This window comes from Aplidium turbinatum, chromosome 18 (genome assembly GCF_918807975.1).
Source record: "Aplidium turbinatum chromosome 18, kaAplTurb1.1, whole genome shotgun sequence".
NCBI lineage: Eukaryota > Metazoa > Chordata > Ascidiacea > Aplousobranchia > Polyclinidae > Aplidium > Aplidium turbinatum.
In genome coordinates, this window is record NC_137489.1 from 13,740,765 (window position 1) to 13,801,712 (window position 60,948).

The 60,948-nt window shown below is 38.6% G+C and overlaps 1 protein-coding gene across 1 annotated transcript; it reads left to right on the forward strand.

Annotated features, from left to right (window-relative positions):
- The first annotated feature begins 31,956 nt into the window (after positions 1 to 31,956).
- On the forward strand, positions 31,957 to 59,463 carry LOC145787105 (radixin-like). The gene is made up of 15 exons (XM_082598829.1): positions 31,957 to 32,026; positions 35,430 to 35,513; positions 50,818 to 50,913; positions 51,478 to 51,582; positions 52,080 to 52,249; positions 52,675 to 52,795; positions 53,048 to 53,157; positions 53,540 to 53,636; positions 54,152 to 54,315; positions 54,546 to 54,676; positions 54,791 to 54,915; positions 55,207 to 55,335; positions 56,310 to 56,426; positions 57,171 to 57,293; positions 57,539 to 59,463. Exons 1-15 carry the CDS (start codon positions 32,015 to 32,017, stop codon positions 57,704 to 57,706), a joined length of 1,752 nt encoding a protein of 583 aa, XP_082454955.1. The 5' UTR covers positions 31,957 to 32,014; the 3' UTR covers positions 57,707 to 59,463.
- Positions 59,464 to 60,948: the final 1,485 nt, after the last annotated feature.

Here is a 60,948-nt window from a genome sequence, read left to right on the forward strand (position 1 = left end):
ATGCGGCCCTCGAGGACTTTTGGTGCGGCCCGCGATGCACTTTTAATCTTTGAAATAACTAACTATTACATTACGGTACACATTTGTTCTACAAAATTAAATAAAATGCACTCTGAAGCTGCTCAAAAAATCTGAAAATGCCCATCAAACTTCACATGACTTTTTAGCACTGTCGCGCCATTTTATTGCGTGCGAGAAACTCGTATTGTTAAATCACAATCACATTGCCTATTCACTTATTCTTCTTCTCTCGTTTGACTTTGCTACTTGTCGGTTTGTTGTCATTAGTCGAATCCAGGGCTCACCACGTGGAGGTTGACAACTTGAGCCTTATTGTGTTGTCATTGCAACAGTAACCTTGGTATTTGCTGATAAAAAGTTCTTCAAGGGTTAGTTCTTTCCGCTTTTTTTGAAAGTAGATTGCAAGATTTTTGCTTTCCAGGTCCGTCGTTTTGTTTGCGCTCTTTTTTTTTTGCGTTTTCATTCTTGTGTTCTCACAGTGTTTTTCCATCTCTTTATTTTTACTACTTTTTCTTGCGATCTCAATTTCTTGGAGCGTTCTTACTCTCTTTTTTATTGCATTTTAACTGTGTTATGTTGTTTATTGACTTCTCGTTCTCGTTGTATACTGCGGCCCTCGGTTTAATTTACAAGTGTCTTTTCGGCCCTCAAAGCAATTTGAGTTTGAGACCCTTGGTTTAAACCAATTTACTAAAAAAAGGTTATTGTGAATGGGCGTAATTGTTGAGAAGGTGTCTGTGCTGACTAGGCAGCAACGCACAGTACAACTGATACTTCATAGATACAACTTAATCTTTGAACTTATTGCAAACAAATGTACGCTGTTTCAAATTGCTCCCCGACCAAATGTGGTCTTTACTTCCCGACTGAACTTGACTTCGAATATAAGGAGCAACGCATTTGAATTAAGAATGTCATTGAGTGTTATTGAACTCATTTAATTATCACAAATTAGATACTATTGCACGGTAGTTTCTCTTTACAATAATGTTATTTCGTGCTTCCCAAATGAACTTGAAATGAGCAACGCGTTTGAATCAAAACTATTATTGATCAACTATAGCGCTTGAGTTAAGTATTTTCAAAAGAAAAAAAAATTGTTACGTTGACTTTGGCGCCGTTTTGTCTGCGCCGTTTTGCCTCTGCGCCATTTTGTCTCTGCGCCGTTTTTTCTGCGCCTTTTTGTCTCGCGCCGTTTTGTTCGCACCTTAATGTCGTGGACCGAATGAGGACACAGGATCGCTGTTGAAAATTGGATCGGCAAGTGATGATGTCCTACAGAAACTGGATAATCTGCCAGTCTATAACCTGGGTGAAAATTGAAGAACGTAGTGTCGGATTAGCGAACTACAAGATAAATATTTATGGTGAAAGATATCTTGATACAGTCTCCAGAAGCGTAGTTCTCAATAAAAGCACGGATTTACTTGAAAATATTCAGAAGATTGACAAGAAGAAATGGGAAAAACCAGTATATATATACAGAAATAAGACAGCAAAGAAATTAGACTGCAATGGAATGAAAAGATGAAAGCTTATGAAGAAAAATGTTACTCTAAAAAAGAAGCTCTCAATATCAGAGCAGAGCAGTAAACTTGCTGATTTAGATTTCCTGAAAGCGCAAAATCCACCAGGGCCTTTTAAGCTTCTGAGGAAGTGAGTGCTTACCTTCAAAGTGATGCTGTAACAGATCACATAACGAACAAAAGACTTTGCACTGAAGTTCGCTATGCAAAGAAGACATGCCTCTCCCTAAAATCAAGTGCTTCAATATTCTGACTGAAACGAGACTATAAAAATTCCAGATTTGAAAACTATGCCAACAACCTTATCAGCTAGTTAGATAATTCACGTTCATGTGCAACTATAACAATGTCAGACCTCCAAAGTGTGCTTTCTGCTATGCATTTGCTTACAGAGGCAAATTCAAGCTTCACATCAAATGACCAGGAATCTGATTTTGCAGCACCAGCCTATCAAGTTGGTGAGTTCATAGCTGCCATCTGGATTGAAGGAAGCTAATAACACTGGCACTTTGCTAACATTGTTGAAGTTGTGAATGATGATGCCTTACTACTTACATACTTCAAGAAGGTTGGCAACAGTAGAGATGGAGAAATATGGATTTTCCTGAAAATCCTGAACTTCTTGTTACTGTGTCATATGTTAGATCTGCCTGAATCAAATGCTGTGTTTCAAATGAAACAGTTCAACTATTGAATGAAGCTCTTAATGAAAAGATAAAAAAACACTAATTTGATATCTGGAACTACACAATACTTCCATAACATTGGACCTTTGAAACATAACTATTATTATTATATACTTATTTGCGTCAGACAAAGCTGTCCATATCCAAAACAAAACAACTAAATGATACACAAACTGCAAATGCACAAACAAACAAACTATCATTAAATATTACATAGCATCCTATTCTTATTATTTTATCAGTATTATATACACTACAGTATATAATACTGAATATATATGTCGCATTGGTAACTGACACGTACATATTATATATTTATATTCCAAAAGAGCAAACATGGGCAAGAAAATTGAAAATGCTTTATAATGACTGGCTGTATGCCTACATTACAATCTTTACGACATTAAACGTATTGACGTCATATAATCAATCAATTTTCTACAACTAGACATGCATAATTGCATATGATTCATTTGAAAGTACTAATTCGAATCATAACGTTTTAAACAAAAAATTACCCCGGTTTCAAACTTATTGAGGTAAAATTTTGAATTTCATACAATTGCGATAGGCCAAATAGGCCGTTTTGGGCCAAAATGGGCCCGTCCATACACCTGACACTTCTGAAACAGTTACATTCCTATCTTAACTTTTCAAAATGAAACTTTTGAGACTGGTCCCAGCCTTCTATGACAACCGGTTCAAATTTTAGGTATCAAATCACACGTATTTTGACAATCGCTCATAAAACCCCCCGGTAGCGGGGAGTTCTCGGAGGGGCAATCCAAATTTTTTTTCATAATATGTTTTTTTACTCCCAGTGGCATAATTTTGGGGGGTACTCAGAGTTTGTACTCAAAATTCGTCTTTTAACATACCCCCCTACTATAAGTTAGCACTTTTGAATAGTTAAACTGATTACCGGTAGTTTGGATCAATAAATGTGTGGCCTACAGCTTGGATTGAAAGGAAATTATCGGGTACCGTAGCCTAGTTATCCCGACCAGCAGAAATTGCCGTTTCTACATTGTTTTAACGTCGCTAAACAATGAAATCGTGTAGAAAAGAGAACTTTGGATACGCATACTGACTAGGATAAGCATATTAGGATATTCCACAATATCGTTTCTTTTATAGTTGAAATTATCGATTATCGAAGCTTTAAATGAGTGGGGTTTAGACCTAACCACTGAGATCTTAAATCATGTTTATGACAACGGAAAGATCCCTAGTGATATGGATATGATACGTTCTATATTCACAACTTTACCAAAGAAAACCGGAGCAACAGAATGCTCACTCCACAGAACAATTAGCCTCAACTCCAAATTCCTTTGCTAAATTTCTTTGCTATGTTGATGTTGTGTATTGTTTTTGATATGATGGTCAGTTTGGTCACAAATAAAAACAATTCAACTGAACTGACATGACGAATTTTCATTTAATTGTTCAAATATTTTATTTCTATTTTTTTCTGCACGATTTCAACGCTTAGCGACGTTAAAATGATGTAAAAACGGCAATGATAATTAGGCTACGGTACCCGAAAATTTTCATAGGCGTGTTATTGCATAAATTACCGAGGCGTGTTAGCATTAGTAGTATTCAGACGTACCATCATATTCCTACGTTTCATGCCCTATTCCGAAATCGTATATTTAATTTTGTCAACCGCTGTCACTTATCAGGTCTCATCTAACAAGTGGTTAGTTGTAGTTTTCACCTCAGAGTGTTATGCTTCTTCTGACTATGCGTCTCTCTATAACGTGACTATGTACGCATAAGTTTTGCTTATATATGTAACCTTGTGTGTTTTGTGACTTATGTTGTGTTTATGAATATGGGCCTGTCTCTTTAGTGCCTGATGCAAATACGTAAATAATAATAATAAAATTTCTATTTTTTTCTGCACGATTTCAATGTTTAGCGACATTAAAACGATGTAAAAACGGCAATGATAATTAGGCTACGGTACCTGATAATTTTCAAAAAAAAATTTCAAAAAATCTCCAAATGGGGAACTCTCCAAAAAAGGCTGTCTCCGAATAGGGAACTCTCCGAATCAGACTTGCCGAATCGGACTCGCCGAATCGGACTCGCCGAAACGGGCCACTCCGAGATTTTAACACCTAACCTTGAAGAGAATGGAGTGCAACCTATTTCATTTCTTGAACACTTCGTCCTCTAAAAAGATCGAGGAAAAAATACAATAAAGCCGAAGTCGCTGATCAGAGTTGCACTTGCAGTCGCCGAAATGGTTGACCACGCTAAGTATCTTGAAATAATAGTTGATAAACCGAATTTTGGGTTAGGGTTATCAAATTAAGATTGTGGCCCCTCTATTACGAATGATCACGAGCTGCCACACTGGAATGAACTACTCACTTCCAACTAACATTTCTACACAAAATTACTAAGAAAAAGTCACACTTATTTTGTGGTGACCCAGAAAATGGTTTAAGATTAATTCTCAATGATTTAATCAAGGGGAAAATTTTAAAGGTTTGCGGGAATTCCGATCAGCAACTTTGGCTTTGTTCTATTTTTCTCACGATTTTTTCAGGGGACAAAATCGGTGGACGAAGAGTTCAGGGAACAAAATAGGTTGCATCCGAGAGAATGTGCATTGAAAAGATGTTATTTCCAAGTAATTTAGGTAGACGTAGACCGACATATAAATCAGCTGACAATGACAACACACACATACAGTGCGTGATTGTTAACCCAGCGAGATAAATTCATGGTTATCAGTTTATGGACTAATGAATAGAACACAATAGAATGTCAGTAGATCCAAGATTTCAATTTGTTAGCCTACTGAAAATTGTAAATCTTTCAAGCAAAAATACTCTCTCCCTCTCTCTAAAGGCAATGCTATCTGTTTCAATAGCCTAATGCAATACAGTAGAGTGAATAGAACTCTCAAAACCAGGGTTGCCAGACTGAAAATTGAAAAAAAGGCCAAACTCAACAAGAAAAAAGGCCAAATTGAGGCCAAACAGGTAGAAAAAAGGCCAAAAATAAGCCAAACTTAAACAAGATAAAATAAGCATTGTAATCAGGGTTGTCAGACTGTGAAAAGGTCTTAATGCCAAAATAATACAAAAAAAATCCATGGAAAATTTTCTTAGGAGGTGTAGGCCTAGCGCCTGCGATCTTTTTTCATGTTTGCTTTAGACAGTCTAATTGCCGTTGTGAAATTTGTGCTTGGTAGGAATTTGAAACGCTGGCTGAAAATTAGGGCGTTTTCTCGGAATTTTCACCACTTATCAGGGTTTGATTTTACATACGTAGTTTTACGTTGTTGTAGGTGTTGCGCATTTGACACATGCTGCCAGGCTCGTAGCCAGCCGGGGGACCTTGCCCCCCTGAAAAAAAATTTGCCCCCCCTTGGCAAAATCCCAACATTCTCGAGCAACAGCCACAATTATAATGATTTTGCCCATTTAAAATTTTTCGGCCCTCCCTAAAAACAGTTGGACCCTCTTGCTCTGCGGTCTGGCTACGGCCCTGCATGCTGCATTGCTTGAAGCAATAAGCCCCTTTAAATCAATTGTTCAGCGTTAAATAAACACAGTCAGTTTTGTGAGTTTCCAGTATGGTTTCTGTCGGCCAGTTGTGTGGTGCCTTATTTTCTCAGTCAGTTTGTCACGGATGCCTTTCTCGGAAGTCACGGTGTTAGTTTAATTATGGTTGTAGTGTAGTTTTTCATGTTCTGAATTAGTTTAGCTCGTTCTATTTGAATTCAAGGCATTATTTGGCTACAACGTTCCGACGTGGAAGTTCATTCATTTCTTTGTAATAAACTCCTACTCACAAAAGAAGCAAGGTATTGTTCTCAAGATTATCCCCACTACATGCTAGTACCCGGGATGTTGCTGTAGCAGCTACAGCTAGGTATGGGAGGATGTTGAGACCACTCGACGTCTGCTACAAAGGCAATACCTTAGCAAGGTATGAAAGGAATGGTCCAACAGGAAAGAGTCTTACTGTAGTGTCGAACAGACCTGAACACTTTTCATAAGAAGGTCAAATATGAAGGCAATCAATATTAAAATGTCGTCAGTGAATAAAGCTAAATTCATATCGTCATAATTGAATAATTTATGTTCATGTCGTCTAAATTCCTCAATCGTCGTAGGCTACTGCGTGATGTGCAGTCTGACCATGGGAAGAGCTCAACACTTTGCTCTCCTGGGCCGCATCAAAACGGGCTTTTGCCTAAGGATGGGTTTCTTTTATGCCTGGTTTTCTTTCTCCATCCTATTTTTATTATGATGACTGCTCATCCACATTAATATTGGAACTGGCAAATGTGAACCACAACACTTTTCATTAGGCTATCATTTATTGCTACATGTGTGCTTCTGTTTGTTTTTTGGGTTTTGTGGCCGTGCTAACTACAGACATACAGGCTACTACATGATTTACTATTCAGGCACGTTTTAAACCTTTCAAGGTTTTGCCACCATTTCCCGTTCATTAACGTCCTGGTAGGCCTATATCGACTATTGTAGTTACTATACTTAGTTAGTATCTTTTTCGTCCCGGACGCGTTAATGACTAAAAATAAATGAATGAATGATGTACTGATGTATGTATCATTTAAGTGAACATTACTACAGTAATTATTAAAAAAAGATTCTTTTGTAACAAGTCTATGATCAATAATATATTTGCTCATCACAAATTTATTTATAACATCACAATAATAGTAATTTGAAACGCACTCAATTGCACAACCACGAATCACTTGTATTGCTCAACAACTGAATTTCTGAAAGCATGCTCTGCTGGCAAGCCAGCGGTTGTGTTGGACTACCGATCGATCGAAAATGCAGCTGACTTTAGTGACCTTTTGGTCTATCGCTGCCATCTTTGTTGTGCGAATTATTTGTGTTTATTGTGTTTTTGTATATTTTTGTTTTTTTCTTTCTTTTTTGCCAACAAAACAAAAATAAATTGAACTGAAAGTGAACACGTTAGTCGTTACATTTCTGTGTAGGCCACCTACTTTTGAGCGTTAACATTATAATTCCAAAATAATGTCTATAACATTCATATTTATCGATATCTTATGACTTGTAGCGAATTTTAATAAACTATAGCAAAAATAATTCTGAAAGTAGCAAGTATATGTAAGAGAAATATTGATTATTATGCATTTTAAAGATTAAATTTAAAAAAGGCCAAATTTAAGGCCAAATCTAGAAAAAGGCCAAACGTATAATTTCTAAGGCCAAACGGCTTTAAAAAAAGCCAAATTCGAGAAATTTGGCCTTAAAAAGGCCAATCTGGTAACCCTGCTCAAAACAATATGCTGTATCATATATATCATATATATCATATATATATACAGGGTCATCAATAATTAATGTTACAACTTCACAGGCTTAGAAATTCGTTTTTGTTGACGGCGGACAAACGTGTCCGGTCTGAGCAGCCATCTTGGCGGACAAAATAAGTCTCATGGCAGACACACCAGTTTTAACGTCGATCGTCATACTTAATCACTTTATCTTGATAAGTCTTCGCCATTTGAGAACCATAGTTACGGTTTAGGTTTTTTTAAATTTTAGCGAAGTCACTCTGAAAGGCTTTCATCAAACCAACGAAGTGCGCTTGAAGAGTCAAAGCGCCGTGTAGCTGCTAAATATGATGATGATGATGATAATATGTTTGTCAAAATTTTGAATTCTATGGACTTTGTGTCTGATGCAAATAAATAATAAAAAAATAATACGCCGCATAACTGATTAACTTCCATCTCCGAGGTCGTATGGCTTCTTGCGTCACAATGCTCTGGGCACGTTGGAAAACTTCTACACTAACGCTATTTTCTGCTGTGCAAAGCTTCACTAGGCTTTTTTCTTTAAGTTTATTTTTGTGTCATGTGAGCGAAAATGACAAAAAGAATAAACAAAACATTAGAAAAAGCGCAATTATTTTTTGCTCTCTCAGTGATGCGGTTGCCTCTACAACATAGTATCAGTACATGTATTCCACGAGATCATGGCAGGCTCGGGGTTATAATCAGCGCAGTCAGGGCCATCCAGGCATATGCGCATGGGAGCTTCAATAGTATCGATCTTCAAAGACGTGCGCCAATCTCCACGCCATCATTGCTTGTCGTTAAGATACGTAATACCGAGATCTACTTTGTGTCTTCTCTCCAGACTGGCTAATTAAGGGAAAAGCGTAAATGCGCGCTCTTGCTTAGCGATAAAATATGCGATTTCAAACAACCTCTTAATTTTGATTATTTTCATTGTCACTCATATTGTCGAGGGCCTTGATGATCGGAAATTGATGGCTTGGAGTATTGTCGGCCAGATACGCTGAAGTTGCAGCCATAGGAGGTAACTATGTGTTGTGATCTTTGAAAGAGCTAATCCTTACATTCGTTGTTCCTTTAATATATGCGTCTATCACCACTAAATTTCCTAGTAGCAAGTTCATCGCCTTCATTCTCACTTTCAGAATTTTCCCTGGGCTTTTTCTTTCTTACTGTAATACCAAAACTTAAGTTTTGCTGCATCTTGCTGTAGTAGCCTACTCGTACATCTAACTTTGTAACCAACCTTGCCTTATCAACATTACTCGAAGATCAAAGCCAGTTGGTCGGGAGGGGTGCAACCTAGTTTGCACCCTGAACAGTTTGTATCCTCAGTTCGTACTCTGAAAAGATCAAGAAAAAAACTAAAAAAAGCCGAAGTCGCTGATTGCAGTTTCTGCAAACATTTTAAAATTATCCCCCTGAAAAGATCGAGAGAAAAACGCAGTTTCCGCAAACAAACAAACTGAAAAGATCGAAAGAAAAAAATAGAACAAAGCCGAAGTCGCTGATCGCAGTTTCCGTTTTTCCGCAGTTTACACAAACATTTTAAAATTTTCGGTAATGATCCTAAGAGTTTGCCGAAGTCGCTGATCGCAGTTTCCGCAAACATTTTAAAAGGGTTAGGGTTAGGAAAAGATCGAAAAGAAAAAATTAAAAATAGCCGAAGTCGCTGATCGGAGTTTCCGCAAACAAACAAACTGAAAAAACAGAGAAAAAAATACAACCGTTTTTCCGCAGTTTCCGCAAACATTTTAAAATTTCCAGTAATGATCCTAAGAATTTTTGTTTGTTTGCGGAAACTGCGATCAGCAACTTCAGCTTTTTTAATTTTTTCTCTTGATCTTCACAGGGTACGAACTAGGTTGCATCCGGTCTGGAGAACTTTAAAAAAACACAAAGAAACTGGAAATGTCAAAAATCAACCTGGCCAAGGTCGCTCTCGAAGCGCCAGAACTTCAAATTTGATAAAAGCAACCAGAGAAAAGGTGCGAAGAAATCCAAGAGATCCATTCAAAAACTCGCAAAGGAGGCAAACGTGGCCTATGGGGGTGCAACCTAATTCATACCATGAACAATTTGTACAGTCAGTTCGTACCTTGAAAAGATCGTAGAAAAAATTAAAAAAAGCGGAAGTTGCTGATCGCAGTTTCCGCAAACATTTTAAAAGGGTTAGGGTATCGGATTCAGAGAATCGGTTAGGTATCCTTTTCCTTTTGGCATCCGTTTCCTTTTGTTGGTTTTATTCCCGTGAACTGTTGGTAACTTTATTATTGCTGTTGTTTTCCGACAAAGAAAAATAATTTGAATTGTATCGGTATCCGCAAACAAACAAACTGAAAAGATCGAGAGAAAAAAATAGAACATCGCTGATCGCAGTTTCCGTTTTTCCGCAGTTTCCGCAAACATTTTATAATTTCCGATAATGATCCTAAAAGTTTGCGAAGTCGCTGATCGCAGTTTCCGTAAACATTTTAAAAGGAGGGTTAGGGTTGATCGGAGTTTCCGCAAACATTTTAAAAAGGTTAAGGAGTTTCCGCAAACAAACAAACTGAAAAGATCGAAAGAAAAATGTTGAACAAAACCAAAGTCGCTGATCGCAGTTTCCGTTTTTCCGCAGTTTACACAAACATTTTAAAATTTCCGGTAATGATCCTAAGAGTTTGCCGAAGTCGCTGATTGCAGTTTCCGCAAACATTTTAAAAGGGTTAAGGTTGATCGGAGTTTCCGCAAACATTTTAAAATTTCTGGTAATGATCCTAAGAGTTTTGGTTTGTTTGCGGAAAATTTTAAACAGTTTGCGGAAACTGCGATCAGCGACTTCGGATTTATTTAATTTTCTCTCTCGATCTTTTCAAGGTACGAACTGACGATACGAATTATTTATGGTACGAATTACCGTAGGTTGCATCCGCCTATGGAACCATGTTCACAGTTTTCAAGAAGGATTTGAAGATGAACCCATTCAAACACATGAAAAAAACAGTTGCTAATTATGCCAATACCATTGAGAAACGTCTCTCCAGAGCCATAATTTTGCTCTCACACATTAAAGGAGGTACGCTGCCAAACCTTGCGTTCAGCAATGAATAGAAAGTCAAGGTCTCAAGCTAGGGACTTTCCCTAGAAAATCCCTATCTCAAGCATTACCTTATCTTTATTAATTTATCTATAAAAAAAAATTGGAGCTGGTATACAAGTCCCCCCCTCCCCCTGACAACTCATGACAAACAGGAATTGACCAAAACATGTGGGTTGAAGTGTGTGAACACTAAAGCAAAGGTAAAGTAGTTTCACCCTATATGTTTGGTTGAGTCCTGTGTTTGTCCGGAACCCGTCAATCGCCTCAAAAGTGCAATGCGTGTAGATAGTTTTTTGCGCATTGACTCCAAGTGTCGGTGGTAGCTTACGTGAGTGACCTGTCCAGGATTATGCCAAGATAAGTACGGTAGGTTCGGCACAGTAAGGCAGGCGTTCCCCATCAATTTTAATGTTTCTCCCACGCTGTGCCTTTCGGTTGTTAAGGTCGAAGGCCGTCGACACTATGTTTGCCTTGCTGAGCTGTATAGCTTCCATTTCTGGAGGTATGCTAATAGTGTTTGCATGTCTGAAGTTCCTCTCCACTGATTGCCAATTTCCCGCAGTGCCAGGTCATCTGCGTAAGCATATTTGCTGGAGATGGTGGGGGAAAAGTCGTAGGCTAGGTGTAGCCTAAGTCGTAGCCAGAGGTGGGCAGTAGCGCGCTACTTTTGTAGCGCGCTACTAGCGGCGCTACTTTTTCGGTAAAAGTAGCGGTAGCGGCGCTACTTTTTAGTTGGAGTAGCGGCTGCAGTAGCGGCGCTATTTTTTTTCCAATGTAGCGGTAGCGGGAGAGGCGCTACTTTTTTTCAGTCGCACTCGCACTCCCGCTACCCGCTACTTTTTAATTTAAAGTGAAAATAATACTCGTTTTTTTGTTCGTAATAATAATACTCGTAGTCTTGCTTCCAACCATCATAATTTGCGCGAAGAAGTTGACCGAGATCAGTGATCTTGTGACCTGTGAGGAATTGCGAGTGAAAGTCCTTGAAGGAGTGAAGAAACGTTTCAGTAAGTGCTTCAACGACATGAAGTGCGTTATGGCATCATGTCTTCATCCTTCCTTCAAGACGTCGTGGCTACAATTTCTGCACTACGTTTCCACGGATGATGCTGACGCACTGCGAGAAAAAGTCAAGACGGATTTAATTCGACTGTTGCGAGAGACATCAAGCCAGGTTGAAACCGAGAAGAGTGACACCAACACCAGTCACGAATCCGAAGATGAATTTTTTGGTGTGTTGGCGCTATCCCGTGAAACGTCGTTGCAGAAGGAAACAGCAATCGTTGACACCTTTTTTTCGGACAGGAGCAAGTCCATGAACTTCTCGAATACCGATTTGAAACGTCTCTTCATTAAGTACAACACCCCCATTCCTTCCAGTGCTGCGGTGGAGAGACTTTTCTCTGTTGGAAAGGATGTGCTCAAGCCAAAGCGGGCAGGACTTAGTGACACCCATTTTGAAATGCTCGTGTTTATGAAAGATGTGTTATTGCTTTGAAATGCTCCTGTTTCTGAAAGACAATAAATTTCCCTTATGTGTTTTCTATAACGACGTTAAAATGACAGTATAAACGATTGATAGCATTCGTTGTAAACGACTAATAGCATTCGTTTACACTGTCATTTTTTCGTCACTAGGGACTTGAACAGTGTTTCCTAGTGTCATTTTAGACAAAAGTAGCGGTAGAAGTAGCGGTAGCGCGCGCTACTTTGGTCCGAGTAGCGGTAGCGGGTAGCGCGCTACTTTTGTAAATTGGTAGCGGGTAGCGGTAGCGCGCGCTATTTTGGTCCAAGTAGCGGTAGCGGGTAGCGCGCTACTTTAAAAGTAGCGGGTGCCCACCTCTGGTCGTAGCCTACTCGTACCTAAATGTTGAACAGGAGAGGAGCCAAGACTGAGCCCTGTGGGACGCCATTTTTAAGTCAACTTAGTCTGCTTCGACGACCGCTACAGGTTGTTAGGGTAAAACTGCAGTTTTGCACAAGTTCCATCATCATATGGATCATGTGTCTGTCAGGGAGTTTCTTAAGTCTCAAAGAAGTTTCTTAACCAAGACTTTAAGGAGGCAGCAGCATGGAGTATCAACTCGGGCATAGGTGGTCAGGGCTCGAGGCTTTACCTGGCGATGTGCTGGAGGACGGTGGAAAAATTCCTCCTGGTTAAACTCACCCGAGATGTTGACCCCGTCTTGGGTTGTTACCCTCCAGAGGTCCGTTATTTCTTGTAAGACGGATTTGTCTAATTCACGGTCTCTTGATTTGTATTTGCTGTTCTCCACGAGTCGTAAGGCGATGGAATATGCTGAAACGGGACATTGTTGACGAGAGGCACGTGATCTGCTGCCAGTAAGGTTGTTCAATGTAGGCTACTCCATGCTATGCGGCTGGAGTGCGTGAAGTCGACCGATTCAACAGCTTCTGTCCATCCTTCCTCTTTGAGTCCAGCCTTGCCAACAGGGCTGTAGCTGAGCTCTTGGTGTCGTTACCCTGCCCCTCAGGGGGGCGTGGAAAAAGTCGGAGTAGAGGCTTTCGCACTTTCAGTATCCCAACACGCATGCAGTTCTTTCGTCGCCGCGCGGGATAGAGTGTTTTGTCGCTGATGTTATTGCATCTCAAAAATCCTTGTACCGGTAGGCTTCTTCCACGTTGTTGGTGTGTAGGGATGGGAGATATTTCGACCTACTGTGTGGCTTCGTTGGTGAGGATCGAGGCTATAATAGCCTACATCCAGCTAGCCATTCTGATGTTCCATCGCTTAACAGGCTTGCTCGGGACAAGCATTGTGAGCGTTATGGAGCCGTGATGAGCGAGGATCGATGTTGGGACTGGGGACTTCTCTAACACACGTCTGTCCGGTTGGTAATTATCGGGGTCATCACACGCGAAAGCCAGATCGGGGTTTGCACCAGTGTTCACGCTTAGGCTACAGAGAAGAAGCTCGCAGCACCCTTGGGATCGTGTAGTAGGGTGAGGTTGTTATTGGCTGACCATAAGGCCAGGCTTTCTCCGTCGGTGTTAGTGGTTTTGTAGCCCCACTCAACGTGGTGGAAATTAAAATCGCCTCCATAGAGGCTGGGTTGGTAAAACACTGGATGGCTGTTGGTGTTACGCGTGAGGGTGGTGGCTTATTGGCATTGATGATGTGATAGGCTTGTAACAGATGTGATAAGAGCAGATGTCATTGTGACAGAAGTGGTTAAGCTAACATTCTGTATACATAGATCAAGCACTACAGTTGCTTCTCAAAAGGTCTTCTTTATTGATTACGCAGCATTTGTGTCGATGTTCCCAGATATCCAGGACAAAAGCACAAGACGCCAAGTTGTGTCAATTTGAAAAGGAAGGAAAAAGAGAAAGAACGAATCTTGCCATGCTAGTCTTTTTTATAAGCGAAAGTATTCATCCGCCTGAGTGCTGCCAGGCCCAATGCTAATGAATTAATAAAACTTGAAACAGTTGAATTATGAAAACGCTGGACTGCCGAATATTGGCTAGTGACGAATATAAGACAGCAGTCGGTACATACGTTGGCCCCAGTCAGAACGACATTGAAACGTAGGAGAGATGTCGTGAATGACGAAAACAAATTAAGTTATGATTGAGGGTTAGAAACTGAAATTGAATACTGGGGCGCAACTGTAAAATTAGCCATGAGAGAAAAATATTTACAAGCGTTTTTAGAGGAAAATTAAGCATATATACAAACAGGTAAGCGTCCATGGCTGTCAGGCCCGCAACCAGCAAATATTTTCGGGGGGGGGCATTTAATTTTTATCAAAGAACAAACATTAAAATGATGCATTGTGACATTTTTATGTTAATATCCACGCCCATTGATAGAGTATGTGGCACTACCATGTTACGGTTCAGTGGTCATAACTTATGTCAATCACGTTTTTGTTTAGTACAGCATTAAAGGAAACTAGCCTTTGTAACCTTTTCTCATTTAGCTATTGGTCACAGCGGTAAACCATAATCTCTTCGTGGGAAAATTGTAACATAAAGTTCCCGGATCCGTTCGTCTGCATGTAATGACCGAAAAAGAAACACTCCTCGAAACGTCTATTCAAAAAGTGTATTCCTGTAAAATTAGCCCGCGGCTATCGAAAATGGAACGCAACACCGTACGCCTCTAAAACTGTCACTACAGAACAGATTACTTGGATAAAAGACGGAAAATTTGTCCAGCTAGCAAGCACCAAGCAAACAGTTAAATATGCGACTGACTTCCAACAAACAATTTTACGAATGACTAGAATAATTTGCGATATCTCAAATGCACGTAGACAGTAACTGTGACGCAATAATGAAAGACATTGTCACGCAATTCAAACCGTTGTTCAAAGGTAGTGATGCAATATTTCATCAGGTCTTACGACCGATGGTGCAATATTTGGACATTTTCTAGCAATTTCCATGACGTAAGATGCCAGCTAGGTTAAGTAGACCATAACGGTTTTTATATGACGTTTGATTAGGTGAAAATTGTCGGGAACAGCTATGACTACCCAAGGAAGAAAATTACGATAATACAGTAATGTGTTCAGTCGATTACAAATAAAATACAACATCTGTAGGCTACAAACTGCATTGGCACCCACGACTGGGGTCATAAATTAATCAATAACATATATATTTACATCAACATAAACAAACAGATACATATGAATAAACTTATAAACTCAACATGGTAATTACAAATTACAATCCTGGAACATTTTGTTGGCTCAACAAGTTTTATGTTTGTAGGCCCAAAGAAGTTGACTTTGCAAATGCAAAATGACATTTTAATTTAGAGCATAATTTCTAACTTTCTACTTGATTTGGCAAGTTCGTTTAACAGTATAACACCAATTCCGCGCTTGGAATTTGAGTACTGGTACGATGGATTTGCATGAAAGCTAGTCCAGAAAGCCTGTCCTGCCCCATAGTGCTTCTAAGATAACTTTTCAAGCGTCGTAAGCAACTAAATGTTCTTTCTGCAGAAGCAGTTGTGACTGGAAGTGTAGCCAAAATTATCAAGAGTTTGTAAATGTTTGGATAAAACTCTTTTTGGGATTCTATTGCTGACACCGCATCAATCACACTTGCTGGCCTTTCACTTTCAAGAATTCGTTCCCACTTAATTTTCCACCTGGCAAGTTCATCTATCATGGCTTCGCAGTCAATGTCTCCTTTGTAAAATTGTACTGTATTGTCAATGTCACTATACCTCGTTGAAGCGACATTTCTAGGCACAATGGGTTGAATTTGGGCAGCTGTTTTAAAATGCTCATGGAATCTTCCTTGCAGTTCTTGTAGAAGGCCATCTACATACGGTATGTATACAGATTGACGATAGAAATCCCGAATCATTTGTCTCGTAGTTTGCTCTCATTGATTGGCGACCAGCTTTCGTAGGTATTGTTATTGCATCTAGAGACAGCTCTTGGGCCTTAGAATATATTGTTTTGAAATCAGCAACTGTATTTTCTCTGCAATTAAATACAACTGCTTAAACCTCCTGCGTAGCCTACTTTCGGTTTCGATAGTCTACACTCTACAGTATGGCTGTACGTGTACGACGTACGTCTATTCATAGTACATTTTATACTGCATAGAACGCTTAAAATTTTTTCAAAAAATTTCGGGGGGGGCAAATGCCGACAATGCCCCCCCTGGTTGCGGGCTTGATGGCTGTCCATGTCCTGCCTCCGAAGAGATAGGACCTGACACCCATGGAAGCAAACCAGAAAGGTAAAAAAAATGTATGTAGCCTAACAGTGCGCGCGCGGTTGTGCGAGACAAAGATGTCCGAGAGTCATACTATTAGTTCGAGTATTTTGATGAAGGAGGACGAGACGACAGTTGATGTGGAAGTTCGATGATATATGATGAGCACGACAGCGTGATAAGCACTTCAGTTAGTAGTCCATTGATGGATGACGAGCACGACAGCTGTTGAGTTGTGAGTCTGTTGATATGGGATGCATATGATAGGAAAGAGTCCAGCTTGTATAGTTGCAAGCTGTGCTTCTGACGCATAGAAGGCTTGAATGATGAACGATGCAGCAATTGCATGTCAAAAGTGGCGCAAATAGCGGCACTGGTTTGGTTGACGTCGCGGTGTGCTTCTGACGTGAAGGCTTGAAACGTCGCGGTGTGCTTCTGACGCAGAGAAGGCTTGAAAAATGATGAATGATGCAGCAATCACACGTTGAAGGTGTGTCGCAGGGAATAGCGACATATATGGGGTTGACCATATTGGTTGCGTCGCCGGCTGTAAATAGCCGTAGGCCTATTGAAATCATGTCCGTGGAGGCATCTCGTGGTTGAGGCATCTCATGTTGAGGTATGTGATGAGGGACTGTTCAACTCAGTGCAAGTCGTGGAGAACATGGGGTGCTGTGGTGCCATGTTGAAGTGGTCTCATCAGTGAGCTTGTCGTGGCATCATCAGGGTGCTGTATAGAAGTCCCCATGAAGTCTCGCAGCAACCGTGTTGATGGGCACGTCTGAAACAAAATTTATACAGAGTAGTGTCCGCTAGAAAGTAACACATAAGCAGTATAAGGACACATAACAAAAAATGGCGATACAGTTGCTCCTCAAAAGGTCTTCTTTATTGATTACGCAGCATTTGTGTCGATGTTCCCAGATATCCAGGACAAAAGCACAAGACGCCAAGTTGTGTCAATTTGAAAAGGAAGGAAAAAGAGAAAGAACGAATCTTGCCATGCTAGTCTTTTTTATAAGCGAAAGTATTCATCCGCCTGAGTGCTGCCAGGCCCAATGCTAATGAATTAATAAAACTTGAAACAGTTGAATTATGAGAACGCTGGACTGCCGAATATTGGCTAGTGATGAATATAAGACAGCAGTCGGTACAGGCTGATATGTCTATGCATATCTCCGATTGGGCATTGGACTGATCTATTGGCGTCCAGCTCAGTTTTTCATAGGCAAACGTGGCGAGGCCGTGTTTCCTGCTGAAGGTTGAGCCTGTCAGTGTGAAATTGGGTAATACCGTACCCGTTAGCTTTAGTTAGCTCAGTGGTTTCGCGCCCGCCTCAAAAATCAAGCGGTGCTGGTTCGACTCTCGGGGTGTGCGCTTGAGCAACCCGTTTCAGGACTGCTCTCCATTTAGTGGCACCTGGTAAATGGAATAATTCCGCGGCAACAACACTTCAACAATCGGAAAACTTCGGTAGCCACTTTAACAAGTCGAAATTATGCCACTGAAATTGACTAGAAGAAACCGCCAACCAATCATAAGCTACGGTTTAAGTGACGTAAAAAATGGCGAAAAGAAGATCATAGAAAGCAAATTAAGTGATGGATTTTTTTGTCAGCTGGTTGGCTTAGGGGTTAGGGTTAGGGCTAGAAAGTAGTCATTTCATTGACGCGTGTTCGATTCTCACCACTGCTATTGCTCTTTTTCTTCTGTAATTACCAAATAAACTTCAAAACAAGCATTAACTCTCTGAATGAGTGCTAGAAGGGTCACAATTGGACGGTAGCCTTTTATAACACGTTCTGATTGGTTAGCGGTTGCATTGTAGTCAATTTCAGTGGCAGAATTTCGACTTGTTAAAGTGGCTACCGAAAACTTCACTCTGCCAATCTCGGTAACCGGCCATGCGTCAAGAGTCTCTACAAGTACCTATGCAAAACTAACAGGAATAACCTACTAAGGCTTGGACCAGTAGCGCACCCAGAAAAAAAGTTAGGGGGGGGGCTAATTCAGAAATGTCGGCCGAGTGATTTGCCACAATAGTGACAGTGACAATAAAAGGCACTCACAGCCAGTGGCGTAGCCAAGAATTCAAAAAAAAGGGGGGGGGGTTGACGGCCGGCGGGCGAAGGCCGACGGTGTGTTTGCCTAAGACGACACCTAGCGGCTGGGGGTCTGGGGGGCCTCCTGCAGAAAATTTTGAAAAATTACTTTGAATTTGGTGCATTCTGATAGCATTTTCAACAAAATGTGGGTATGAATATTCCTGTAAAGTGGTGTTGTCTGGTGGCATAGCAAAAGGATAAGATCATGTTTTCTTCGGCCTTTTTAGCGAAATAAAGCTAAGTCTCCATGTTTTCTTGTTGCTAATTCCTGGCTGAGATATTTGAATGTTTGGTATCGGAAAAACTCGCTCGTTTAATGCAGTTTCGCTTAAAATTAGGCAGACTTTGTTTTAGAGATATAAAGAGATTGAAAGCATCATTCTCAATATCGTGACGTAACACGAGTGCCAAAGGGGGGAGAGGGGTGTTGAAACCCTCCACTCTTGCAATTTTCTGTAGATCTCTACTTTTTTGTCATGTATGATAAAATAGAATTAGCTTTCCGTTTGCCAACACAAATAAGTGCGAAAACAACAACTAGCACGAAAACAGTTTGAAACAAAACACTAATTTTGTAAACAATAAATTTGATGTGGACGTTTTTTCTACTTAGGCTACAAACATTCAAATGTAGTTCGTATTTTCAATTAACGTCCCAGACGCCTTCGTCTCTCTGCTCAAACGTCTTATACAGCTTTACATGTCCGTGTGATTCGGCATTGACGTACGGTACATCGGTACCAGGGATATCTAGAGAAGGGGATATGAAGGCTCGCAGCGATTGCCTTATTCTCGTGACACTACCAGGGCGGTAGTTTGTAGTGCTTTAAACATGTAGTTCTTTTTAAAATCGTAGAAAGTTTTGTAGTGCAGCTGGTACAATGAGATACAGAAGACAGTTAGCAAATGTTACGTAGAGCATATTCAAAGAATACTTGTCTACAAAGACAGTTGAAAAGTTGCCAGTAAACTGTTTTTTTTTAACAAAGCCTTTGCAGTAGGCTAGATGTAAAGCAGGCTAGCAACGTAAGCAATGTAAGCAATGTAATGTAAGCAAGCAATGTAAGCAAGCAAGCAATGTAAAGTAGGCTAGATGTATATGAGTAGTTGAATTAACAAGCAACCATGAGCATGCTGTGAATATCCAGGCCTGATGCTAATAGCACAATGCAAGTTATCATAACAAGATTTATTAAACTACTATCGGTGCCAATTGTCATTTTACGATAAACACAGATTATTTACGATAAACAAAAGCCCTTCTATTGTCAGACGTAATAAAAGCCTTCGTATCCCCTTCTTTAGATATCCCTGATCGGTACGTATGTCCACTAGACATTTGACCGAGAGTACAGGAGCATCTGAACTTTAGGAAGTTAAAGAAAGGTGCCATTAAAGATATCACGGAGTGTTCTTTTTGCTCTGATCGAAAATTCTCTGCCGACTCATTTAAACTTTTACGCAAAGACAAATCCCAATTTGACACCAAAATTTAGGAAGCACTGTTAATCAAACGCTATAACTCAAATTTAAACAAACAATTATTTGCTGGAGGCGAGTCCATTCTCTTCAACATTTACTTGATGTATCACCTTCCCTGTGGAGCAAATTTTTTCGTAGTTATTTATGTAGTTGCCTTTTCCTAATGTAATTTTACATTCAAGAAGTTGAAATTTATTGCATTTTTATAAATATTTTCAGATTCCTGATGAGGGCTTAAGTTAAACAGAAAACGTTCAACTGTTAAAACTATTTGCAAGTTATTATGTAAAATATATTGTTATAATGCTCAGCCCTGTTGTATTGTTGTGTCTTATTCATACCTAACCTGTAAGCAAAATTTATAAATGAGAAACATACAAAAACTTTATTTTTAGTGGCGGGTTTGGGGGGGGCTTGAGCCCCCTCAGCCCCATGCTGGGTGCGCTACAGGCTTGGACGGTGGGTTGTTGCTTGTCGGTAGTTTTCGACAGAGAAGCTGCCTCGCCTTTAGAAGGGCATTTCCCTATCCACCCTGCGCTGAACCCAGGCCTGGTTTGCTTGGGTATGACAAGCTTCGCTTCGCATATCTCTTCTCTGTCTTGAAGATATGGTACTGACGGGAGGGACAACGAAAAGGTGCCTGTTCTTCCCTCGGCATTGACAAAATTGAACTAGAAAAGAACAAGTGAGAGACGATTTAATGCTGCAGGAGTATTGTCTCGATTTTTAGGACATTGTCACCCCGTATCAACTGTATTATAATAGTCAATTCCAACATATCGTGAATGACGTATCTGACGCCTATTTTTCGTTGACCCACAGGCGATTCATGAAAAGCAATGAAAATTTTTTTTTGCATAAGCTGCACTCCTGCAGGGCTGCGATTTTTTCTTGTTAAACGACCAAAATTCTGCGTTTATTTGTTTGTTTTTTGAATAGTGATATAACGTCACAAGAGTCAGATAAGGTTTTGGCCGCTAATTACCACACATGTTATGTGGATGTCAGAGTCACTTATTAAGTTTTTGATCGCACCCTGGTTGATTGATTGCAAAGGAGTATCAAGCGCTAAGTTGTGTACCTACCAGATTGTTTGTTTTGCTCTAGGAAGAGAACTGTTGTAAATTCGAAACTGAGGATCGCAAAAGAAAAAAAAACTCTTAGGCTATGCCGCTAGCGTCACTTACTGCAAGATTTGTTTCCTTTGGCACTCTTTAGCCTCGCTTAGTACCGGTAGCTTACGTAAATAGTTATGCGCGTACCCGCACGCAAACACAGTTAGGAGCGAAATACATAAGTTACCAAATGTTTGATGCCGACGTTAGAACTTCGATCAAAGCATTTTCCGCAGTCTTCAAAATGTTCTTCTGAAAGAGAACTCCTTTTAATAAAAATAGAGGCTTTTTTCATCAGTATTTCTGAACATCTGGTCGGAAACTAGACTGTTTTCTAGATGTGAAAAACTTTCGTAACAAGTATCCAACAGAGTCATTTTAACGGGTGCAACCTAGTTCGTACCTTGAACCATTCGTACAGTCAGTTCGTACCCTGAAAAGATCGAGAGAAAAAATTAAAAAAGCCGAAGTCGCTGATCGCAGTTTAATAGCATAAAGCCAAAGTCGCTGATCGGAGTTTCCCCCAACAATTTGAAACAAACTCGAGGGTTAGGGTTAGCGGAAACTGCGGTTAGTGGAAACTGCAGAAAAATGTTTGCGAAAACTGCGATTAGCGAGGGTTAGGGTTAGAGCATAGATTATTCTATGGTTAGAGTTAGGGTAAGCGGAATCTGCGGGTAGGAGAAACTGCGGAAAAATGTTTGCGGAAACTGCGATCAGCGAGAGTTAGAGCATAGATTACTCTATAGTTAGGGTAAAGGTTAGCGGAAACTTCGGAAAAATGTTTGGAAACTGCGATCAGCGAGGGTTAGGGTTAGAGCATAGATTACTCTATGGTTAGAATTAGGGTAAGCGGAAACTGCGGAAAAAATGTTTGCGGAAACTGCGATCAGCGGACTTCGGTTTTGAGCACAGACATCTTATTATAACTAGACTGCGCTTCTCGTATTTCGATTGAAGAAATTGAAAAAAGGCGGCGGCCATTGTTAGTGTCTCAAACTCGCGTGAAAGCTGCGCTGTTAACGATAACATTTCTGAGCTGGTTGCGCTTCTGCAGAAAACTAACTTGTTAACTATAATTTAGAACTTTGGTGTAATAGAGGTTTTATTCATCTATGAAATGAATAAAAGCATGTGTTAAATTGTACAGAATTATACATACAGTCTATAATATAAAGCAAAAACACTGCGATGCGAGAGCACGTATACGATACACTGAATGCATCATTTCCAGCAGTTCAGCAGAACTCTTACCGTATTCAATTTGGCGTTACAGCTGAGCTGATGATTAGCCTATTGTAAAAACAGCAACAAACAGTGTATTACATCAAACCTAAGCAAATGATACGCTATATTATAGCGGCTATAACGTAGGCCTATAGCTCAACAAAATCAAAACAAATTAAATATTCACCAATACTGATGTGATGTCGAAAGGAAGTAGTTTATTGGTGTTTGAAAAGTACTGTTTTGTTAAGCGTTTTACGAACCAATTTGCCTTGTATTTGCTTGCAGGTTTCCTTACCAATGTGGTAAAACCTAATTTTTAAATAACATTTGGACACAGTTTTGACTAGCGTAAAAATGTGATTATCGGTAACGGTGCATTCAAACACAAGATCCGTGAGATTAGTAAATATCTTGGAATGGTTTATATTTCCAAGCACAGCTACCGCAATAGCTTCCACAATGCCTGGATGAAGAGGTAATCTCCCAGCTGTGGTAGTTAGTAACCGTTTAATGCATAATTCAGTTTCTTCACAAATATATACAACACTGAAAGAAGGTTTAAAAAGTCCACTTCTATCTTTAAATGATAAGAAGCTGGGTTGAACAGGTAAAGTGTGTGAACTCAGTTCAAAGCGGCACCTTGCACATAACGTTATCTTTGCGCACATTTTGGCAGCATAAATTAACAAATTCTAACAATATGTTTGCGATTGTAGAACAGCAAAGGTGAAATCATATAAAGATTTCGTCATACTAGGTGAATTGCGGAGATATTTATTAGTTGTTATTTCACAGCAACTTGAAACTGAAGCTATTTCTTTAAAAGTTATTGTTGATGAAATCACACGAATTTACGTCATAATGCAACGTTTTGCTACAACGGAGAAAATCGAAAGCCATCAATCTCTATTGAACAGAATCCTGGTAAAAGCTGCGGTTGTGTTGTTGCATAGAAAACTATTTGTTTTGTCAATTATTTGTTCACAACAACTGAGTTTTTTAAGAAACGCAAATATTATAGGAGAATTACATTTTGTAGAAAGTTAAGTTGTGTTCAGTCGTGTTCTCATTGCTTTAAGAATTGGCGCTCCAGTTGTTTCAGGAACGAGGAGGCGACTGATTCTTAACTAATTAATTCATCTACTTCTACTTGTTTTAAAGTATCAGGTTTGGTGGCCGTGCTTAACTACTGTATATTTATCGATTCATATACCGCAATATTAAATCCGTTCATGCACGTCTTAAACCATAATAGTTTTGCCACCTTTTCCTTTTGTTGGTTTTGTTCCTGTATTTCTTTTTCACAATATCATTTGTTTTGCATTCTGACAAGGAAAAATAAATTGAATTGAATTCAAAACAATGAAAATTCATTACGGGTCCCTACAAAAGCATTGGCAAACGCGCGGAATAGGTACACTAATAATGGCTGACGTCTGAACCTGCTTTCTTCAAAAATCGTAAACGAGAGAAGTGACGATGCGCGGTCTAGTTATAATAAGATGTCTATGGTTTTGAGCTATTTTTTCTCTTGATCTTTTCAGGAGGAAAATTTTAAAATGATTGCGGAAACTGCGATCAGCGACTTCGGCTTTTTTTAATTTTTTCTGTCGATCTTTTCAAGGTACGAACTGACGGTCCAAACTGTTCATGGTACGACTAGGTTGCATCCATTTTAACAGTGCACCATTGTCATGGTAATTGGCTGATACGACGAAATACAAACTGGTATAGACGTTGACAACTTGCAAAAATTGCAGCCCTGATAAGCTGTAGTCAATAATTGCAACTCCGAGGGTGTCTTTAGTTCAACTCATCAGCTCAGTGGCCGAATGGTTTCGCCTTCGGCTCTTGGTCGAGTCACACCAAAAACTTTAAAAGCGATACAGGTTGTGTTCTGTTTTACAAGTGTATGCAATGTGAGAATAAGGGATATCATACTGATGATGTGATGACACGTTGCACGACACGTTGCAAAAGGGGATGAGAGCTTCATCAACACCATCAGGACATCATCATCCATCATCAACATCATCATCTACCAGCTCATCCATTTCATCACCCATCAGGACAAGAAACAATAACTTAAACTGGATATCAAACCTCAATCGTCTTAGGCTACTGTGTGATGTGCAGTCTAACCGTAGAAAGAGCTCAACACCTGCTCTCCTGGGCCACATTGAAACGGGCTTTTGCCTGAGGATGGGTTTCTTTTATGTCCGGTTTTCTTTCTCCATCCTATTATTATTATTATGACTGATCATCCACATCAATATTGGAACTGGCAAATTCAATCCACAACACTTTTCATTAGGCTGTCATTCATTACTACATGTGTGCTTCTCTCTGTGTTTGTTTTATTTTTTGCTATCTGTTTTTTGGGTTTTGTGGCCGTGCTAACTACTGATATATAGCCTTCTACATAATTTTTCATTCAGGCACGTTTTAAACCTTTCAAGGTTTTGCCACCTTTTCCCGTTCGTTAACGTGCTGGTAGGTTTATATCGATTTTTTTTCGTCCCGGACGCGTTAATGACGAAAAATAAAATGATTGATTGATTGATTGATTGAACTGGGAGTAATGTGATGACATCGTAAACCTGATATACCATTAAATACCTAAAAGACCTTAGCTGTTGTAGAGTGGCAATAAATGAAAGCATACTGGTAGGATTTTTATCGGTACACGACAGTCGACAAAGCTCTTTACACAACATTAAGGTAGGATGGTTGACTGTAATGAATAAACATGGCAAGGGGAGAAAAAAGACCTGACTCAATTGTAGCTTATAATAAGTTTATATGTGGGCTCAATGTATGGATTAAGTGATGTCGAAAAAATGTGAAACTGTCCTCTACGAAATCGGAGTGTCTAGAGAGCTGACTTTGTTCAGCCCCCATCTCTATGGAGTTGCCTCAACGCGGTGTAGAGGTGAACCCAGGCTGAAAACCAGGCTCAATCCTAGAAACTCCTGGGGCTAATAGACACACGTAAAAGGCCCCAACGGCAATTTTTTGACAGAAGAGGGCAGTGTCTGATGGGCAGGCATCCTGTAAGGTGGGCCTCGATGAACAGAGCACCCGGCAGCTCGTTGCAACCAGTTCCCCTGTCAAAGCTGCACGTTTCAATATAATTGGACCGCGGTGGACATAGAGCTGGCCAAGAGTGTGTGCGTAGGCGTAGCCCTCGCATAGTCACGACCACCTTGAACAACCATTCAAACGAATGGCTTCTGTCTCAATTTGGACCTGGACCAAACAAAGCCCAATGGTAATAATATCACGGGTAACGGAGGCAGGCTTAATAGAGTTGGAAGTCTCCAGCCTGGTTTCACACATTGGCGGCGGATCTATGATGATCGTCTCCCAATGAACTGCTGTGACATTGGGTTCCGGTAGCAAGACGCGTGTCTGGGCTGGCCTATTTAGGATTTAAAAAAGAACGAACGATTATAGTCACCTTTGAAAAATGCTTGAATGGTATCATGGTAAGTTTTGCAGTACCTTGACATAACTACGGTGAATGCCTACCTACTGTTGGGTCAAAAAACAGCAGCTTCTGTTCAGAAAATCTTTTTCATCATGGGAGCAGCTGACTGGATGACCAAATAGTCTTTCATTGCTCCTGGCAAATCAGATTGAATTGTTCAGCACTGAGCGTATACCCAAGTGTTTCTCTATATTTGTGAATTGCATGTTATTGTAATGTAAGCTTATTATGCAGTAGGATCATAGAATCTGATTGGCATAACAGGTCTTAAAACTCGTGTTTTTTTCCGGCAGCCATCGTGGCCTGCCGGGAGCTCCTTCTCGGCGGCCAAATCTGCACGCTTGGAAGCCAAAATACAAATAACGATAGCACAACTAAATAGACTTAAACTTGCTACAATGCTAAAATGATCACTTAGTGTTGTTAAAGTCTGGGCGACGTCTTGCAATAGAATCGTTGTACCACGCAATAACTGCTTTATCGGGATTGTAGTCCGGTATTGCAGGACCATCTAACGACACTAAATTGTTTCAGCTGCTCAGTAAATTGTTTCAACTGCATTACCGAATATCGCCTTTCATAAAATCTAACCATATATACCGTTATGATGTCACCACATAGGGTGTGAACCCATAGCGGGAACATTTCTCAACTATGTTTTCCCTAGGATGTCAACTAACCTAGTTCTCCATTTTAACAACGATTCAATGTCCGACAACATTGCATCCACATAAAAACGACAATATTGCCAGCCGATGTAAATTAGCACTTCAGATTAGCACTTTGTTAAAGTAAACGTCGGGAATTACAAACAAGACTTAGTCAAACAGGCAAATGCGCAAAGCTTTTTTTAAAAACTGTATTCTAGATCATTTAATAAGCGGAAAATTTGTCTTGTTTTTGTTCAGTTATGTTCGTCTTGTACTGCTCTATATCATGCAAAAAATCGCAAACCTGCAGCTTGTGTTTTTGCGTCACGGTAATTAACACTATTAATCACGCACAATGGAATGCACGTTGCGTATTGGCCTAATGCGCTCACGTATTTGCGAATGCGCGGGAACAGCTGGTGGTCGCAGCTTGAATCGATGCATATATTTCATACATACAATAGCAAATGTTCCCACACAATATAACAGTGGTGATTATAACGCGCTGACCTACTTCTGCGTCACTCTTTGATACTACATATTTTCGACAGTTAAACCACGATCATTCTATTGCAAAATTAAATGATTGGCTAGAAGAAACCGGCGGCCAAACTTGGCCGACTGAGAAGGTAGCACCGGCAGTCATTCAAGCACTACTTAGCGGCCGTGGCCGCCGGCTGCTTTAAGGCTTGCATAATAAAGTTATTTCCCTCATGCTACATACAGAACAATAATAAGGAGTACCGTACGGTAATTAAACATGCGATTTACAAAAAATGAAAGTAAAATGCATTAGCTTAGTTGTCATAGCAAAAGGCTCATTGAGAAGTTCTAGATCTAGAAAACTTTGAAGATGCATCCACGGATGAATATATCAGTGAATCCCTTTCTGACGTCAAGGATGATTTCCTGAGTTTCATTGAGAGTCAGCTAGCCGAAAACCACCCAAGAGATGATTACCTAAAAATGTTGAAATTGTCTGATCTTTCTTGGTTCCTGACAACGAAGTTAAGCTCATGGCCCCGGACCCATGCATTTTGCTCGTTGGTTGTCGAAAATTATCTATAGCATAAAGGTGTGGCTGTTTAGTAGCCAGTTTAAGCTCAACTACCAAAGGACAGAAAGAGTTATGAGATATAACCGTCTTTACCATTTGGGTTTATCTCAAAGCCTGGATGTCAGCTCCTCTCGCAGTCTGTGCCTCCAACTATAACCTCCTGCTCTTGCAGTCCCTGGTACTGAACAAACACATTGACCCAGCCATTTCTAAACCAGCAGCAGTAAAGCTCGTTGGCCACCTGTGGTATTTATCAGAAGAGTTGATTGGACTGCCCTTGTTTGACAAAAACGTGCTTGCAGCAGTGAAACGAAAAATGGTTCTCGAATTGGAAAACAAGAGACATGCAGATTCTTCAAAGCGAATTCATGTGAATCTAGAAAAAAAGGAAGGAAGTTGTTTGGACGACTTTGTCAAACAAAGATCCCAAATGCTTTTTGAGAGAATGAAGCTTCCTGATGGTTTTCTCAAAGCAGATCCAGAAACATGGAAAGTGCGAGAAGGTTTTCAAGCAGCGTGTGACATTGTGCAGGGCTGCAAGCCATAAAAGTTGTCAACAACCATGCAGAACAAGGAGTAGCTCTAATTCAGGAGTTCAGTGGCCCACTAACAAGTGATGAGGAACAACTTCAGTACCTGTTACAGGCTGTGCAGTTGTGCACGAACACAGAAAAGCTTTGACTGACAGCAACAAAAAGACACTCACTGGGAAAGTCTCAATGGTTCATGGCTATCAATTGTTTGTCATTTGACTTGGTATGTGCATTGTGCTGTGAATCACATACATTAATTGCAACAATTCCAGATTTTACTGAAATTTCAACGTGTTTCAGCTACCACTAAATGTTTAAAAGAATGTATAAAACTTCACATTAAGTGTTTTTGTACTCATTTTAGGAAAATATACAAAAATTTAAAAATTGCAATATGCCATAAGTACATAGTAAGAATTGTTTGACTTTGCCAAGTTATACTGTAGTACTCTCCGACCTGATGAAAATGAACCCAAACAGATGTAGGTTTGCTTTAAGGGTTTACGAAATACAAGTATTTATAGTTTGACCCATTTCGTCAGATACCTTCAAATTTCGAAAGCCTTGAGCTACCCCTAAACATTAATATTTTTCAAAAATATATTTTACACACGGTGTTTTTGTAGTAAATAGAAACTTTTGAAAGGGTGAGACTTTAAAATATCAAAATTTCACTTTTTTTGAACCACCCTAATGCTTATGATTGAACAAGTTTCGCAGGCATAGACCGTGATAAGTAAACCCAGAAAATAAACTTTTCCATTTATAATAAACCTGATAAGATTTTGTGTAAAGTGTATTTTTACAATCTCATTCAGAGTTCATTGACAAGCTGTTGAAAGACACATTTTCAATGGATTTTTTGTACTCTGTGATCATCCTGTTGGGTACATTATGTTCGAATTAAGAAAGTCATTAGTTTGAAAAGTGGACAGTTTTGATAGGGTATCTCTTTCCACATATTGTAAATTGGAGTATTAATCATTTAGTTTCTGGCTATGTAAGTTAATAGTTGCTAATAATTAGATAGAACTTGTAATCAGTCTGCAGCATTGCCAGATTTTCAACAAGACAAAGACAACAAAGTCGGTAACTCACCAATCCAGAGATATCTAAAGAAGGGGATACAAAGGCTCAGAGCGATTGCCTTATTCTCATGACACTAAAATTGCAGAAAGTTTTGCAGTGCAGCTGGTACACTCAGCTACACAAGACAGTTACGGTAGCAAGTGTTATGTAGAGCATATTTAAAGAATACTTGTTTGAAAAGACAGTTGAAAGGTTACCAGTTAGCTGTTTTTTTTTGACAAAACCTTTGCAGTTGGCTAGGTGTAAAGCAAGTATACGGGTAGTTGAATTAACAAGTAATTATGAGCATTCATTGAATATCTATACCTGGTGGCAATAGTGCAATGCAGGTTGTCATAACAAAGTTTATTAAATTGCTATAGGTGCCAACTGCCAACTGTTATTTCACCATAAACAGAGATTATTTAAGATAAATAGAAGCCCTTCCATTGTCAGACGTATTAAAAGCCTTCGTATCCCTTTCTCTAGATATCCCTGTCACCAATCACCATAATAAAAGCCTAGTTAATAAGTAAAAAAGATGATTTAGATTAAATAAAAATCTAATGGTTGAGAACTTACCGTACTACTGTCTAGAAGTTATCAGAGTTGCCAATTAGCTTACCGGTATTATCTCTTTTAACCTGTTGTCTATCATAAGATGGGCTGTGGAGTCGGGCAAAAATGTTTTGACTCCAACTCCTCGGTATATAACTGGCTGACTCCAAACACTTCAGAATCCCTCTGACTCCAAATCGGGTGAAAAATATACAACTCTTACCCCCTTAACCTGGGTGACTCTGGACATGTCAAAATCCCTCCGACTCTCCAGCCCTGATCATATGTGTGTTCATTACCATAATGTTTGTTCCCATTAGTTTGGTGTCTGATTCTTTACAGAGATTGTTTTTACTCTTATTCTTGATCTCATACTGTCCATTGCATTTTTTTCAGTCCGACATTGTCTGCCTCATTAATTATTCACCTGTTCTTTATGTGTTCTTTTTGGTTGTCCCCGTTTTCTCTTCCTATCTACCTGGACCTGAGCATTGACTGATGAAAATTATCTCTAAACCTCTAGACTAGCTCTAAGCCTACCCGGGAAGCAGTGCATTTATAACTGCAAATATTTTTCATCACCATGTTTGCGTTGGTACCTGAATGAACTCAAAAACACGGTATTAATTAATGGATTTTTGAAAGCACGAATTTGTAATGGGTTTTCACCGCTGGGCGCAAGAATTTGGTCGTCAGGGAAAAGTTATGGGAGGCCATGCTTGGTCACTGGTAAAATAATGGAGCTTAGAGGCCTGCATGTGTGTACTGCATGCCCAAATTGCCTATACCATCTTACTCCATTTGCCCTTGTGTGTTAGTCTATGGTCTTCTTCAAATCTAGCATATCTATCAGTTCATCAGTCTTTAATCTTTATCTCTTTATTTTTACGGGTCTGCTACTATTCGGTGAGTTCCTAACTTCTAACCCCTAACCTTAACTCCTAACCCCTAACCCTAAAACGGCAATGATAATTAGACTATGGTACCCGATAATTTAAAAAAAGAATTGAAAAAATCCCCCGTTAAGGGATCGGACTCACCGAATCGGACTAACCGAATCGGACTCACCGAATTGGACTCACCGAAACGGGCCATTCCGTGTTTTTACCCCACACATTGCTCTTACAATTGCCCTTTCTGTTCTTCTTGGAACTGCCAGTTAACCTTCTCTTGGTATCCTTGTCTTGCTCTTGTACAACATTGCAGGCCACACACAACTCCAGCGTCTATTACGGTTTACCAGTTAACCTTCTCTTGGTATCCTTGTCTTGCTCTTGTACAACATTGCAGGCCACACACAACTCCAGCGTCTATTACGGTTTATATGTAATTGAAATATGTGTGAAAAGTGTCATTTTTTTGTAATTGAACACAGTGGTGCCAGAAAACTTCCCGTAGTATTTGTCATAAATGAGACCTTTATTGAATACGGTAGGCCTACTGTTAATTGATATTTCCACTATGTACTATTGTATTTGTGATATACTGTATTACATTACAAGGCTGCAGCAAAGCTACCAACCTGAGGCTGTGAGAGCTTGCTCAAATGATGATAATTTTTTCTTACATGTTTGTTATAAGAAAAATTTTACTTTCCTGTCTTTCATTTGTAAGGTATATGCTGTGTGAAAAGCATTTGTTAGTCTACCAACATAAAATATAAACTTCGACAGTAATTAAGAGAAAAAATTTAAATGTTAATACATAAGTTATTTTGAATCATGTTTATATTTCAAATTGCAAAAAAATGACAGGAAAAGAATTTGTGTCATATTTTTCAAAATTCAACAATCCACCTACACTTTTCAAAACATTTATGGTAGCTGGTTTATAATCATTTTCTATCATTATTGCTGCGTGGTGATATCACTAGGAAAAAGCTTTCTTTCCTTGCAAATGAAATATTTTGTGTAGGATGTCTACGGTGCGCAATTGATTTAGAACAAACAGTGTCATATCCTGCTTCCTTGTGGTAGTGCTGCTTTTGAAAGGAGATTTTTAACAAGTGCTAGTTTTATGGTCGGGTGTGCCTCTCTGGTAACATGTTTAATTGTTTATCAAACTTGACTGCAACTTGCAAAAGCTGTTTTTTTTCACAATTAGAAAAGTTTTGATTCTTGTAGAAGTATTTGTATGGAAATAGATTATATAAACTGTTTTTATTGTAGTTAGGTCGTGGTTTTTATGTAGCTTATAAGCAATGCAGTTGCAGTAGTTTGATAGAGCAAGCATAATATAACTGTCAAGTTGCGTAAAGAAAACATGCTATTCATACTCTAGATGTTAACAATACATTCTATGTTTCATTTAGGTTTTTGGTAGTTTGTAATTTTTGCAATAAGTTTTTTTGGACTAAAGACAATCATCATGCCAAAAGTTGTGAGTAATGCTCATTTTGTATTATTTTTTTGCTTGAGTTTGAGATAAACTTAGTTTGCTGTAAAGATTGATACCATACTATGGCTGTAGAATCTGAAATAAGCGGAGTTATAAAAGTAAAATTTGGTGGTCATCATAGATCATATCACATTATCACAACTGTATATCATAATGTATATATCCACCAATATTTTGCTGGTCAAGTTTATATAAGTATTGTTTTCCAGTTACTGTGTTGATCGAAGTGATTTTAGATTGCTGCCAATATCGAGAACATGCTCTCTAGAAGATTTTGTAACTATGTGATTTATGTTTTGTGATGACTGCTTTGTTTTGTTAATCTATCATACTGTAGATTTCCTTAGCAAATATTATAAGTTATGTAGTTCTGCAGCTTGCAAATTTGTCAAATCGTTTAACTATGCAGTGACTTATGACTATGTTCAGGTTATTACACAACCATATAATATATATACAACAATCGTACACATCAAGGTGAAATATAATTGGTGTTATTTAATGTAGACAAATGTTAGTTTTGTCATATAATATGACACCTTTCTGGACAGTTGGGTTTGGTCTGTATATATTTATTAAGCTCGTACCTGCTAAATGGTAAAATTGGTTTGAATTAATAACACGTTCAATTCCTTGGGTTATTTATATTTTTTCGGTTACATTCATTGGTAGCCACCGTGTAGCAGCTTCTCCCTTTTTGTAATTTGCTCATTGACTGACAGCCATTTATATTGGCCCAATGCCCCGTCTGTCACAAGTAACAAAAGCAATTCAGTTGGTTTTCTGCCATCTGAACTTTAAAGTAAATGTTTATTCATCCAATAAGTATTGTTATTAATCTTTCACCTTTGTGTTTGATATCCGACCTGTTCGCTTCACGATACGTCTGTACTGTAGTCGTGTCTACTGTCATACAATGGCCTACTCTTTATAGTGCTTCGAATCAGCTCATTGTAATCAGTCGTGAATTTGCCTATTAAACGTCAATCAAAGGAGTAAATATTGACAAAACCTTTAAATATCTGGTTTGATATATAATTTTTTGACTCAATAATATCATATACACGACAATGAATTTGTGATGGGGTTTGTTTTGTAATCAAGCTATGGAAAGTACCTTAAAAAAATAATGAAAATAAACATCACCGGTTCACACACTTGCATTATTGCTGGAACATAATTCGTATCAATAACGCATTTTTGACTCGTCATTAATGACATAATTAAAATTAATTGCGTTGTTGTTTAGCAATGAAAGCATTGCCAATATTAGTCATTGTGACGCTTTGCTGGGTAGTACAAAAAAGGCTATTTTGTGATAAACAGGCACTTTGATTGATTGTAGATAATTCGGTATGGTGCGCTTATTAGTGGCAACACTGACAAGTGAACGCCATGGTTTCAAAGTTTGTTATAACACTGTATAGCATTGCAGTCGCATTATACTGCAGTTGTCATATTGTACAGTATATTTCATGCGAAACTAACTTCATGAAATCTTGCCCTGTGCTTTGTTATTTGTAATTTTGTGCTGAAAATGTTGGCCTGTGATTTGTGGTTTGTTTGCTTTCGTTGAGCTTGTGGTCCGAGGGTTTCACCTTTCCCCGCTCCACGTTGTCGTTATTTTCCCCAAGGGCCAAGACCAACACAATTATGATTTTACATGTACAACACATTTGTACAAGGTAAACACATTTAAACATTGAATAAATGTGTCACAAGCGTAGCTGTCAAAGCCAATGACTTTGCACTGATATCAATTGACAAAAGTGTGAGTTTTAGAAGACCATGATCCCCAACGTCTCTATCAGATCACGCTCACTATCACACTGAGAAGGTATTGAAAATAAAGTTATGCTTAGTCTTACCAGTGTTAAGTTGAGGAACAGACAGCAGCTCATGCCATCGATTGTACAAGCCTGCTACAGCATCACCGAATGGAGCGTCAGTTTGTGTATGATGAGAATGAGCCACCCCGCTCTGCCGCTTTCATTTGTGCGTGGGCGGCTGAGCGTAAAGCCCGACGTCCATACGGAAATGGTTTGAGACGCAGCAACGTCTGGCTCGGCGGTGCTGACGTCAGGTTAAACGATGTGTTGTATTTAGTGTCCATAGTGCTTCAGTGTGGGATCACATACAAATACAAACAGGTTGATCTTAACTTGGTTATATCTATTGAATCAGTAGGCTACTGATATAATGTGTTGTTGGAAGCCCGCGATGGAAAACCTCTGTCACTTTACGTCAGGTGAATTAAGCTTCAGTTTCGCGATATATATCGCACACGCTGTGCGTAGTTTTGTATGCATTTTGTGCGGCACGGTTAAACTTTCAGGGTGGCTTGAGAGATGAACAAAACACGAGTATGTGGTGTAACAGTGCAGCAACATTGTGCTTTTCATTCATCCAGGCAGTAAAAGTTGTAATTTTCGTAGTGTTTCAATCCCGTTAGAGTCTAGTTAGACCAAGATGTAAAAATAGCAATCTCTGCCGGTTTCACATCAGAAATTTTACTTTTTTGGTGGTCTGGACTGGGTGCTGACTGTTGTACTATTAAATTTATAATGGAACGTGTTCACTGTTCATCTTCAGTCCTCAGGTTAAGTTCGATAAATTCTTTATTCCCACCATCACAACAAAAACGATACATGGCACTGCATAGCAAAAGTCTAAAAAATGTAGGCTTGATCTCATAATTTATGCAAACGTTAAGACGTGCACATACCGAATTAACCAAAACACATTGGCATGCTCACAACGCCGCAATCGTTGTTCAGCAAATTCTCGACTTTTGTTGCTGTTCCTTAAAGACCTGTCATAATTATGACAGTTTATTTTTATTGTTTCTCCGAAGAGTGTCTGACCTCAATGACACGTGGTTTTGTGCATCGTCACATAAACAAATATGGGTAAGTTTCGTTTAAAGCTAAAACAACAACCACACACATGCAATTGCCCTCCCGTCTTCCTAAAATAAATATGCTTTTACCATGTAATAACGTTACATGCTCTTATCCTGTTTGACTGATACCTTGGCGATTGCCTACCACGCACAACAAGTTTGCATCATGAAACCGCAAAATGAAAACATACATTTGCGTTTTTGCATACCATTTTTTCAAATCTACTGTTATATGTCGCCTTAGTTAGTGTCTGCTCAACAAAAATAAATCAATAAAGTAAATAAATGTTTAAAACTAAGACCCTTACATAACGTAATAAGAATTGGAACGACAAAAATTGGACGCTTGGCAACCCTTGGCCTTACATCCCTCCAAAATCCAAACTGCATGCTTTTCATTTTTTTACCGGTAATTCAACATCCGAGTGTTTTCCTCAGTCTTCATTCTTTATAATATTGTTGATGTATAATTTGTTTTAACAGATCAATGTTCGAGTCACTACTATGGACGCAGAGTTGGAGTTTGCTATTCAGCCCAATACAACCGGGAAGCAGCTCTTCGACCAGGTGCTCTCATTGTATAATCTGCATTGCTTTCCAAGTAATATCTGGAAGCTTGGGCTTGTTTTCATACATTTTAAGATTCTTAGCAGACTACGAAATAGCGCAAACACAAAACAGTTGCTTCACAGAAAAGACGATTTCTAGTTCGTTAACTGGTTTAGCTAGATTGTGAGAAAACACCGCTCATTACTGCCTTAGGATGTGATAAACCATGTAGGTGTGTTTTGGTAGAGAAGGCGCTTGAATGATTGGAACTGATGGCCACCTTACTGTCTTTAGTGTTGTAGTGCTAGTACAATAAGAATCTTATTTTAACCCGACGCTTGGAAACTCAGTATGGGAACACATTTTTGATATGTTTTAATTTGTATTGCAGTTAATCATTACTGCTTTCCTGGGGAATGGCCTGTTTCGGCTAATCCGATTCGGCTAGTTCCCTATTCGGCTACAGTTTTGAATTGTATTTTGTATTTTATTCCACAATATCGTTTCTTTTGCATTCCGACAAAGAAAAATAAATTGAAATGAAATTTAGCACAAAATGTTTGAACTATTAAATTATCAATCATTTTATTTTTTGTCATTAACGCGTCCGGGACGAAATAGATACTAACTACAAAAATCGATATAGACTTACCAGCACGTTAATGAACGGGAAAGGTGGCAAAACCTTGAAAGGTTTAAAACGTGCCTGCATGAAAAATTATGTAGTAGGCTATATATCAGTAGTTAGCACGGCCACAAAACCCAAAAAACAAATAGCAAAAAATAAAACAAAAACAGAAGTTGAAATGTTTGCTCACATAAAATCGATATGTATATTAGAATATATAATATATTAGATATAATATAATATATATAATATAATAATAATATATTAGAATCCTCAACTATAACAAAATTCCAAATCCAACGACGCCTTCTGTTGATTTAGAGCAGGGGTTCTTAACCTTTTTTGTCTCGTTTATCTCTTGCCGAATGAAAAAAGTAAAATTTACCCCCACCGTTTTGGTGGCCCCTTGTGATGTCATCGTGTGCAGTCAACCATGCGAAGAAATGCAAAACATCCTGTTTTCTCTGGATTTACCTTGGCAAATATCAAAATCAAGCTGTTTATTTGCCATCCAGAGTTGCAATCCACCTTGTGGTCGAAGTCCTAATTAGGTTGTGTAGCCTACAGTAAAATGTGGCATACATACGCTGCTGAAATTAAACTGGTAGTCTACTTGCGTGATGATAAAAGAAAAAGACGAAAACTTACATTATAATAATAATAATGTTAGTTTTTATATAGCGCTGTATCCATCGCAGAATGCATTGCTCCTCAGCGCTTTACAAAGCAGACAGTGTCAATGCAGCCGTATAGAGGCGCAACTGAGTACATTATTACCCGAATCCACTCCATTACTCAGTGCCAAGCAGAAATTAGATTCAGTACCATTTTTAAAAAGTCTTTGGTATGACCCGACAAGGTATCGAACCCATGCCTACCGATTCAGAGGCGGGCGCACTAACCACTAAGCCACCGAGCCGGTTAAATGCCATAAAGCAAATTGGAATTAAAATCGAGTGCAACACTATCAGTTTTTTAATATCTGAAAAAATGAAGTTTGCTTTAATTTATGATTCAGTAAATTTACCCCTCGGTAGGTGAAATTTACCCCCAGGGGGTAAATTTACCCCCGGTTAAGAACCCCTGATTTAGAAAATGTTGTATTTTATTCCACAATATCGTTTCTTTTATAGTTGAAATTATCGAAGCTTTAGATGAGTGGGGTTTAGACCTAACCACTAACCAGGGGCAACAAAAATGGTTATTACAAGTGGTGTTTCAAACATAAAACACTTCACGAAAGAGATTTAGATCATTTAAACCAGTGTTTCTCAACCTTTTGTGGTTCATGACCCCTTTTAGGTGTTTAATACAGCCTGCGACCCCCTTCCTGCTAGGTTTTCTATAGATATACAAATTAGCACAAAAATACATTTCGATAAAATTTAATTTCAAAGAACTGCTGAATGTCACAACTTTTAATGCGACGGTTGACTCTGCAACTGCTTGGCCAACTTCGAAATTAGTGGTTGCGTGCTTGATAACGCCAATCTCATATCATCTTCAACTTTCTTTCGATTTCTTGCCTTCTTTTTGATATGAACAAGAGCTGAAAAACCACTTTCGCAGAGGTATGTTGTGGCAAATGGAAATAATATTCGAAAAGCTAGTTCAGATAGTTGTGGGTATGATTTACGCATAGCACACCAGAACTGAGAAAGTGGCATTTCATGAAAAACGTCACATGCGGAAGAATCATTTTGAAGATCATAGATTTGGTCTTGTAATTCATCTGGAATATCAGCAACATCCAAAGCAGTAGAGAACGGATTTCGTAGAAATGCGGCATATCTTTCTTTGAGCTTAAGGAAATATCGTTCTACTTGAACAAACGATGATAAATTGGCCTACAACCGAGATACGCGTTCTTTTTCGTAACAGTGCAACTCTTTCGTTTTCTTTAGTCACTTGCCACGACATTGCTGTATAAAAGTGATTACTGCAAAGATTCGAAAATCTTTTATGAATATCTTTGCGACCCCCATGAAATGACCTTCGCGACCCCCAGGTTGAGAAACGCTGATTCAAACGGACTTAAAGAGTGCCGAAAGCGAAAAATAGCCTACGTTGCTCTTGCCTGCGAAACAGCAGCTGATCGCATGGCTTTCTCATACGGTATGGAAATTTCAAAGTAGATGATAGAGTAACTTACGCTGCTGGAATAGCCACGTAACTATTCACTGCAATATTAAGTAAACCAGCTAAATTAGACGCGCTATTTTCAAGGGTCTGCTACTATTCGGCTAGTCCGATTCGGCTGATCCGATTCGGCTAGTCCGATTCGGCTATTACCCTTTTCGGCTACAGCCCGATTCGGCTAGTCCGATTTGGCTGATCCGATTCGGCTAGTTCCCTATTGGGCTACAGTCTTTATCTGTTAGTTCCCTATTCGGCAATTTTTTGAAAATCCAACGATAATCCTTCTGTAATCCAACATCGTTTCTTTTGCATTCCGACAAAGAAAAACAAATTGAAATGAAATTTAGCGAAAAATGTTTGAACTATTAAATTGAACTGTTTGCTCACATAAAATAGACAACGTCTTCTGTTTATTTAGAGAATGTTGTAATATCGCTTCTTTTATAGTTGAAATCATCGAAGCTTTAGATGAGTGGGGTTTAGACCTAACCATTGAGATCTTAAAACTAAAAAGCGAATTAAATTTATTTTTGAACTATCAATGTTTGCTCAGATAAAATTGACATGTATCATGCGTCGCCGTCTGCATGCAAACTTAGAATATATTAGAATCCTCAACTATTACAAAATTCTAAATCCAACGACACTTTCTGTTTATTTACTGTAGAGAATTTTGTATTTTGATCTCGAAGCTTTAGATGAGTGGAGTTTAGACCTAACCACTGAGATCATAAATCATATTTATGACACCGGTTACATCCCTAGTGATATGGTACGTTCCATATTCATAACTTTACCAAAGAAAACCGGAGCAACAGAATGGTCACTCCACAGAACAATTAGCCTTGTGAATTACGTAACAAACAGCTTACTCCGAATCATGTTGATGAGATTGAGACCAAAACTACAATCGGAAATTTCAACAGCACAGTTTTTATTTGTTCCAGACAAAGGGACCACAAAAGGAATTTTTTACATTAAAAATGATAACAGAGAAATGTATGTCCGGTTCTTCTGTTTATTTAGAGAATTTTGTATTTTAATTCGACAATATGGTATCTTTTGCATTCTTGCATTTTATCCAGTGTTTACCTTTGAGTGCCTTCCCAGACGGCAAAATCTGTCATTTTTACATTCATTCAACGTCTGCAGACGTTGAATCAATGTAAAAATGACGAGTTTTGATGTCTGGGTTCGTTCAAAATATGTGTTTTACATGAAAACAACAGTTTTCATGATTACCAATAGGGGTTAATGAGATAAAGTCTCAGCGAAAACGTGTCAACGAAAAAAAGACAGTTGCCAAATAGCGTTTGCAATAAAAGATGAAGTTAAAACCTAAGTGGCAGTTTAGAGTAAACCTGGGTTTCGGCGTTACATGACCTGAAATTCCTTTGGTTAGTTCCTTCGTTAGACTCTCAGTTGATGTTACTTGATCATGGCAGAGGAATCGATTAGTACGCAGCGCAAAGGTGAGGTTTTTCTACATGATGGCTACATGTTTCAACTAGCTCAATATAGTCCAGACGGGCTTAAGAAATACTGGCGTTGTTCCCGACGTGATGAGAAATGCAAGGCTCGCATCAACACTTGTGTGGCAACAAATCAGGTAATAATGTGTGTTATGATGACTATATTTTGATCATTTGAGAAAATGTGCCAAGAAATGTCAAGTACTTGAATTGTAATAATTGCAACCGTTGTTCACCTGCATTGACGTTGGACCTGGGAATGCACCACGGACTGCCCTACCCTAATAATAACAACTGCTTTGATAGTGACGTTGTGCTATTACTTATTACTAGGGCCATTTTTTTACCTAAAAAATTGAAAAATATGACTTTATTTTTTGAAATATATGATAATATATGACTTTGTTTTAAGCATCAAATTTATGCTAATCTCTAATTAATAACTCGTATGTAAGTTTTTACATGTATTTTGAACAATAACACACTCGAACAACTAACAAAACACTTCTATTTCACTTGAAAATCACTACAAAAATTCAAATGTCTAATGCATCCACTGGCGCCGACTTGCGGGGTGGCCAGCCACGCCACCCCATAACCTCTATGGCATGATGGCAGCCACCCCGTTTAGGTTACATTACTTACTGCAAATAAATGTAATTTGAACGGACGTTTAAATCTTTTTTTGATTATTGGTTTTCGCTTCAAGTCAACGTAAAGCAAGAGGTGAACCAATACAGTATTGCGAAGAAAATGATTGTTTTTGTCACAAGCATGATACTTGCGTAACATCAAGCAAGCTACGTGAAGATTACGCAACACGTGGCTACGATTTGTTTCCTTGTTGTTGGGATCGTTTTATTTGTTACTTTTCATAAGTCATTGTTACATTTGTTAGGTTTACAATGGGATTTATTAATCAATAAAATACGATCTTTCCATTGCCTCTCCCAAAAATCTTTTTTGAAAAATTTTAAACTGCTTAATATCGCTATAAATTATGACAGCTATAAAATACTCGGAAATAAAATTAGCTCCACCCCCTAAATGAATATCTATTTTCAAATTAAAAAAATGCAATTTTCGAATGCTTAGTAAAAATCAAACAAAAACATGCAGTTTGAAAGTTTATAGGTTGCCATATTGTGCTATCTGCCACCCCGTGCAAAAATAAAAGTCGGCGCCTATGTGTAGTAAGGCGATGTGAAAATCAAAAAATTTAAAAAAATCAAAAATCGAATTATCACACAGGGTGACTATTGCTATGTAGAGTATTTCTGTACAATTTCACGCAAAAATATTCAGTAACCGTAAACATGTAGTCGATTTTGTCTTTGGCATTTGTTGCCAGCACAGAGTTGCCAGGTACAAATTTTTTGAAGAAAAAACTTTGTTCATCTTTTTTAAATTGTAAAAATTTCCAACTTTAACAACCACAACAACAATTACATATGATGCCACTGCTAGTTGCCCTTTTAGGTAAAGGCTGGCGGTGAACGGTAAGATATTAAACAATCACCTGGCAACCCTATTTTTGCTTGGTCAGCAAAAACTGATGATATTAAAGCCTTTTTCACTTCTATGGCAAGAGTAGGAATGCACTGTGCATAAGATGACACTTTGGTTTTGTTGTAGTAATATGTATTACATAATCACACAACGCACTGCAGTAATATTCGATTGTTTTCGCCGATTTACATTTGTTTTTTGACAGATATAGTAACTGCAACTCTCCAATGGTAGCTTACACATCAACCAACCAACTTTATATGTGCTTGTAAAACGTGCACAAACGAATGCAGAATAAAGACAATGAACAAGAAACAATGGTGAATATCAAAACTTTGTACTGCAGCCAATGAAAGAAAGTCAGATTTCGTGTCTGCTTTCGGCAAGACCCTACGCGAAGCAATTCTCGCCTGAATGAAACCATACCGTCGTTGATGGCCAGCAACACTTCCACAGTCGTTAGTGACTTCCCAAATGATACGCTGCACAGCCTGAGTATGGGCAGAAAAATGAGGGCATTCAAACTTTGTGTTTATCAAACCCTTTAGCCCATCTATGGTCAAGTGTGAAGTAAGGATAGACTCAGTAAGCGTGGCATGGTCCCAATCAAAGAGAACATTGAGTTGGCATCCAAATTTAATTTTGGTTGGGTAAAAGTGCGCACAGAAACATCACAAGAGTTACTGCCTTTGCGAATATTTTCTAACATGTTCACAGAAAATGATCGCAGAGCAGGATCATCACTGGATACCGGGGCATTGTCACATTCAGATGTACCAGGTGCAGCTGGTTCGAAAGGAGAGTCAATTTCTTCATCAATTGCTGCAGAAAACTGCTGTTTTTTTCCAGTTCTCTTCCTCTATTACTTGTGACTTCTTTGCTGCAGCGAAATCATCTCCTCGTTGTTGTTTGAGGCTCTTGAAAAACAAGTTTTTTGTGTGAATGATAAATGTAAAGAACACAAAATAATCCATGTAAATCAGTTCAGTTTGTTTTTATTTCTGACTATCACAACGAAAAACAATATATGCCAAACAGAACAAATAATACTCTTTCGGACAAATGGCAGTAAAAATCAGTGATAGTCAAGAAAAATCTTCTTGCCATAGCTGTAGTGAAAGCACAAGCTGCCTGCCTGTACAGACGTAGAAATCAGAACATCTGAAGCACTTTCCCACGAGGAAATGCTTTAGGAAAGCGAAAAATCCTTAAACCACCTATGTCCTATATACTATCTAGAGTTGGTTGCACTACATCTGCAATGGTGAAGTGGGATTGTAGAATTGGCAGTAACCCATTCTCCTTCTCATATGGCTCCATTCAACAAATGTTGTTAGAAGAGCCATGTCAATGACAACAACTGACCAACCCCAGTACACAACATGGGACATGTCTATGCATGACCCATTGACCTTGTTATCAAAGAATATACTTATAAAAGCCTTACATTTCATAGAAAATTACTAGACAAAAAAGTTTGAAAAGATACCGTATGTAAAAACTTACCTTTTGCTAACTCTCTTTTGAAGCGTTTTCGTTGTCCTTTTGTCAAGAGGCCCAATTTGGTATAACGGTGCTTCTACTCCACGATAACGTTGGGAGAGGAGAAACTTCAATTGTTTTAGGAATGCAATCTTCATTTGAAAAGAGAAAGCTTTTTTTCCAGCTTCCTGAAAAATTAATTCCTTATGAATGCTCTGTCTCTGCAAACGTGCAATTAATTATTTCGACACATTAAGGTTTTGAAAAGTGTCGGCTAGTTGGTTATTGTAGCCTATGTGTAGCCTACTGTTCATTCATGCAAGCTATATGTTAGTATTTTTAACAACTACCCTTCATCCATACGAAGATATACGAGTTGGTCCATGTTTTATGTCACTACCAAGCTTAATTAAAACCGGTCAGAGAAAAAGTTGCAGTAATAAAGTACTTGAGTATCACTTTTAACAAAGTACAGAATGCAAGAACATATCGTAGTGTTGGTAAATCAGCAGTGGGAAGCTCCTTGGAGGGTCCAATGACAGAAGAGCTTTCCATGCTTCTTACTCTCTTTTTAGAACTTTTAGGCATGATTTAACAGTTAACAATGCTACCCACAACAAGGTCAGCTTTATGAACTAAAGATAATATGTGAAGAGATTAATGTATTTTTTGAAAAATAAACATAGTCCACTTACAGTACACAGAACTAAGAATTTAAGTGCTGAAAACTTAGTTGTCTGAGCCTTCCGTAATACTATGAATTTTATTAGTGTCATTCTCAAAGCTACACATAAAAAATGCAGAACCACAAACAGCAACTTCACCTGAATAAGCAGTTCTTATTCCAGAAGACCTGATAATTACAGACACTGCCTCTTAGGCCTACTTTACACAATTTGGAAAACCTAGCCTAAACTAACTTTGAATCAACCGAAGCCTGAATGATTATTTAACAACCAAGCATAAAATCATAGCAAACATTTCGGCTGAACACAACTTCTTATCTGAATTTTGCAGCCTTATCTTCAATAATCAGCAATTCAGCATCTCCACTCTCCAGCTATAAATCGCTCAGCAGCAGACAGCAATCGCTCGCGCGCGCGTGTGTGCGGCACACAACGCGTTTTCCCTAACTAGCCATTCAGAGCGCGCTATCTGGATCACGTGGATTGATGCGTTGTGATAGCATTTTTTGTGGAATCACCTTGCAAGAATTAGAAAATACTAACCTTAAAACGCTTACATGTTTACGGATACTGGATTTTATTGCATAAAACTTCACAAAAATACTCTACACAACAGTAGTCACCCTGTGTGATAATTCGATTTTGTCCATTCAAATTTCACATCGCCTTAATGTGTAGGCCTACCTACCAAACCAGCTACTTAGTAGTACGAGTCAAAGCTCTGTACTCGAAAAGTACCCTTGACTCTTGAGGTCTCAGCACTGGTTGACTTAGTCGCCGTTAAGCTGAACTATCGTAAGTCCAAATTTTTCAAAATTGCGTTTTTGGTTGATTTGATATCTTTATAAACTATCATACAGTTTATTTTGTTAAAGCATCGTAAGTCCATCTGCTTTAGTTTTGATGATACAGAATGATGAACTATCGCAAATTGGAGTTACAATAGTTTTGCAAAAAAATAAAATAATAAAATGGGACTTACGATACTCTGCTCTGAAAGTAATTTTACACGTTTCACGTTAACACTCCCTTTTCTTTTAGGTAATTTTTCTTTCAATCGTTTTTTGCATGTTGATATTCAAGGCTTACTTATATTTCTTTCTATTTCGCATAACAATTTTGCTGTTTTATTGTAACTACATTTCGACAATTTTTTATTGTTAAACTATCGTATGTCCATACTCATTTTTCTAACGTTCAATTTTTGCAAAAAAGAATTATCTTTTTTTCAACAACAAAGCTCCATGAAAGACAATGTATATATAGTTTTCATGTTTTTCCGTTAGAGAACTTTTAGAAAGATCAAACAATGTACAGCAAACACAGCGTGAACTTTAAAATTCAATTTTCTCAAAACTGCATTTTTGGAGTTACGACGGTTCAGCTTATTAGCGACGTAGTGGCCTACTGCAAGTGTTTATAATGTTCAGAGACTGGATTGTGTGTTGCAAAATAATGTGTCAAGATGATGTCACAATGCAAATTAACATCAAACAGCAAGCGCTATTACTAGGCTACAGAAAGTAATAAAAATGTTGCTTCCAATGCTAAGTGAGACTCAGCGTGAGAACTCTCATTGCCTCCCTTCCACAAATTATTATCAAAGTTCAATGTCTACAGGAGCTGTTTGAACTGCATTTACAAAGTTACTCCGGCTCAATCTTTGTATTTTGAAGTAAAAATGAAGTCATATTTTATGATCTAAAACAGAAAATATAACTTTTTATGACTTTATAACTTCTTAAATAGACACCGTAGAAACGTCGTTGTTTCACTGTTATCGGTTTGACAACTTTCTGCATTACCAAAAAAATATGACTTTAATGACTTTTACTGGCCCTACTTATTTCACAGGTAGTGAACACTGGCAAGAATCAGCATTTTTAGAAATGAAGACGATGTTCGATCAAGCTCAAACTTTCAGGAATGTCGTTTTATGATTATTCGCAAGAAAGAAAGTTTGTAGCAATGAAATCGGAGAAAAAGTCCGTTTCGACCCACCCTACTTGTTATGTACCGTATTGATTGTATTGACTTGTTAAACTAGGGATTGGAATTTTGTAATAGTTGAGGGTTCGAATATATTCTAAGTTTGCATACAGACGGTGACGCAGGATACCTGTCAAGTTTATGTGAGCAACATTTTAATTTAATAGTCCAAAAATAAATTCAATTCGCTTTTTATGTTTCGCTAAATTTCAATTCAATTTATTTTTCTTTGTCGGAATGCAAAAGAAACGATTGATGATGATTATGTGTCTCATCTGATACAGACGTTGGCGATCATGGTCTTCCAATCTTTTCTGTCATTTGCCATTCGTATAAAATCGTTCGTTTTAACTGTTGTGTTTGTGGCCCATTGATTCAATCTGTTTAAATAAGTTAATCTTTGACGGCCACTGCTTCTTTTTCCCATCCCAAATCTCCCTGTCTGTAAATATGACCTACAAATTGCATCTGGCGCCTTCTAACTGTTCTTATTATCATATCGTTACTTATTGTCTAGCATTCACATCCGTAGGTTAGAATTGATATTACATATGCTTTCAAAAGTTTAATTTTGGTCTTTGTTGTCATGTTGCGATTCCTGAAGACTACGCTCATTTTACTGAAAGTATCCTTTGCTATAGCGATTCTCTTTTTAATTTCAGTGTCACTTTGCCATCGCAAGTTATAGTGTACCCAAGATATTTCAATTTATCAACTTGTTTCACACCATTGAGTGCAACACACCATTGAATGTATGGTTGCAATTTGGATAAGTTTTCATTTTTGATACGGTCATACATTCTGTGTTTGAATTTAACTCTTACCCATTCGTGTACTGTTATTGACAGCACAATTTAATAAGTCCTGTAGATCGTTTGCAGATTCTGCTATCAGGACTGTATCATCATTCATCAGCGTATCTCAAGCTTGTTACATTTTGTACCCCAACCTTTACTCCATTCATATGTTCGATGTCTCTCAAAATCATCTCACTGTAAGCGTTGATAAGATCTGGAGATCGGACACATCTCTCTGTTATCATTTTTAATGTAAAAATTCCTTTTGTGGTCCCTTTGTCTGGAACAAATAAAAATTGTGCTGTTGAAATTTCCGATTGTAGTTTTGGTCTCAATCGCATCAACATGATTTGGAGTAAGCTGTTTGTTACGTAATTCACAAGGCTAATTGTTCTGTGGAGTGAGCATTCTGTTGCTCCGATTTGGTTTGGTAAAGTTATGAATATGGAACGTACCATATCACTAGGGATGTAACCGGTGTCATAAATATGATTTATGATCTCAGTGGTTAGGTCTAAACTCCACTCATCTAAAGCTTCGAGATCAAAATACAAAATTCTCTACAGTAAATAAACAGAAAGCGTCGTTGGATTTAGAATTTTGTAATAGTTGAGGATTCTAATATATTCTAAGTTTGCATGCAGACGGCGACGCATGATACTGTACATGTCAATTTCATCTGAGCAAACAGTAATAGTTCAAAAATAAATTTAATTCGCTTTTTAGTTTTAAGATCTCAATGGTTAGGTCAAAACCCCACTCATCTAAAGCTTCGATAATTTCAACTGTAAAAGAAATTTAATTATTCAAACATTTTTCGCTAAATTTGTCGGAATGCAAAAGAAACGATGTTGGATTTTGTTGGATTACAGAAGGATTATCGTTGGATTTTCAAAAAATTGCCGAATAGGGAACTAACCGCTAAAGACTGTAGCCCAATAGGGAACTAGCCGAATCGGATCAGCCAAATCGGACTAGCCGAATCGGGCTGTAGCCGAAAAGGGTAATAGCCGAATCGGACTAGCCGAATCGGATCAGCCGAATCGGACTAGCCGAAACGGGCCATTCCGATTTTCAACGAGGTCTTCCCGCTGTGAGATCAATTATGATTCAACAGAACGCATTGTTTTGTTCGCAATGTGTGAGAATTAAATTGAAAACCGATAAATGAAAAGGTGTTTAATGGTCTTGGCCGCAGATATTGCCTGCAATAACGACGTCTCTTACCGCTATTATCACCTAGCTAACCTGACATTATTGTTTTATGCGACCGCTTAGGTTTGACATCGACTTCAACGGTCATGGAATGTTACGTAATAAGAACGATTATATCCTACACGCAAAAATAAAAAAATCAATTTCTTAAAACAGCTCTTTCTGTTTTGTCTCGTGAGCTTTGCATATTGCTCAACAAGTGCATAAAGTTTAGAATTGACAAGAAATCATTACATTTGAAATTTAAGTTCGAATCACTTGACACCTAGGTCACAAACCGAATTTATTAGAACCGCTGCATGAAACGATTAGTTTTACGCATGCAGTACGCCTAGTCGTAAAAATTTTGATATTGTTAGCTCATAATTGGAACAGTTTCAGTTTTTGGAACAACCATGAAACTGTTCCAACCATAATTGGAACAGTCTCATAAGCAAGAAGAAGAAGAAGATTGGAACAGTTGGAAAACAAGCCGATCCATTTTCTTTTCGTGCGAGTGAATAACAACGATCAAGACAGGAAAGTTATCGAAATAAAACGCAAAAAATCATGATTTCAAGCAGAGTGGAAACCCGCTACAGTTTTATTAACCTCGTATCGCACGTTTTGCTGATTACTTACCTTCAAAGCGTTAACAACGGCGAAGTGTTTTCTCTTCTGTTTTTTTATCGAAAGTCTTTACAGTCTTTTATCGAATATCGTATATACTCGAGTATAAGTCGAGATGTTCGCAAGTGAATTTCACCTCAAAAAGACAGGTTTAACTTATACACGGGACAAGCTATTGTACGGGACAAGCTATTGTACGTTAGAATACGTTTATTTCCAGTGATTCGAACTTAAATTTCAAATTTAATGATTTCTTGTCAATTCTAAACTTTATGCACTTGTTGAGCAATATGCAAAGCTCACGAGACAAAACAGAAAGAGCTGTTTTAAGAAATTGATTTTTTTATTTTTGCGTGTAGGATATAATCGTTTTTATTATGTAACATTCCATGATCGTTGAAGTCGATGTCAAGCCTAAGCGGTCGCATAAAACAATGATGTCAGGTTAGCTAGGTGATAATAGCGGTAAGAGACGTCGTTATTGCAGGCAATATCTGCGACCAAGACCATTAAACACCTTTTCATTTATCGGTTTTCAATTTAATTCTCACACATTGCGAACAAAACAATGCGTTCTGTTCAATCATCATAATTGATCTCACAGCGGGAAGACCTCGTTGAAAATAGCGCGTCTAATTTAGCTGGTTTACTTAATATTGCAGTGAATAGTTACGTGACTATTCCAGCAGCGTAAGTTACTCTATCATCTACTTTGAAATTTCCATACCGTATGAGAAAGCCATGCGATCAGCTGCTGTTTTGCAGGCAAGAGCAACGTAGGCTATTTTTCGCTTTCAGCACTTGCCCGTTTAAATGATCTAAATCTCTTTCGCGAAGTGTTTTATCTTTGAAACACCACTTGTCATAACCATTTTTGTTGCCTCTGGTTAGTGGTTAGGTCTAAACCCCACTCATCTAAAGCTTCGATAATTTCAACTATAAAAGAAACGATATTGTGGAATGAAATACAACATTCTCTAAATAAACAGAAGGCGTCGTTGGGTTTGGAGTTTTGTAATAGTTGAGGATTCTAATATATTCTAAGTTAGCATACAGACGGTGACGTAGGATACATGTCGATTTTATGTGAGCAAACATTTCAATTTAATAGTTCAAACATTTTGTGCTAAATTTCATTTCAATTTATTTTTCTTTGTCGGAATGCAAAAGAAACGATATTGTGGAATAAAATACAAAATAAAATTCAAAACTGTAGCCGAATAGGGAACTAGCCGAATCGGACTAGCCGAATCGGACTGTAGCCGAATCGAAAATAGCCGAATCGGACTAGGCGAATAGTAGCAGACCCGCTTTCCTGGGTTGTTTTCAGCGTTAAACCTTTCTCTTTATTCTTTACGAAGGTTGTGTGTGGCAACTGTGAAAACCTGATGTTTCTTGTGAATTCATTTTGTAACATACCGTATATGTCATATCAGCTTTTACATACTGCCTGGTCAACATATGTGAAGATTTGTTGAAGTAAATGCGTTTCAATGGCACCTTTAGTCTGGCCCACGCTTCACCAATTGTAAGGAAGCATTTGTCATGGTTGTGTGGATTTGAAATTGAATATAGCAAAGCTAGGTTCACTGAAAGCATGGTGATGATGTTGTGTGATGGTGTATTTTGTTTGTCCGTGAAGAATTGTGTTTTTTGCTTTATAGTCTTTTTACAATTGTTGTTTTCACATACGCCGAGGAAATCGGTTTCACTTTGCGTACTCGCAATATGATACACCATTACGTGTTTTCGATTTCACATCAGGATTCAGGGCAATTTACATGCCAAAAAACCAAAAACGAACTTGTGAACAATTCCACAATTGTGTCTTTTATGAACCACTGTCATGAATTAAATCCTCACTTCCACTACGATATATCAACCCAACTTCTTTACCCTGTTGACCCAGCACTTTCCACTACCGGTTGAGATGTGGCAGTTGGACGCTTCTGTCGTTATGCATACGTATTTTGGTGGCATATCAAAAATCGTTTTGTGTTGATCTCGGCATTGGTACTTGCGCTTTTTGTGCAATAAACATAATAAAAATCATAACAATGAACCATGAATATCAAATGGTTATACAATAAAGGGGAAGTGTGACATTTTGCGGTTCATTTTTTTATTTTCAAGTATAATAAATAGAGTTGTAAAACTTGTAAGTATCCGCTCTACGAGCAACATTAACGCATCTCTGTATACTGTATGCAGTTATTTTAAAGCACACATCTAGTAAAATTGTATCGATCCTTTACATGGAAAAGTATCTTCGTTACCTTCGTATTGAAGGTGTTCAACTGACGCTGATCGAATCATATGACGTAACGTAATAACGCACTGTGTCTGTATGTCTACAAAGGTTTAGTTGAAATTACATCATGGTATCACACTCACTTGGCGTTAATTTAGTCATCAGTAGCAAGCAATGGCGCTTGTTTTCTCTGTGCTGATGCTAACGTCCTAGAACAGATGTTGCGTCCTATGCAAACACCAGCATAAGTCACACTCCCTTCAAAATAACACTTGAATCGTCTATTGGTGCGCTGGTTAATGTAATGGATAATGTCAACGTGTATTTTTTTTACAATAATTTTTATGAAATGGATTGGAAGTTCAGAGTAAACTTCCAATAATTGTTACAGTGCTTTGTGGTTGGTTAATTGGTTTGACTGTTGAGTTCAAACAGTGAATACCGAAATTACTCGTTTGTTAGCCGCATGTGATGGTGCTAATGACAACCGAGCGTGCTCTTGTAAAAAAATCAACCGTATTTCGTGATTCATATTCGCTTCACAGGTCGTCAAAACGATTGGACTTCGAGAAATTTGGTTTTTCGGTTTGCAGTATACAGACACCAAAGGTTACACAACGTGGCTGAAACTGAATAAAAAGGTACGTGATTTATGAACGTCGATAAAAAACAATATTTCATACCAGTATATGAAAAGCTTGGAGGTCAAATTCTTTCAGTGTGGTCGCGTGGTCCTGTTGCCAAGTTACCTTTGTATTGTTGTTTATTTTTTATAAAGTATGCCGGCCGTCTGAATTCCGAATATGTCTAGATTTTATGTCTTAAAACTCACTGCATTTTTGACGTCTGACAATGATACACAGTGTTACACATACGAAAACCAGCCATTTCTTTCTGGATATTCACATGTCTAGGTGCAATGCCAACTAAGCATAACAGTTTAATGCAGTGGTGTCTGTTGTTGCGTTTTCTTTTCAATTTGATGCTATTTTATAGTCTCTCTCAAACTGATGGAACCGCAATGACAAAAAATTAATAAATATTTTAATGAGGCTAGGTTTATGATGTTGGTTTAGTTGGTTGCAACGTTTACCTTTGATTTGCAATGTTTATCTCTGAGCAACTCCTCTTCACCAAACTAATCGCCATGTCTTACGGTGCTTTGAGCGTGACGACTCTCTGAACCATTCGTCTTCTCTTTTCAGGTCGCGCAACAAGATGTCCGAAAGGAAATCCCTTTTCAGTTCAAATTCCGAGCTAAATTCTTTCCGGAAGATGTCGCTGAAGAGCTTATTCAAGATATTACGCAGGTCAGTTTTGTGTTTGTGACCTCTGGCATGGCATTTAGCATATCTGAACCAAAGGCATGATAAAGTTAATGTTGTTTGACGTTGATCAGCATGAAAATACAACTTGACTTAACGTTGAATCGACGGAAAAACAACAAACAACTTGTGCTTATTATGTTTAACTACAGATCTCATAGACCCTGGTATGAAGACATTGCAGTAGCTGCAGTAATTGGGAGATGTTGCCTGAATTGCTGCCGCACTACCAAGTAGATTTAACTAAATATATTTCAACTATTTCTTTAACATACTATTAGTATTAAATCGTTATGAACCCTTTATAGGAGACGGTTGAACACAAGCTTTCAATTAGAATTGTTAAAATTTCAGAAGCCATCGTTGTGAGAAATGATGTGTTTATATTTTGAAAATTTGCCTGCAATATATTTATTTAAAGATAACCACTTGATGCAACGCAAAGATGATGTAATATTTCCTTGTTTCAATCTCACATCCAGAGGCTCTTCTTCTTGCAAGTGAAGGATACTATCTTGTCTGATGAAGTATATTGTCCACCAGAGACATCTGTTCTCTTAGCTTCCTATGCAGTTCAAGCCAAGTACGGCATCTTTCAAAGCGATAAACACAAGTCTGGTTATCTCACCAACGACCGCTTGTTGCCACAAAGGTACTTTACAGAGTCCAGTTGTATCTTTTTACACTTTTGCTCTGTTAAGAAAACGGTATCTGCGTAAAACGTAAACGCTTAAAATGCCTGGTGCTGTTTTTCGGTGTAAAATATTTATGTGTTTTTGGAGGGGTTAGCTTTTGTGTACATATATCGTAGGAACGTCGGAAAGAAAGGAACCAACCATAAAACGATGCTTGCGTTGCAGTAAAATTTTTGCACCTCAAATGCACCCGTGAATTAACGAACACATCAAGAGCATAAATTTATGTTTTCAAGCGTGTTTTCACTTTCAGTGAGTAACTGAGTATCCACTATCCAATGACCAAGCTTTCGGCAACATCAATGTTGTTTTATAGCTTTAAGATGTTGATTGAGCCACCAAAGTACACTAGATTGATGAAATTTTGACATGATGTCATCAGGGTTTACGAGCAGCATAAGATGTCGAAGGAGCAATGGGAGGAACGCATCAAGACCTGGCACGCTGAGCATGGAGGCATGCCCAGGGAAGACGCCATGGTGGAATATCTCAAAATAGCTCAGGTTGAGAGATTGTTCTTGAAGCAATGTTGAATTACATCATGAATTTTTGGCATCGAACGATTTTCAACGAGATTTGTTCGTTGCTGTACAGTGTTTTATGATTTACTGAATAACATAATTCATTTGCCTCTTTGGGATTGTTTCCACGGCCGCTGCGTTTGTTTGTCATAGATATTTGTGGAAATGTTTGGGACAATGCATGATGCATGTCGCTAAACATTTACTGTACTTAAGGATACGTTTTACTCCCAGGACTTGGAAATGTATGGCGTCAATTATTTTGAAATCCAAAATAAGAAGAAGACTCGATTATTGCTTGGAGTGGATGCCCTAGGGCTAAACATCTACGAGAAATCCGACAAGTATGTTCGCTAAGATAAAACGTCCTTCCAGTAAAAGCACACCTGTCATGATTGATATCGATGGTTGTAAATGCAGTGTTTGTCGAACGCTTAGAGTGAAAGCATTTGTCTGTAAAGAAGTAAAAAAACGGATACGCCGTACTGGATTTTACACTTTGTGGCCCAAAATATTGACCATTTTTAGTGATACAGTATAGTACTGATTCTCTGCCGATTTCAAGTTGTTTTTTCTGCTCATATATTCATTCTTGCAACTAGCGTCCGCTGTTTTATCATCATAGACCTCATTGTTGGTGTCACTGTTTTCAGTTGTAGGTGATTCTTATGATAGCAAGTTTCAAAGTAAAGTTGTCACAGCTCGTTAAAATCGCTGATCTTTCAGATTAACTCCAAAGATCGGTTTCCCATGGAGCGAGATCCGAAACATCTCGTTCAACGACAAAAAATTTGTCATTAAACCAATTGACAAGAAATCCCCGGTGAGTTCCGTGACGGCTGCAGCTCAACACGAGCACTTGTATGATGTGATTGTCCTGTCCTTCGCATTTTACTTTTGTGTAATTTAAGTTTACGCTTCCATTTTATGTTACATTGTACATCGAAGCCTATAGGGACTGTGGAGTAAGCGTTTTCTTTTTTGTAGAAGAGCATCATAGTTTTTCCATATTTCGACGCCACATGCCGAATTACAATATTTAGAATTGTTTCGCTTTCATCCCTACACTTCGCTCTATGCAAGTCATCCTGAAATGTGCTGACGAATGCTCGTCATCAATCTTTTGGAAGTTTACAAATTGTAGGTTGTTGTAAGGAATTGAGCAGAAATTAACCAATAATAAGGCAGGAAGATTCTCAAAAACATTTTTTCTCTGGAGAGAAACTTCCTGCCTTTGGTTAGTTAAACTCTACACTTTATACCATGGTTTACAACAACTTACGATTTACCAATTCACCAATACTTTATGTTTGAACGCTCAAGATCACTATTTTTTAGGATTTCGTTTTCTATGTCGAGCGGCTGCGAATCAACAAGCGGATCTTGGCGTTATGCATGGGTAACCACGAGTTGTACATGCGCAGAAGGAAGCCTGACACGATCGAGGTGCAGCAGATGAAAGCGCAGTCGAGAGAAGACAAACACCAAAAGCAATTGGAAAGGTGAAATTGCTTGCAAATTTTGTTTATCATACGAGCAGAAGGGAAGGTGTAGTTATGGCTGAGATTTCTCTTTTTCTGTTACCAGGGGAGTGTTCGACAAAGATTAGCATTCCACTGTGATTCCATCAAAAAGCTATCTTTTATGCTCTCGTTTCAAATACAGTCTCTATATTCTGCTCCAACTATTCCCAACATCAGTTGCGATTGAATTCTCTGTTCTATTCTCCCAGACAAGCGCTGGACCGTGAACGCGAGGAGCGGGCGAAGATGGAACGAGGGAAGATGGAGGCCGAACAAAAAGCCAAGGAGCTTGAGCTGAGAATGCAGCAGTACCAGGAAGAAAACGAGAAATATCAACAAGGTAATGGCGGGCTTGATTTGGCTAAACCACCTTACTGTACGTGTGGCTCATATGAATTGAAAAGTCCAATGCACCAATGGCTTTTTATGTAAAGTTAACGTTAATTTTACGCAGAATTGATAGAGAAACAAATGGCTGCCCAGAAGCTGGCAGAAGATAAGGCACGTGCGGAGGAGCAAAGAAGAGAAATTGAGGAACAGCGACGGAAAGCAGAGGAAGAAGCTCGACTTTTGCAAGAGGTTCGTCTCAAATTTGCTCTTCCGAAAGATGTTTTTTACTTGAATCCACATCTCAGATAAATGCATCTTATTAAATTGTGAAATCTTGGAGGCAATGGAATAAACATTTTTAATTTTTTCAATATTATTTGACAGTAACATTTTAGAAAATTGTCCATTTTCTAACATGTTACGATGTTTTTTCTGGTCGCATTTGTCATCTCAGTTTGTGAAATCATTCCTTTTCACTTTGATTCAATGTCTGCAGACGTAAAAAGGACTGGTTTTATTAAAATAATTCTTCATCCACAGAAAGCGAGCTTGGATGAGCTTGAAAAAGCGGCAATGGAGGAGGAAGTCCGAAGTAAGTTGATGGAGTTGGAGAATCTGAAGTTGGCAGAGCAAGAAAAAGCGAAAGAAGCGGAGGATTGGAAGCAGAAGGTAATGACTTGTGTAAAGCGTTGAAATTGGTGGAGGAAGTATGGTGATAGGAAAGAGATGCATGGGTGAAAGGAGACAAACTTGGGAGATGATGTAAAACAGTGGGCTGACTTGTCAATCCTCGGAGAAGCAAAAAGTAGCGGTAGAACGTGACGTAGAACGTGACGTGTGGAAGCAATTGACAGCCAACCTTTGGCTCGGAGACGGCACATGATGATAATGAAAGCATTGAGGAAAACATTTGCTTGATTTGGCGACGCTGTGTCAATCCCGCGACACCATTCTCTATACGCAACATAAATACCTAGAACTGCTCGATCAATGAAGTTAAGGATTTTCGAAAATTTGAGACATCATCAAAATGGCTTATAGAATTAAACTTGGTTTCAGTTGTTCAGCACTGCTTACAGTGCTTAGCTAGTTTTGCAAATCAAAAAAAAATGTCTCCATGATTTTTTCTTTGATAAGCTGTCAACTTGATAACGCAATGTTAATGTGTATTTGCTTATTTGTCTCTGCGCTAGTAACAGTGCAAGAAAATTTAAATTAATCAATAAGAGGTCCAATATGGGGTCTAAAATTAAAACTGTTAACTTTGTCAGCTAGGAAAGGTTTAATGAAGCAACACATTGGCGCAATATTGGCCGAGTAGCATTTTTTTGTATGTGTTTAAGTACAAGTACGTATCTCACTACCTAAGTATTTGTTCGTTCACGTTTTTTTACAAGGCTTTGCCATCTTTTCCATTCTTTGACGTACTGGTTATTTATTGTAGATAGCATTTTCGGTTACATTTCAGACACTTTTACCCAAACAAAATCCGTCATTTTTATATTGATTTAACGTCTGCAAACGTTGAATCAATGTAAAAATGACGGATTTTGCTTGCTGGGTATGGGAAAAAATCATTTTAAATTTTATTGTTACAAAAAATTACGTTTTTTGGCATTTAAACCCGCTAATTGCTGCTTTAGGCTGCCGAGGCAGAGAGAGCGATCTCGGAAAAGGAAAACGAGCTCCAGGAACTCCATGAGAAGCAAAGGGAACCAATCATCGTTCCCATGGTGACGGAACATGTTGCTATGTCAGAGGTGAACTTTTGTCCTTGCTTTTCATCATCACTGTGCCGGGTGACATCGTCTTGAATTGAGAAACCCCGATTTGCATCAAATCAATATACTGTACATAGTTACATACAACAAAACGTAAAAAACGCTTAATTTGCTATGTGGGAAGGACTGTCAAAGATAGCGGACCTTAGTTTATGCTATTTTTTTATGAGAGTTAATCAATTAATTATCAACATATTAATATAAGTGTTCACTTGCTTGTTGCGGTGCCGTTTAAAATGACAAGTCAAGTAATTGCAAGTTACACCTGCTAGGCCAGGGCAAAGGTTTATAAGTCATTTATTTTTACTTTAATTCATCACCGGCAGACATGAAATATCTGCTTTGCTATGCAAGTTTATAACAGAAAAACTTTACAATCAATTTTAGATTGGTAAACAGTCACAATTGTGTAGTATTACCTCGATCCAGCTCAATAAAAGTGACATTTTTATATTATTTGAACGTCGCCAGACGTTAAAACAATCAAAAAACACTTCAGCTGTATTGGATTCGAGCATTGTCTAGGCGTTGCCGAATCTTTCGGTGCTCAAAGACTGACTCGGAGAAAACGACATGTCCCCAGACAGCAAAGCAACCGTTTTTCAGCAGACGTTGAATCAATGTAAAAAACGATTTATTTGCTGTCTGGGTAGATTAGCCTTCGTCGCCAACTGGACGGCATTTTCAGTGTTCGTTTAACATTGATTCGACCATTCCTTGCAGGCTCCCTTGGACGACGAGGCGGGTGAGAGTGAACTGACTCATGACGTAGGCGAGAAAGACAGAGATGAGGAGAACCGAGTTACTGAGTCAGAGAAGAACAAAGCCTTGCAGAAGCAACTTGAGGTTTGTGATGACGATAACATTATAGTGGAATGACCGAGTGGATAGGCGCTTGGTTTTCAACCACTCGACCCTGGTTCGAAACCCGGTTGCTGAAAAAACAAACCGAAAGTATGAAACTCGTCAATTTGCGCCGCAGTTGTCTTCTGATTCTTCTGGCTTTTTAACATTTTTTGCGTGATGCAGTGGTTACAAACTTTGCAGCATGTAATAGAGAAAAAAGTTACGAATCCAATTTATGTCTTCAGGACTTGAAGAAACAGCTTCATGGTTTGCGGGATTCAAATGTCCAGGCTTCCGAAATGGACCTACTGCATTCTGAGAACGTCAAAGCCGGCAGAGACAAGTATAAAACTCTCAAGCAAATCCGCTCCGGAAACACCAAGCATCGCATTGACGAATTTGAGCTGCTGTAAACGCGGCCCAAGCTATGTATTTCCAACTGTCCATCATATTATGGAGCTGTCAGTTAATCCAGCCAGGATTTGTCTATGACAGAGCCAGGTCTTGATGTATTATTTTTTCGTTTTCAGTTTCTTTGATAACCTTCGCTTCATCAAGTATCACAATTTTTTTGCCTTGTATAAAATCAAATCATCTTTTTATTTTTATCATAGACTGTTTTGCACCAGTGGCCTTGTCCCAGACAGCAAATCAGTCGTATTGTACACTGATTCAACGTCTGCAGACGTTGAATCAGTGTAAAAAAACGACTGGTTTACTGTCTGCGTTCTTTTCAGTAATTGTTGTTTTTCAAACGGCTGCTTGCAAACTGTGCTCTTTTTTGCATTAAACTTACATTTGATGATCTTGTACAATGCAAAATACTTAGAATATATTCTAAACTGTAAACGATCCTTTAGATTATGTCTGAGAAGAAACTACGTACCTATGATGTTTTGTAATGATTTAACCCTTAGAAGGTTGGGCTTCTGGAGTCTTGCTCAGTTTGGGGGGGGGGGGGGGGGCTGTCGATTCTTCTTATGCTTTAGGAATGATATCTCGGTTGTTTTTTAAGGCACGGTTTCAAAATTTGGGATTCACATTGTAAAATTATTCACGCTGAGCATATCCGAAAATTAAAACTATGTGAATTTTAGAACTGCTCATATACGTTGAAATGTTGAAGTGACTTATGACTGTAATTGTAGCGTGAGTTTGAAGCACATTATTTTTTGGTAGAGTAATGAAGAGCATGCATTGCAATGTTGTGCTTAAAAATTTTTTTACATAATTTTACATACAGCCAATTCCCTTCACGCTGTGAAACAGTTAGGATTAACGAGACTTGGGCCAAGTTAATTACTTTCATCCAGCTGGTGGGAAAGTTTTGAACAATAGAATATGAAATATTTCAGAGGATGTGCTGAGAAATGCCTTATGTCTCTCAATTTATAACCTTTATTCGCTCAAAATTTCAGCTCAATAGAGGTGAATAAAAGTTAGGAAAAGTCAAGAAATCTCGTAGTGGCAGGCTCAGTGGTTTTAAAGATACAACTGTTGATACAAAAAAGTTGAATTGACAGCCCCCCAACCTTCAAAGGGTTAAAGCCTTATTTACACAAATCACCGACACCGACGGTTTTCTTGTGCGATATTAGATCAGTCTAACAAGCCCTTGAACCGAGTCCAGTGCTAAACCTTGTGTCGTTTCCAGACAGCAAATCAATCGTCATTTTACGTTGATTTGCTGCCTGGGTTGCATTTTCTCGTTTATTTGATACACAACTGAATTTACGATTGTAATGTATTCGAGAGTTTTCCGTTGCCTTATTTCACATTTTTTTTCGTCTATTTTGTGTCTTGGCAGCGTTTAATTTACGTTAAAATCACTATGTTTATATGCAATAAATTCCTGGCCTTTGCGAAAAGAATCAACTGCAGTCTGCCGCATGTTTAAGAAATGTGCAGACGAGAGATAACCCAGACAGCAAATCAGCCGTTTTTTACAATGATTCAACGTCTGCAGAGGTTGAATCAATATAGAAAATGACTGATTTGCTGTCTGGGAAAGAATAATCAATACAATCTTGATCCGAATGATGTAGTGAAGTGGCGTGTTTAGGCTATGTCGTCATTTCGTGAGCAATGACGTACTGGTAACATGACGGATTTGCGTTGTAGAATGTGTTTAGAAATAAATCGAATTTATGCTTTGGTTGTTTCAAGGAGATATTGGTATGAACAAAACAGCAGGATTTTGTAGCAAATATGGTCGAAACGAATTTTTTCTACCATTTCTACCATGGACCTGCCTAGTCAAACCTGAAGACAACATCCAGTTTGAGACTCTGCTATCAAAGCTCAAATTAAAAGACATCAGTTAAGTCCTCCAATTAGGAAGACTGAGATGGCTTGGTCACGTTGAGCGCAGCTCAAGCTGGATCTCACAGGTCAGATGTGTCAACATAGCAGCACAGCGGGATCAAGGTAGATCAAAACTTTCTTGGGAAGAACTTGTAAAACGTGACCTTGTAGCCCTGAACATGGACTCTGCCAACCCAATAAATCGCGAGGTGTGGAGGGGAAGGCTTCGTTCTCGACAGACAGACAGGCCACACCCTCGACATGAGGATTAATTCATGGCCTGTATAATCAAAATTGGTTGATGATGATTTACTTCGAAACAACACTAAATAAAGTGAGTCCTGCACTAAAACGCAATTTGATTTGAATAATTCCAGACAGTAAATCTGTCATTTTTGTATTGATTCAACGTTTGCATACGATGAGATGTTGTTTGGAATGTTTAACTCTGACTGAAGGTGGTCACAAAGATTGGCTTCCTTGCCTTCCCGTCCACTTCATCTAAATCTTCAATCACCGGGCGTAAGCCTGGACACGGCAAACAAAAAAACCTTGACCATACAAAGAAAAAAGAGATTAGCCCATGGCGCATAGGATCGTGGAATTGAATAGACCGAATTTCGAAACACGATACTTGCTTACTTGTGCCGCAATCCAAAAACCTTCTTTCCGCTGATAGTTTGCATTAAAAAGGTGACGTCTGATGTGTGCACCGTGGATCTAGTGTGGCTACGTTTGCCTTGACTTGCAGTGGCATGACGCATGAGCACTAGCGTACGCAGGGGGGGGCCATTGGGCCATGGGCCCCCCCCCCCCCCTTAAAAATGTTTTAGTAGTTAACGACGTAGATTAAGGCATTTAATATGTTTTGGATTGCACTGTCAGAGCAATTAACAATGTTGTTCTATAGACTAAGCTAATACGAAATACATAGCCCAATCCACCAACCCCACCCCAGGTATGCGAATGTAGCGTAGTGTTCTGTAAGCCTATTATAGTGAGAAAAAAATGGATAAAGTCTAAACTAAAACCATACTGGGATATCATGAAGATGTCTGGGATATCAATGGCCAGTGGCGTAGCCAGGGGGGTTTGGGGGTTACAACCCCCCTTTTGGCACGCGTGTGACATCACGATATTGAAAATCATGCCTTCAGTCTCTTTATGCTTGGGAATGATGCTTTCAGTCTAAAAAAAACTTGTCTAATTTTAAACAAAACTGCATTAAAAGAGCGAGTTTTGCCAATACCAAACATCTCAGCCAGGAATTAGCAACAAGAAAACATAGAGACTTAGCTTTATTTCCGAAAAATGCAGAAGAAAACATGATCTTATCCTTTTGCTATGCCAC

What these genes read in the sequence shown, in the direction of transcription:
- LOC145787105 (XM_082598829.1), top strand. An exon ending in GGCTGAAACTGAATAAAAAG is followed by an intron (nt 50,914 to 51,477) that starts GTACGTGATTTA and finishes TTCTCTTTTCAG; the next exon opens with GTCGCGCAACAAGATGTCCG. An exon ending in AAGCTCGACTTTTGCAAGAG is followed by an intron (nt 54,916 to 55,206) that starts GTTCGTCTCAAA and finishes CTTCATCCACAG; the next exon opens with AAAGCGAGCTTGGATGAGCT.